Below are 71930 nucleotides of genomic sequence, written 5' to 3' on the forward strand. Positions count from 1 at the left end.
TTTTTGAACCCAGAGTTATACTTGCCTAGAAAAACTATTTTAAAAAAAACCCCAAGTTAAGTTTCTTCAACATAGCTTTTTGAAATCCCTGACATGGTGATTACAACAGATCTGTCACAGGGCAGTTTAGGACAGCAGCTGAGACCCATCCTCGGTGAGCAACATTTATGGCAGATGGATACAGCAGTGGGGTTTTTTTTTCTGGTTCCCACTGCTTAGTTTGAAGCCCCCTCCATTTGTTAATGAACCAGGGATCAATTCCCAGCACTGACTGTTTAAAATAAGATTTTGGGAGGCCGAGATGAGAAAGATCTTTATTTGAGTCACATAAGATTGATTGTAAAAGATTTTACAATACAAAGGAAAGGCTATTACACAAAGCGCCTGAAGGCAGGACATGAAGCGATGGATGGAAATTAATCAAGGAGAGAAGCAACCTAGAACTAAGGAGAAATTTCCTGACAGAATAATTAATCAATGGAATGACTTGCTTCCAGAAGTTGTGAATGCTCCAACACTGGAAGTTTTTAAGAAGAGATTAGACAACCATTTGTCTGAAATGGTACAGGGCTTCCTGCCTGAGCAGGAGGTTAGAAGAACTCCAAGGTCCCTACCAACTCTGTTATTCTGTTAAAGACAAAAGATCAAGGTAAGACCACATACTGCCACCAGTAGCCTCCCACCGTCCAGTACGATCCCACAGAGTTGGCCTCCTCAGGGTGCCGTCGGCCAGACAGTGTCAGCTGGTGACCCCCAGGGGGAGAGCCTTCTCTGTGGGAGCGCCTTCCCTCTGGAATGAGCTGCCCCCGGAGCTTCGCATAATCCCTGATCTCCGGTCCTTCCGACGCGCCCTAAAAAGTTGGCTTTTCCAGCAAGCCTGCCTGGCCTGTTAATTTTAACTTATTTTAAATGTATTGTCTTTTAAATTCGGTTTGTTTTTTTGGATATGGATTCAATTTTTTAAAACTTTTGGGATGTGTGTTTTTTAATGTTGTACGCTGCCCTGAGTCCTTTTGGAGAAGGGCGGCATATAAATCCAAATAAACAAACAAACAAGGTTCCCATCAGTGGTGGGTTGCAGCCGGTACACCCCGGTACAGGCGTACTGGTGCCTGCCAGGAGCAACGGGTACCATTCCGGTATGGTGCTCTGGAGGGTCCACACGCCTGCCTGAGCTCCTTACCTGTATTTGAGCTCTTCGGTGCTTCCGCGCACGGCAGGTACAGCGCCTGCGTGGTGCTATTCCAAGCAGCTGGAGCGTCGCAGAGGGGTCACGGAGGCGTTGTATAGGTAAGGACGCATGTACGTGCTGCGTGTGTGTGCTGCACGCGTGCATGTAGGTGACGCCAGGCCCTGTTGCACCGTACCGGTTGCAATGGGATCCGAAAGCCACCACTGGTTCCCATCATAGGAAATTGCTTGTGTTTTATCCTTAGCTTTAAAAAAAATGGCACAATTTCTTTTCACCTTTACTAATTCAGATGGATGCTTAAATGGTTCCTTTTCTTAGAGGAATATAAAGCTACCAGATCTATACTGCAAAGATCTGGGTGATACTCAGTGGGTGAAGAGATTTAGAAAAATGCTCCCTGAAATCTAGTAGCCCTAGAATGTTACTTCTAATCTACCGAGTCATTATAAATTTCTGTTCAACTGATAAAATTGCTAAACACTTCTATTCACATTAAGGCAAGAAAATCATGTACTACACTATAACAGCCATTGGCCACATTCATCCATAGTATAAACCATAAATGACAGTTTGCAAAACCATAAGACCTGGATTGGTTCTACAGTTTGTTAAGCCACAATCATGCATGTATGGGGAACTTGCCATAGTCAGCAATTACACAATTGCTTAGAATGTGGTATGTAATCCAGAATACTGAACCTAAAAATTACAAAGAGGAGGATACTCTTTCGCATTCTTCATCAGGGGTGTCAAACTCGATTTCATAGAGGGATGCATGAGGGTTGTGTTTGACCTCAGGGGAGCAGAGGGAGCATGGCCAGCTCAACATCACTTGTGTTGGGGCGCCTATGGAGGCCCAAGTGCTCTGCTAGCAAAAACGTGCTCCCGAGCTCCCTTTTCGGCTGCAATGACTTCCTGCAACGCTCTGCCAGTGAAAGCAGAGCTCAGGAGGCCCGCAACAACTCCGTTTCCAGCTACGACGGCCTCCTGCAACCCTCTGCCAGCAAAAATGGAGCTTGGGAGATTTGCACATGGCTCTTCCTAGCTCCGTTTTCACTGGCAGAGGCACTGCGAGCTGGTCCTTCGCTGTTTACAGGGTGGCCCCACGGGCCAGATTTAAACACTGCAATTCACTCAACAACTGCAGAGATTCACTTAACAACTGTGGCAAAAAGGTAATAAAAGTGGGCATATTTCATTTAACAACTGAAATTCTGGTCCCAATTGTCCCTACCTCTAGAAATTGTGGTCCCCTTCTGGTCCCTGTTGTGGCCTTCCAGTGGCCAGCAGAGCTGGCAGCAGAGTTGGACAGTGAGGGGGTTGGGGAAGGCTCGGACGAGGTGGGGCCAAGGCCGTCTGGCAGTTCTCAGCTAGACAGCAGTGAGGCAGAGGAACAGGTGCAGCCTGTTCCCAGTGTGCGCATCTTTGTTTGTTTGTTTGTTTTATTGGATTTATATGCCACCCTTCTCCCAAAGGACTCAGGGCGGCGTACAACATTAAAAAACACATATCACAAAAGTGCAGAGCTGCCAGAAGAAAAGAACAACTCAAAAACCAGGGTGACTTGGGAGTAAAGTCACAGGTGGAAGGTGACTGGCACCTCCCATAGGAAATAAAAGAGGAGCGAAAGTGGGAGTGGGCTTTTGCAGGAAACAATTTGTTTGTTTGGTTATTAGATTCATTTCAAGAGTGTGAAGATCTCTCGGTGAATTTCAGAGACTTTGTGCCAAGTCTTTCCTTGCACAGCACCAGTGGTGGGTTGCCAATTGTTTTACTACCGGTTCAGGTGCGCTCCTGCACGTGTGACGCTTCTGCGCACACCACTATTACTGGTTCGCCTGATCTGGGAGCAACCCACCTCTGCACAGCACCTCATTTGGAAAATATGTACGTGGCAGCTTTCCAAGCTAGATAAGGTCTGTGGTCTTAATTTCACCTTTGAAACACTGTTTGCCAGGCCTTTGCTGAATGTGAAGGAGAGGGATTCCCATTCGTTTAATAAAAGGGGTTTTGTTGGGACCAGGACTCTGCCTCGTGCTTTTTGGGGAAGCCTAGGTCAGAACAGTCCCTTCCTCTAGAGTTCTGTGAATTCACATTATCTTTCCAGGAAAAATATTAATTGGAGATAAAATCATAAAAGTGAGCAATTTAGTGTATTGCTTGACTTCATAGAAGGCTTTACATGGATTTCCCAGCTCTCCATGGCAGATGCCAGTTCCCTCCTGTCAGGTCAGGACACCCTTGGCATTTTCATGCTTTGAGGGTCTATAGAGGCCTAAGACTGTAAGCCAAAAATGTCTGGCTTTCTTTTGCAAAGAAGCCATTCTTTGGTGGTCAAAGGGTGCTCTGGGTTTTTGACCAAGAAGCTTCGGCTTCTGGGTTTTTTTTTGTGAACTCTTCAGACCTCCAGTTCACTGGGATAATGACAGGGTCAGTGCTGGGAGGTGGAGGCCTGGCTGGTTTTAAATAATGTGCAAAATTGGCTGAGTTCTCTGTGTGGTTTGCTGTCTTTCCATGGGGGACTCCTTCCTGCTGGGACCCCCAGACAAGGAAGATGATTCAGCTGTGGTGGCTGTCCCGGGTGAGAAGTTGTTCACATCCCTTTACTTGATGACTCAGCCAGCAGAGCCCCATAACCATATCCCCCCCCCTTCTCACCCCGCCCTCCCTGGCCCTCGACATTTGTGCACCTGAAGCAATGAAGTCACACTTGCTGCTCTGGAGAGAACAAGGGAGAAGTGGAGGCAGGGGGATACCGCCCTCTCCTGGAGGAAAACAGAAAGTCCAAGCCCAAATATATCTGAAAGATGCATCTTTTATTCAATGTTTTCTACTTTTAGACAAAAGCAAGTGATGAGGTTTTGTTTCAAGGAGAAACATTGAAGTGATGAATTACCTGATGCTTTTGCCTTCCAATCATGTGTGAAGTTTGGTTTGGCCATTAGAGTTTGTATTAATAGGAGAGGATGGGATTCTATTCTAATTTTTTTTTGAGAGAAAGCTAGGGCTTCCATCCTCATATTTTTTTCTTCATGCTACTTTTCCCTCCAGTTTGCTTCTATTTCAATAAAGCAATTATGATTGCTCCCTGCCCCCCAAAGAAATGAATAAGTTCTGTCCTCTTTAAAAATAAGAAACTTAACCAGAATAGAAACTTGGTTTTACTGATGAGTTGTACATGAAATGACATATAATTCACAGCAAGGTGATGCATATTGTCACAGCAACAATCCCTTTGTCATGGCACCAGGGCATCAAAGAGATGCAAGTTATTTCAGCTACAGAAGAAATGTTCAGCTTTATTTTGTTGGCTTCTTTACTCATTTGTTTTATTATGCCATGCCCACCAAGCCACGCCCAGAGAACTGGTAGTAAAAAAAAATAATCCCACCACTGGCCTTTACCAAGAATTTTTTACTTTTCTGGGAGTTGAAGTGCATAAGTCATAAGAAGGTCACACACAAACCCCACCAAAATGAACAAAAGATGCACAATGTACTTTCCTAATACAGTAGTCAATATATAGTAGAAGGAATTTCAATTTTCTTCTCTGGCATATAAAACATCTCACTATCATCTTGTGTGTAGCCCGTGATGATTAAGGGTTAGCAGAAGGGTTTTACCAAACGTTAGAGGATAAAAAAGGAAATTGGAAATAAAGGAAGGAGACAACAAGGAGAATAGAAAATATATTAAGATAGAGATAAGAATAAAATGGCAACTGATAACGTGAGTTTGATGAGAATAATCATGTTTAACGTAATTATATTTTTATTAGAAGATATGTTATGAAGGAAATGAAGTTACATGGTATAATTTTTCAATGTGGAAGGATGTTGCACCGAAATATTTGTATCCAGACGACACACTGCTTAAGGAGAAATGAAATGTTTATATTTTTAAAAATGGAAAATAAATAAAAAAAACTTTTTAAAAAAGGAGGGGGTAGCAGAAGGGAAAGCATTGGTTTCAATGGAATCTTGTCAGCACAAACCACAAGTGTGGGGACTTGATTTAAATTGAATTTATACCTGGAAATAAAAGATTAAATTTTTTCCTGTTATATAGGTCCTATCCACCCTAGCAATTTATATCATATACAATCTAGTATTCATAGTTAATGATTTAGGACAGGGGTGTCAAACTCACATTGTCATGGCGACTTCATGTGACATATCGGGACTTTCTCCCCCCTTCACTAAACTGGATGTGGGCGTGGCCAGCACGTGATTCATCCAGGCCACAGGGTTTGAAAACCCTGATTTTGGGCAACATAATCCTTTAGTTCACTTGCTACATAGTTTCCATTAATTTAGTTGGCAAAATCTGGGTTTTATTTGTTATTCAAGTTTGTATGCCTTCCAATGATGGAGGATATAAAGTTTGTGAAACAGTTTCAACTTTGTTGTTGCAAAGTCGGCAGTTTGGATTGTCAGTGGATTTTTGTATCTTTGCTTTCATGACATTAGTTTGTAGTGCTTGTTGTTGAGCAGCGAGTATTAAACCTTCGTTTCTTACTTGATGGTTCCCATCCCATGTCCATGTCAAGTTGTTATCACATTTTCCTTCAATGTTTCTCAAGTGCTGTCCATGCAAAGCTTTGGTTTTCCATCTATTTAATCTGTCATTCAGCTGTTTTTCCTTATATTCAGCCTTTGTTTCTGTTGTTTTTATACTGTTCTCCATTTTCACAGTCTGTAGCAATTTTTCTGTACTTTGGTTCACATAATCATTCAAACTTCATTTTTCTTCTTTTACAGTTTGATGGATTTGCAATAGCCCCCTGCCCCTATTTTTCTTGGCCGGTACAACCTGTCAATGTCACTTTGTGGATGTAAAGCATGGTATGTATTCAAAAGTTTGTGTGCTTTCCAGTCCAAGTTTTCCAGTCCAGTCAAAATCCAGTTGATAATTCCAGCTGAGTAGTGTATCACTGGAACTGCCCATGTATTAATGGCTTTAATTATGTTTCCAACATTCAGCTTTGATTTTAATATTTTGCGGACCCTCCTGATGTACTCCTTTTGCATTGACTCTTTGACTTTTCCATTCGAGATGTTATCTGCTTCCAATATGCCTAGGTACTTATAACCATCATCCTTTGCTAATGCTTTTACTATGTTTCCATTTCCCAGGTCTATTCCTTCTGTTTTTTTCCATTTTGCATGGATAATATAGCACATTTTTCAAGTCCAAAGTTCACTTTGATGTCGCTGCTGAACAGTTGAACTGTGATTTAAATTTAGTAGGATTTTTTGCATATATTTTTAAGTCATCCATGTATAGTAAATGGTTTATCTTACTATGTTGGCTTGAGATTTGGTATCCCAGTTTTGTGTTTCGGAGGATTATTGTCAGTGGAATTAATGTGATGTTGAACAGTAGTGGTGAAAGTGAGTCCCTCTGGAATATTCCTTATCTGATGTTGCCTTCATCAATGTTCTCCCCATTTGCTGTTAGAACTGTTTTCCAATTTGCATATTTGCTTTAAAAAAAGGTACAAATATTTTTGCTGATTCCAAAGTTTTCCAGACAGGTATTAATCCAGCTATGGGGTTATGAGTCAAATGCCTTCTTGTAATCAATCCACACCATATTTAAATTTGTTTTTCTTAGTTTTGCATTTTTAGTACCATTTTGTCAATGAGCAGCTGATCTTTTATTCCACTTGATTTTTTATAATTTCCTTTTTGTTCTACTGGATTCAAACTGTTTTCCATCAGGTGATTGAATACTGAATTTGCCAGTATTCTTGTAAAAAGTTTGAACGTTGTTGCCAGACAAGTAATTGGGAGATAGTTGCTTGGTTCTATGCCCTTTTCTGGATCTTTCATTATCAAATATGTTCAACGATCTGTTAACCATTCTTTGCTTGTTGCATTTTGAAGCATTTGATCAAATTGAGTGGTCATGCAATGATGAAGGCTGGTCAGGTGTTTTAGCTGGTATCCATGCAGTTCGTCCAGGCCAGATGCACTCCAGTTCTTGACCTTCTTTGTTTGTTTTGCAACCATGTCAATTTTTATTACAATATTTTCCATTTTGTTTCGTGTTGTTTGTTGTTGAATATCTTTGATCCAGGAGGCAACTTTGTTGTGTTCCACTGGGTTTCCCACAGTTCTTTCCAAAAATTCAAAGTTTTTTCTTTACATGGGTGAACATTAGTTTGGACTCGATTTTCATAAAGGGACGGGTAGAAGAGGTGTTGGTTTCTTCTGAACTGGACATTTTCACGATATTGTTTTATTCATCCTTCGTATCTTTCAATTTTCTTTGCTGTTGCTATTACACGTTGTTTTAGTTCTTCCATGATTTCTGTTATTGTTTTTTCCTTCAGGTTGATTTTTTGTTTGAACTATTTTTGTTCTTTAGTTTTCCTTCTTTCAAGTACTTCAGACTGCTGACATCCCCTCATAGTTTTGTTATTTTATTTTCAAGTCGAATTTTCCACTTTGGTGTTCCAGTGGGTTTCTTTTTTGGCATTTTATAACCCAGTTCTGCAGTTATAACAGCGGCTGGGCTATACAGTAGTTGGTTGGTTTCATATAGTGTGCTGGATGGGATGGAAGTTAAAATGTTGTTCCTGATAGTTGTTGTTATTGATGTTATGATGATGATAATGATGATGATGATGATGAAAGAAGGATAAGGATTGGATAGAGACAATGGGAGTCCTAAAATCAAATTGCCATATTTTCCAACAATCCTTACAGTCTCTCTCTATATAGATAGTCCTCGACTTATGACCACAATTGAGTCCAAAATTTCTGTTCTTAAGTTGAGGCATTTGTTAAGTGAATTCTGCCCCAATTTACAACCTTTTTTTGCTTCAGGTGTTAAGTGAATCATTGCAGTTGGTAAGTTAGTAACCAGATTGTTTAGGGAATTTGGCGTCCCCATTGATTTTGCAAGGTCGCAAAAGGGACAAAAACATGACCTCAGGACACTGCAAACATCATAAATATGAGTCAGGTGTTAAGCATCTGAATTTTGGTCACATGATGAAGGGGATGCTGGAAAGGTCATAACTGTAAAAAAAGATCATGTCACCTTTTTTTAGCACTGTTGTAACTTTGAATCAGGGGTGGGTTTCAACCAGTACGGACCAGTATGGCTGTACCGAATGGTGAAATTTAGCGTGCCTTCCTGTACCCATTGGTCAGGAGGCCCCGTACCGGAACGCTCCCTCCCCTTGTTCACTCTTCACTTGCCCCGCCCATCTGCATCATGCTGCCAAAAAGTTCTCAGAAGAAGAACCAGAAGAAGAAAGAACTGGTGAGTGGCTGGGCTGGGTGGGGGAAGATATTGGGGAAGAGGGAAGAGGCAGAGGGGCTTCTGGAAGAGTGTGTGCATGTGCACAGGCTGTGGATTTTAAAAACATCTGAGTGAATCCAGGAAGAGGGAAGAGGCAGAGGGGCTGGAAGTGTGTGTGTTGTGCACAGGCTGTGAGTCTTAAAAACATCTGAGTGAATCCAGGAATAGGGAAGAGGCAGAGGGGCTTCTGGAAGTGTGTGTGCTGTGCACAGGCTGTGAGTTTTAAAAATGTGTGAGTGAATCCAGGAAGAGGGAAGAGGCAGAGGGGATGGAAGTGTGTGTGCTGTGCACAGGCTGTGAGCTTTAAAAATGTGTGAGTGAATCCAGGAAGAGGGAAGAGGCAGAGGGGCTAGATGTGTATGTGTAAGGTGGTCAGTAATGTTGAAGACAGGCAAGGACAGCCATATTTCCTCTGTAAGTAGCTGTTTTATTGTTTTGTGTACTTATTTTATTCTTATTTAAGTAGTAAGTGCACAAAATAATAAATTTCCTTTTTTTATATCTTCTTTTTGTAGGTCATTCTTTGGGGCAAAAAATTCAGTGGCATCGACTTGGCCACTCCCACCCAGTCACATGACTGCCAAGCTACTTCCACCCTGTCACATGATCACCAAGCCACTACCACAAAACAAGCCACACCTACAGAATAGGTTCTAAAAAAATTTGAAACCCAACACTGCTTTGAATCTTCATCAAATGCCTGTGCTGAATTAGTTGATATTAGAAGCTGATAGGGTAAATTAGCACCAGGCTTTTGTATTTGTTTTTTTGTCAGTAAGCAAACCCCCATTTTAGATAACTATTACAAGACTACTTCTTTAGCTTTTGAATCATTGCAGACTGACGATCCTCCATTCCGAATCTGCACAGAATTACTACATTTGATGTTGTCCACTTCAGCAATAAGATTCAAACCTAATGGAGGGAAAAGTCTTTCATTTCCATTTGGGATTCTCTTCATTCTTGGGGATTAATCTGAGAGAACATCAGAATATCCAGAGTGGCTTAGGTTGGCTACCCAGATAAAAACTGGGGAAAGGAATCACTTGCCTGAGATGAGTGGCTATAAAACAGAAAATAATAAAATAAAATAAATAAATTAAATTAAAATAATAAAATTAAGTACCGTATTTTTCAGAGTATAAGACGGACCTTTTCCCCCCAACGCTTTGGCCTCTGCCGCCCAGCAATTGACCTCTTTGCAGCAAACAGGGGCTTGCAAGGCTTCAATAAACTATAGCAATCCCTGCAGCCTGTAACAGCTGATGATTGGTAGAAATTGAAAGTGAAATTTGCTGTTTGCTCCACTTGGCAAATTGCTGGGAGGGAGATTTTTTTTTCTTGTGCTAATCAGGCTGTTTGCTGCAAGGAGGTAAGTCAGCAACTATTAAATGTCTATAGAATGTTCAAATTATTAGACTTATTTTTAAAAGATGAATGCTTGATCTGAAGGTGCCCCGTGCTATTGTTTTAAAAAGTGCTATTCTTTTAAATAGCAGAGAATAACTATACTTCCAGAAATCACATCAATTTTAACAGCATCTGTACAAGTATAGTCTGAAATATAACACTACAAACAGTGTATATTGTCTGTACTGTTTGTTGCAAGGAGGCAAATTGCTGAGAGGCAGAGGCAGATATTTTTCCCTTCTTTTCCTCCCCAAAATCTAGGTGCGTCTTATACTTCGAAAAATACGGTAATAAAAAGTACAATACAATACAATACAATGACATAACATAACATAACATAACATAACATAACAAACATAACATAACATAACATAACATAACATAACATAATCCAATTTATTAAAAGACCCATTTTGGCACATCTGGGAAACCCTGAATCTGAAAGCTTCCCGGGTTTCCCCACCTAGTTGAATGTTCAAGATCTTGCCCCCACACCCACAAGTCCATCACATGGTCCAATGTCCCACTGCCATGCTGGCAGTTCCACCCATCCAGTTCCAGTCAGGTGCAGTAATGCAAAGACAAAGGACGACCTTGTCTATCTAGAAATAATTTTGTTATGGCTACATATAATCTAACTCTGTACAATCCCCGCTCCCATTTTCCCACAAGAGAAAATGCATAATGGAATAATAGAAAGTGTGGCAGGCCAAAGATACAAAAGAAAAGATGGCTGTGCTGTGTTATGCTGTGGTATAGTATAGTATAGTATAGTATAGTATAGTATAGTATAGTATAGTATAGTATAGTATAGTATAGTATAGCATAGCATAGCATAGCATAGCATAGCATAGCATAGCATAGTATAAATTATATTATATTATATAGTATAATATTGCATAATATAATATTGCATAATATAATATAATATAGTATAGTATAGTATAGTATAGTATAATATAATATTATAATATAATATAATATAATATAATATAATATAATATAATATAATATAATATAATAATACAATACAATACTATACTATACTATACTATACTATACTATACTATATTATTATACTATAATAACATAGCATAGCATAGCATAACATAATATTATAACATAATATATAACATAATATAACATAGCATAACACAACCTAACACAATATAACATAACAACACAATATAACACAGCACAACATAACACAACACAATATCACATCACATCATATCACATCTAATAATACAATAAATGGTATGGTATGATATGGTATGGTATGGTATGGTAGCTTCCAGTAGTATTTGTGTGAACAAAAAGCTTTTGACATACACTTTTCACAGCCTTCTCTCATCTTCCCATGGTGCTATGTAGCACACACCTCACTTTCCCAAATTCACTGCAGGTGCCGACTGTGAATTCTGGGAGTTGTAACCTGACAACCTATGAAGACATCAGCTAATCTTTTTGGTAAAAGTACCAATCCAAGATTTGCACTGTAGGCAGAAAAATGAACACTGAAGACAGGGTGCCACCCAGTGGCTAACCACGAAAAATGCAAATTACAGAATTCACTGCATGTTGCACATTCTGACCTTGCTGTTGATTGTTATGGAGGGGAAAATGTAACTTTTTAAAAAGAAGGTAGGTATTCTATGTTCCATTCTATACACAACATTTTTATGAGGGCAAGTCGCCATATTATTATACTTGCCCAAGCTCTTAAAAACTATACTCATTTAAAGTTACAATGACACTGAAAAAAGTGACTTATGACTGGTTTTCACGCTTATGACCATTACAGCAGCCCTCTGGTCACATGATCAAAATTCAGGTGCTTGGCAACTGGCATGTATTGATGACAGTTGCATTGTCCCGGAGTCATGCGATCACAATTTGTGACCTTTCCGATGAGCAAAGTCAATAGGGAAAACTGGATTCACTTAACAGCTGCAGCAATTTGCTTCAAAAATGTGGCAAAAAGGTCATAAAATGAGGCACAACTCACTTAACAACCCCCTTGCTTAGCAATGGAAATCCTGGTTCCAGTTTGTGGCCAGAGGTCAAGAACTATCTGTAGTCACTAAGAGCTCATGGGAATGATCTCCCTGTAATGTACGTTTGGACCTGAGGTGTGTCGGGGTGACAGAGAAAAACCTTGGCAAATTGGGTGTTATGGCAACCATCACCATTTTAAAGCATAAAATTCCATGCTTAAGGATAAAATTTCATGCTTAAGACTGAAGTTCCATGCTTAAACGTCAAACTCCAGTTCTAATTTCAGCATGAAATTCCATTAAATTGCAGGTTGAAGGTTGAAAAAAGACTGACATGCAGGTGTCATTTTTTGCATTTGGGATGAAAAATCCATGTTTCTGACCCCAACATCAGGAATTTTCTTCCCTAGGCACCAGATATGGTTGATTATTAAAAACAGGAACCAGCATCATTTGTAAGCATAAAATGACACCCTGAATCACGTCCCAGCATCCAGTTTTCAGTGCAGTTTGAAAAAAAATTGTTGGCCTCCGGCAACTTACGTTGCTCACATAACCCTCAGTGCATTTCCCCCTATTGGATTTTGCAAATGGGATTTGCACTGTGCATATTCCCTCCCAAGAGGAATTCTCTCTGAATTCATGGAGATCTAACTCTAGGTGGATTTGCTCCCCAATGGGACTTCACCATGTAATTTACCAGGAAACGTAGCTAAAGCAGCCTCGAAAAGTCAGTCCCCACCTAAGAATAACAATGAGTTCCATATCCGTTAGCTATGTCCATTTTGTTCCCGAAATTCATCGAAACCTAATCCTACTCCTAGGTGGATTTGCCCCATTTGAATTTTCCCATGTATTTCCCCAGGAAACAGATAAGAAAGGCTCAAAAAGTCAACACCCCCCCCCCCCACAGTGTAACTGTGTGCTCCAAATTAGTTGCTGATGTCCATTTTGCTGTATGGATTAACACAGTCCTAACCCTAGATCGGGGTGTGCTGAAAAAAAAATTGACCTCCAAGGCACCCATTTTGCTGATATCATGATTTTTCCTCTTCTGGGTGAAAAAACTCTCAATTTTTAAAAAGAGCAAGGATTACCATTTTTAAGCATGAAATTCCACTTTGAATCTCATCCTGGCATCTGTTTTTGCATTTGGGCTGAAAAAAAAATTGGCCTCCAGGGCACCCATTTTTCTAATCGTGGCATCAGGATTTCTGCTCTTCTGGGTGAAAAAACTCAATTTTTAAAAAGAGCAAAAAAACACAATTTTTAAGCATGAAATTCCGCCTCAGATCTTGTCCTGGCATCCGTTTTTGCATTTGGGCTGAAAAAAATTGACCTCTGAGGCACCCATTTTGCTGACTGCAGCATCACAATTTTTCCTCTTCTGGGTGAAAAAAACTCTCAATTTTTAAAAAGTGCAAGAAATACTGAATAAATTATTGAACCACAGCAGGGTTGAAATGCTCTGAGGTCTGCTTCCGGTTTGCTTGCGCGTGAATGCGCACCAAACGCGTGCTTTGCATGCGTGCGCATTGCAGGCAGGTAAGTAGGACAGCAATGGGGGTGGGGGAACAGCTGTGCTGCATGGTTTAGATTCTCTAGAAATCCTGCTTTCTAATATCGTGTGGCACAGCTGACTGTCACATAGCTGATCATCAGAAGTTTTAAAAAATTGTTTAAAGCATTTAAAACCATCTCGAACCGGTAGCATTTTACCCCTGAACCACAGTTTATATCCAGATCCTTAAAGGATACAAAATGTAATTTAGCTGGGTTAAAGCTGGTATGAATTTTAAATAGGTTTAACTTACAAATGCTAAATGATTTCATCACAAGTAATTTTCCTGGGCAGTGCACATTTTGGTCAGATGATGTACTGCAGAGCATTTAATAATTTCTAGAAATTGGCTCTATGCCTTAAGTATTTGGCATAGTTCCCAGGTCTGAAGGTAATCGCCTCCCTTTAACTTTCACTTATAAATTTATTCATGGTCCAACCAGGAATAAAATTAAGGCTTGTTTAAACTGCCAAATGGTGGGTAGATTTCTACAGTCAGATGGAATAACTCCCAATAATTTCAGTGCAAGAAAGGGGATACAAGTGGTCCTCGATTTATAACCACAACTGAGCCAAAAGCTTCCATGACTAATCAAGATAGTGAGCTTTGCTCCATTTAATGACCTTTCTTGCCACAGTTGTTAAGTGAATCACTGTGCAGTTGTTAAGTTAGTAACACGGTTGTTAAGTGAATCTGGCTTCCCCGTTGACTTTACTTGTCAGAAGGTCATAAAAGGGAATCATCTGAGCCTGAGACACTGCAACCGTCATAATCACATGCCAGTTGCCAAGTGTCTGAATTTTGATCATGTGACCATGGAGCTGCTGCAACAGTCGTAAGTGTGAAAAAATGCCATAAGTGGGGTTTTTTAAATCAGTGCTATTGTAAATTTGAATGGTCACTAAATGAAAGGGTGTAAGTCAGGGACTACATGCACTCTGATTCTTTATTCGTTCAGGTCATATTTACACCTATCTGACCCTCAAGATAATAAAATATTTGATGTACATTGTGCTGCTATAGCCAGGTGCCAAACTTTTGTAAGGGAGACTATGTGATGGATGTGGCCTTTATCCACATTACTTCAATGGCTCAGGTCACCTGCCAGGGGTTAAAAAGGATTATTAACCAATTTAAGTGAGATAAAGCCCACCCGGAGTGACTGCATTCCAGCCAAGTTAATCAAGTCCAAAACTCTAACTGGTGGGGTTCAGTACTGGCCTTCCTGTTCTCACATATTAATCCTACAGATAACTGAGGGACAGGGAGTAGCGATAATTGTTCCCCTATTTTAAAAGAGTGGCAGGGATGACCCAGCCAAATATGGATCAGTTATCGTTTTGAACACCATCAGCAAACAGTTGTTGAGTTGTGTCTGACCCATTGTGACTCCATGGACAATGTTCCTCCAGGCCTTCCTGTCCTCTACCATCCCCCGGAGTCCATTTAAGCTCACGCCTACTGCTTCGGTGACTCCATTCAGCCACCTCATTCTCTGTCGTCCCCTTCTTCTTTTACCCTCAGTCTTTCCCAGCATTAGGCATTTCTCCAGTGAGTCCTTCCTTCTCATTAGGTGGCCAAAGTATTTGAGTTTCATCTTCAGGATCTGGCCTTCTAAAGAGTAGTCAGGGTTGATTTCCTCTAGGACTGACCGGTTTGATCACCTTGCAGTCCAAGGGACTCGCAGGAGTCTTCTCCAGCACCATAGTTCAAAGGCCTCAATTCTTTGACACTCAGCCTTCCTTATGGTCCAACCTTCACAGCCATATATTGCAACTGGAAAAACCAGTTTTTCCCAGAAAACAGTACACAAGGTTTTAATCTGTTGATCAAATTTCCACATGGGGTGCTAAATGGATGAATAATTGATATTGAGCAAATGAGGTTCCAACTGGACAGTCCACTAGAGACCACTGCCTAGAGTTACATTTGATGGAAAAATATCCAGATCACTCTGACCTGACTTTATATGCAGCTTTTATTGATTTCAAAGTACAGCTGATAATGTCCAGTTAATAATGACTGGTCTAGGTTATCTATGGATAAAGTTGTCTTATTATTAATTTATCATCTATAGAAAAAATGGTCTTAGGGTAAGCTGTGACTTGGCAAAGATTTTATTCAGGCATCTGAGAGGGTAAAGCAAGCATTCATTGTACTCTCACTACTTTTAACCTACGATATCTATTGGCTCCCTAATTAAAACTCTTCAAAGAGTTTACACTGATAGGCTCAAATTAGCTGATGGACATCTTCCAATCTTATTTTATGCAGAAGATGCCATTCTCCTCTCTTTGTTTTATTTCATGTAGGTATAAAGCAACCTGATGTGTCCCTAATGCATCCCTGAGGCTTGAAGCTGATGTTTCAAGTGTTAAAGTCAACACCTGGATTAATATTAAAGTTTTTTATTTTTTCATTTTCATAACATATAATCACATGTATATTAATACACAGCCAACATCATATTGTATTATTAAATGTTTACATCAATTCATCTTACCAACAACTCCCAAAAACCAATTATTGGCTCTTCTGCTCTCCATACACCATATTTGTACTTAGTCACTTCCTTCTCCCTCTCTCCTCCCCCTCCCTACCTCCTTTCATCCCTCTGTCCTTCTCTTCTCAACTTCCCCTTCCTCTCTCCTTCTCCTCCCTTCCCTTACCGCTCCTCATTTCTCTCCTCCTCTTCCCCCACTTTTGCCTTCTCTCATATCCCTCTCTTCTTCCCTTACCTTTCTCCTCTACTTCCCACTCTTCATCTCATTTACTGGGTGTATTTCAGCTTCTGAGCAAGCTCCCTTTTATGTTGATGGTATTTATAATTCTTTTTCAATATGCATATTTAATTTTTCTCCTCTTTGTTTAGTAAAAAAAAGTGATATTACAGAAAAGTATACATATATCGTCATTGTGCTTTTAACAACCCCCAACCTAATTTTGGTCGAGCTGTAGAACTGGTTACAACTCCCAGCTGTTCTCATCATTATCTTTATATAGTTATACAGCCTTACATGCCCCCAATTTGTGATTCTGTCTTTTTATCACAATAGTTTCCCATTGTATGTATATTTCATATTCCCTCTCCATTTTTGTATACCTTGAATTAAATTAGCCTTAGTTATCTCTAGATGACAATCTTTGCTGTTCAGTGTTCATTACACTTCCCTTAATGTATTATATAAAGTAACAAGCGGTAAACATCTCACTTTGTTCATCATCTTAAAGGTTCTATATATGTCCATGTTACATAGATTTTGACCCATGCTTAGTCGTCCTTCTATTGTTGTATTCACTCAATTCACAACTCAATTTAATTATCATGTTAAAAAGGTAAATCACAAACCTCTGCTTTACAAGGTCCCTATGTCAGTTTCTTATTTATCCGTATTCCATATATTTTAACTTTTATTTAGTTATCTTTCCATTGACATGTTCAACCAGATAGCAACTCCATTTTATTATATTTAGGAATAAAGCCCTTATCGTAACTTTATATTTTCCCATATAGTAGTTTCTAATTATCTGGTTTTTTCCTGGTAAGTCTTTTGTCCCACTTCTCTGTTCCTGTCTTCTCCCTTTTCTTTATTTTAACACATCCACTCCCTTCAAATTTCCCCAGGTGACCAAAGGAATAATTTATATTTCTCTTTGTTGGGAGGTAACCTCCTGCTTCAATTTTCCTTATACCACTAACAGCCTCCAAGTTCACTTTTGTCAGCTTTCTTTTCCCTTTTGTTGGAACACCTCCCCTTTTCACAATTTTCCCTATACCATTGCCGGGACCAAAGGAGTTTTTTGTCTGCTTTTTATTTCCCTCCACTTCTTCTCCTTCAATGTCTCCCCCCCCCACCTTCTTCTTTGAGTTCTTCTATAGCTATCTGCTTCTCTGGATTCAAAATTCTAATTAGGCATGATTTTACTGATTTTACTGATTTACTGTATATTCTTTAAAATTCCACATAGTTCTTCAAATTCCCAGTTTTCCATGATGTCCAGTTCCAAAGTTACAGTTAAATATACCGTTATGCAGTTCTTATTTCAGAGTTCTGTTCCACCTTAAGTTTGTCTGCTTCAATTGCTATAGAGAAAAACAATGGTGTCCATCTTAGTCTTTTGTTCTACCTTAATGTCCAGATCCAAATTTGCAGTTATTTATACAAATCCCACTTCGAGACTCTGGACCACCTTAAATTCAAGCAGGAAGAGAAGCAGGATCCATCTTACTCTTTTGTCGAGTGAAGAAAAGGAAGAAGAAAGCAAAACAAAACAAAAAAACTTTCGTATTTCCCAGTTTGGATTCTGTTATTATTCTGTTGTTATTCTTTCCCTTACTGGGTCCGGTCTCTTGTAGCTGCTCACAATATATCACTTGAAAACAGGCTTGCGATCAGTGAGATCGAGTATTCTTCTCTGCCGCCTACTTTTCAAAGTTCTGATTTATGGCAGTTAGTTAATTAAAACCTCCCACACAGTCAAAGTTAGGCCATCAGTTATCAGTAAGAAGAAAGGCTTTTATTTTTTAGAGTTAAGATTTAGCAATTGGAAAAAGTTCAAACAGAATAAATCTTTCAAAGTGTTTGGTTTCTTTTTCAAGTCCAAAACCAAGTTTAAAATTTATATTTGAATGGGTTTGTCATTTCTCTGCTTCCTCCTTTCTGTCCAAAAATTATTTCGAATAAATAACTTTTTTGGGGGGCTGTTTCAACCCTCCATTTTCCCTTTCTTTCTTTCTTTTTGGAGAAGTCCCAATCTGACCATCAATATTATTTATGTTCTCAAGATTTCTTTGCCTTTTCCAGGTTTGATTTATGGCTGTGGGTTAGATAGATTATCTTACCGGCCGTTCATCTCTTCCGAACTCTCCTGTTCCTTTTGCTTTGACAAGAAGTTCAGCGTCTTGTCAGCCATGCTTAGAGGCTGTCGCCCCTACTCCAATTAAAAACGCAAATCTCCGACCTGCGAGGGCTCTGTTGCGTCCCCCTGGGTCTAATGAGATGCTGTCCTCTTCGCCCCCCTCCACGGGGTGGTGGTGGTTTCCAGTCCAGATGGACCTCAAAGTTGGTTTGTCAGACAGGGTTCATGTGAGGCTCTTGAGAGCCCACACTCCCCACGTCTGTCCAGCTGAAGAACTTCCTGTCAACTTCCTAATATTCTAATCTTATGGCTCAGAATTATGATTAATTCTACAGACAGAATTATTACCATTGCTGTTGATGGACAGCTACCAGTCTCACTGATATCAAACTTACGCTCTGTAGCCTTGGCCTTTCTCCTAGTCACATATATTTGTATAAATCAAATGAACAGTTAAGGAACAAATTGGCAATATCAAATATCAGAACACCAATGCTTATAAAGTTTATTGCCAAATAGTACACCATAAACCATTTATTGCAAAGTATTTGCACAATTGAACTCTGAGTAAATATAATTGGGCTTTATCTGCACCCTGTTGTAATGCCTTTTCCTTCTGCACTCATAGCAGAATAGATTTCAAGGTTATTTTTAAAATCTGCAAAGACCTTACAGCCTTTGTGGCTTTAGGGAGATAGAGGAAGAAACATGTGTCATGATATCATAATTATGACATTCCAAGAATTTTTTTGCTATCCCCAATTATTCCAAATTTGTGGGCTACTCAGATAAATATTATGTATGTTATCTTCTAAGGGATGTTAACCCTTACATTTCAGGTAGCAAAATACCTTTGTCTTGCCACAAAGCTCTGATTTAGATATTGTTCATTGTTTTATTGTACTGTTATAATTTTCTTAATGAATTCCTTGTAACATTTGCTTCCTTTAACCTTGAATGCTGGTCAAAGATCATTATAAAGTTTTATGTATGAATATATGTGTACTGTATGTATATACTGTACCATGATCAATGTTATCAAAAGCTTCACGTTTTAAAAACTAGAAGTTTATAGTATACCATGGTTTATCCACTGGCTGATTTTGCACAGCTTCACATCAAAATGCTATTGTTCTGCTTTGCCTCTTCAAATTTCATCATGAACCTCTAAATGTCTTCATAACCTCCTGCACCTTACTGCCTCCCAATGTGGGAACCTTTGGCCTAGAAAACAAGGCAAATACACAAGCTTGATAGTCTTTTTGCTTTTATTACCATTTAATTATTTCTTATGATATTCCCTGGACAAACATTTCATTATATTAAATGAGCTGCATTTAATTGCTAGACATTACCCTGAAACGTCAGTGTTTTTCCATAATTTTGGTTTTTTGTTCAAATTGCTAAAAGCCGCAGTAGTGGGGAAGAACCTGAGACAACTTGCTTTATTTTGCTGGAAGAAATGTCCTTCTGGGTTCAGCTCCAAGTGGGAGAAAAGACACTGGAGACATGGAGGCTGCTTGGAAAGATGGTTTAATGGTGGACAGGATCACATGCCTTGGAGCTCCTGAACAGAAAAGGGGGGGAGGGTCACATGCTTCAAGATGTTGAGTGAAGAAGAAGAGAGAAAAGAAGGAGCTTGCTGGATTTTTTAAAATTCTGTTCGGCCCCACCTGTTTCCTGTTCCGGTGTAAGAAATGTATTCTGATTGGTTGTCAGACCCCCATGGGGCCATGCAGGGAAAACTCTGTAGGCTGTCTTGAGTCCAAGTTTGGTTGAGCATTGCTTCTTCCCAGATGGCATTGTGGTGAGATGGGTAAAGGGCTAATACTATCATGCGTTCATCCGATCACGCTGGAGCTGAAGGAGAGGAATCTTTGTTGTGTAGAATAGACTGGCCCGGGCTTTTTAAATGGCCCATTAACAAAGGTGGGGGCTATTAAGAGTAAGTGTTTCCTGTTTAAAAACATGTTTCTCCATTTCTGATCCAGGAAAATATAATATTCTGCCTTTTCAATATTTCCCAGGATATTTCATTTCTCTAGGAGAGGGGTGGGTGCTACTTTCCTACAATTTTGACATGCAAGAGGAAGTTATCAAGATAAATATAGATTAAACTGCTGTTAAATCAACTTAACTTTCTCTCTTCACTTCTGGATTCAAGCCAGTGGTGGGATTCAAAAAGAAATTTCTACCAGTTCTGTTGGCATGGCTTGGTGAGCATGGCATGGGTTGATGGGTGTAGTTTGGTGGGCATAGCAGGGGAAGGATACTGTAAAATCTCCATTTCCTACTGATCAGCTCGGACTCCAGAGGCAGAGAATAGATGGGGGCAGGGCCAGTCAGAGGTGGTATTTACCGGTTCTCCAAACTACTCAAAAATCTCCTCTACTGGTTCTCCAGAACTGGTCAGAAGCTGCTGAATACCACCTCTGGTTCAAGTGGTGTTTTTCTCTTCAACAGGCAAAAAGTGTCAGCAGTTTTACTGTGGGTATCAACTGATGTGCTTCACCAATCATTGATCAGCCCAACTTTGACACAACTGGGACCTTCCAAACTATTTATTTATCGGCATTTATTTACTCAGTTTGTGTATCTGCCCACCTCACTCGGGTGACTCTTGCTCATTTGCTGAGCCCATCTCCAGATCAGAGGCCTGCCTTACAAAGAGGGATCAGCTTCAGCCCAACTAGCAGCTGTCAGATTAATAGCTAACAACTGATGGGAGGGGAGCTGGTAGGAAACTTCTTCATAGTCTAATGCTCCCCTCTGCCTGCCCTCCATTTAACAACTGTCAGTGAATCTGGAATTATCTCCTTTTTGATGTTTTCTTGCCACTTGGTGATATTTGCAGGAAGGGGAGAGAAACAAAGCCAAGAGACTCCACCAGTTTCTTTCCTCAGTATGCTCTCAATTTTGTTTGTTTGTGTCCTGCATTTATTATGTTTACAAATAACTTAAGGAGGCAAATATATCTAATATTCCTTCTTACTCCTATTTTCCCTACAACAGGGGTGTCCAAACTTGGCAACTTTAAGACTGGCTGGGGAATTCTGGGAGTTGAAGTCCACAAGTCTTAAAGTTGCCAAGTTTGGACACCCCTGCCCTACAACAATCACCCTGCAAAGTGGGTTGGGCTGAGAGAGAGTGACTGGCCCAAAGTCATCCAGCTGGTTTTCATGGCTAAGGTGGGACTTGACCTCATGACCTCCCGCTTTCAACTCCTGCTGATGGCACTAGACCAAACTACGAATGAGGGCCTCACCAATTGGCCATGCTGCCCCCGTGGACAGGGATGGAGAGCAGCAATGAAACATTATTTTTTTCCGAAAAGACACTGTAATGTTCTGCAGATTCAAGGGCTGGTCAGTAGCATTTTGAGTCAGACATGGAGAAAAAGGTCTTCTGAGGGAAAATATTTGCTACCGAGTTCGATATTATGCTCAACCAGTTATATGATAATGGTAAGCATGAAAAATAAGTACTTGTATAGCTTTGAAGTCAATAAAGCTGAGGACAGACTGTGCCACGAGTCACAAAGTTGATTGCTTAGAAGACTTTTGGAAAAAGAACAGCTCAGTTTATGTCACTATTTCACAGAAGAACAGTTGTTTGGAGACTTTCTAAGAAGTCAGGAGGCTCTGAGTGTCAAGACAACACATCTGAAGGACAGGGTCTCCAGTCCTCCTTATCTTCCCCTCTGCAGTGCAAGAGGATGTGTTTGAGGACACACTTATCTCAGTATACACTCACTCGCCCTGTTCTTTCCAACAATGTTGAAAACATGTTAAGATAACAAAACAATATGCATACTAATATTTAACAGTGGTTTGCTTTGGCCGTTTATTCAAATAGAAGGTTAGACAAAGCCAAACAAGGCTCTATTGCAGAGTGCAGTTAATGGAAAGTAAGGTGGTATTTTTTTAGCTTGATGTGACTTATTTCTTGAGTAAATGTCTTAAGGCCTGAACTGCATGCACCAAGTGCATGTGGAAATATACAGCTTTATGTCTCGCTGACCACTCAAACTCTGAAGTTGTGAAATGTGGAGAATTATTTTGTCCACAAAGGAGCAACACTTGTGTGGATTGGGATCATGATCAGTTCAGCTACTGTAGGAATTACACCTTTTCATGATCAGGAATTGCTTGTTGGATCTCTCAAGTATTTTATTTATTTATTTATTTATTTATTTGATTTGATTTCTAAACCGCCCCCTCTCCCCGAAGGGACTCGGGGTGGTGTACAGGTACCAAATTAAAAACCTTACAAATAATCATAAATATAGTTAAAATCGAATTAAACTTTAAAACCCTGTACAAATTTATAAGAATTAAAAACTTAGCCTAAGACCAAAATTTAAAAATACAGGCTGAGGTGGGAGAGCTGGAATTAGGCCAAGCCGGCTAGATTAAATAGGTGGGTTTTGAGCTTCTTACGGAAGGAGCGGAGGTCCGTGGTTGTTCTAATATCAAGGGGAAGGTCATTCCAGAGGGTCGGGCCCATCACAGAGAAGGCCCTTCCCCTGGGCGTCGCCTGCTGGCACATCCTAGTGGACGGCACCCGGAGGAGTCCCTCTCCATGTGAGCGAATCGGCCGAAGTGTGAAGATTTGCTACTGAGTACCCTTCCTTTATCTTTACGGTAGGTGAAAAAGGGGTTGGAATTGCAACCCTTCTGATAGCTTGAATATCCCATCCAGCAAGGCTGGATTTCAATCCTGAACTACAAATATTCTCTTTTATCATTAGGATTGATTGTTTAGCAACAGTTTGAAGTTACAATGGACCTTGACTCAAAATTTGTCCCCCCCTCATGTGGTCACATGATCACAATTTGGGCCATAGGCAGCCATTCAACATCTACAACCATTTATAGCATCTAGAGTCTATGATCGCAATTTATGCTGTTTTTTCTGGAAACTGACATTTACTTCAGGTTTCTGGCGAAAAATGCCCCGTAGTGAATAATGGGCTTGCTTAATGACCACTGCATTCACTTAATGTCCACAGTGTTTGCTAACAACTGCCATGTTAGCTTAACAACTACTGCAAAAAAGATTGTAAAATCAGGTATGACCTGCTTACCAAGCATCACAACATAACCATAATGGCAGGGTCAATTACAGTGACGCGTTGAGTACTGCCAGTATGAGCAATGAATCTTGAATAATCAAATTAATGCAAACAAATCAACAAATAATCTGGTAGCCAGATGATGCAGAGTTCACATCACAAATATATCAAACCAGATGAGCAGAATCCCTAAGTTTGCAGGTCTCTTTGTTCACTGTTGCAAAATTGCACAAATATTTTCCAGAACCCAGCAGAGGAATTTATCTCTGGACAATGTTTTATTACTGGGAGGTGAGAAAGGAGTTATTTGGACAGGTGTCTGAAAGCAGGCGCACCTGTATATCTGCAATCATATTTCCTGTATGCAAATTTATGTCTCCAAATCAACTTTTCGGGCTCTTGTGTACAGACACATATAAAATCCATATATTTAGCAGGAGTAGAAATGCAGAATCACTGGAATGTAATTTACTTTTTGACACAAACAAATATAAAGGCACCTTTTGGCATCCCAAGGTATCCTCACCCTACCCCTTACTTTTTAAGGGTAAAACAACTGTGGAAAAAAATAACAATAGCAAAAGACTTCTATACCGCTTCACAGTGCTTTACAGCCCTCTCCAAACAGTTTGCAGAGTCAGCACATTGCCCCTAACAATCTGGGTTCTCATTTTACCCACCTCAGAAGGAGGGAAGGCTGAGTCCACCTTGAGCCGGTGTAACCGGAAGTGCCAAACTGCTGGCAGCAGGTGATCAGCAGAAGTAACCTGCAGTACTGCATTCTAACCACTGCGGCACTGCAGTAGCAAGCAACCCAGAGGGCAGAGTTTGAATGCAAATATTTTTACTCCCACAATATATAATGATACTTGCTAGTTATGTGGTCACTCCCTTTGTACTTTGTCCCTGAAAGCAGTGGAAATCTGTACAGGATTGGGAAGGTAACCATAGCAATTTGGACGTTATGTTCTTTCCTTTCTCTAATGTGGAGAGTAAAACTCCTACAAAATAATGTTGGTGCAGGCTGAGCAGAGTTTCCTTTGCCGAAAATAGAGTTAGCAGAGGTTGTGACCAGCGGAAAGAGCGGGGGCTCACCCCTTTGCCTTCTGAAATAATTCATCTGTAGGGTGCAGTGGAATCTTCCTGGGACGGAGAAAGACAGAGGCAGCTCACCTGACCCATTCAACAAGAGAAGGTGAGGTGGTGTATGGGCTACGTGTTTTCGGTGTGTTGATTACACTAGTACATCTGAAATTTCTTTGAACTTCTACAGTCTAACCTGTTTCAGTCTTGAGTTTTTAAATTTTTCAGGGCTGGAAAGATGGGTTTTCAAAGTTGAAAAATTGGAAATCTGCAGAAGCAGTTTTTAATTTTTAAAAAAAGTTAAAACATGGGTGTAGTTTGTGGGTGGAAAATTATTAGGCTTGTTTAACACGTGAAGATTTCATCAGTGTCTAATGATTACAAGAATGTTGTTATTCCCCCCCTCAAAAAAATTGTATGGGGTATTAATGTGTAATAAGTGCTTGTGGTGATGTCTGTTGGTTGAAAGTAAGAATGTAGGATTTTTTTTAATGCAGATGATGCTGTTTTACAGATTGAGAACCTAAGTGATTTGCAATGAATCTTTCACTGTTTGTAAGATGCAATGTGTAGTTATCATAGAATCAAAGTACTATGATTCCCCCCCCCCCTGCTTTATCCATCAGTCTCGGGAGGCAGACTCCTGGTCTCAATTATATATGAATCTTTAAAATACTCTGAATCAGTATGCAGGTGGGTATACCCCCACCTTTATTTTTATTTTTTTTGCTGTTTTACACATCCACCAAGCATGATAAAATGTCCCTTATTACTGTTCTCATTTCCCACATAAATTTGAAGTGCCTTTATACATTCTAGATCTAGACAATTTCTCTGGTGACATATAACAATAATTTTATAGAAACATTCTAGAAGACTAGCACATAATGTACATTATGCTTTCAATTACATATTTTTCCATTGGTCCATTTGTATATCAAAACCAACAAGTTTATCCATTTTGTCATACATACTTTTACTCCTTATTTTGTCTCACATTTCAGCAAAAGTTCATACATTTTAGCAATAACATTTCCTCATCGGTATATAATTTTCAGACTTGTTCAAAATGATATGTTTTTTTAAAACCAATTTAAAGCTTTCTGTTAATTGTAAATAAGACATCCATTGACAAGAATAGCCTGCTGTTATCTTCTTTTTCTTGATTTCATTTTAGTCTCTTTGAGATACTTCTAATACATCACAATTAGTTAACAATTTATTTTTACTTATCATTTAAGTAAAATTATACTAAAACAAACCAAATATTTTACTTTCTCAATTCTAAGATTTGTTTTATACACACTGGAAGTCTTTAAGAAGATGTTGGATAGCTATTTGTCTGAAACGGTATAGGGTTTCCTGCCTAGGCAGGGGGTTGGACTAGAAGACCTCCAAGGTCCCTTCCAACTCTACTATTGTATTATTAATTCTGTTTGATATTTTATCTTTGTATTTTTATTAATATATTTGATATCTCTTTATTAATCTTGAAATCTGCTAGTGACCCATTTTTTAAAAATTTACTCATCAAAAGATCAGTGCCCTTTAAAGAGTCTGTCTAAATCAAAACCAAATCTCCAAAAGCTCTTAGCTTGTATGACTCTTTTTAAATCTTTACAGGCATGATCCTTCCATCTTATTATATAACCATTGTGGTTTATATAGTTTTGTCTGCTCTCGTGAACTATGAAACAGTAATGTAAGCTTAGCATTTTTGCAAATCAGTTTAGTACATGTAATTTAAAAGGAATATGGATTTGGTTTAGCACAGAATTTCTAAGGCTAGCCAATGTTTGGGGATATTACGTCTCCTTGCTAATAGAAATGGCTTGAGATGGGGGGGGGGAATATAAATTAGTAATTGAATGCATCCATGAATGTCTCATGTGATTGACTCTCTGCCTGATCTGCAAATCCAGATCTGCATACCCATAAAATCACCATGAGTTTAATTCAATAAGCCATGATTAATTTAAACCTGGATTATCACAATGTATGAGCTAATTAATATACATGAATAAGAATGGGTTTCTCATAACAGGCCTGTCAAACTGGCGGCCTGCAGGCCGGATGCGGCCTGCACAGGCCAGGCCCACTCCAGTTCTGTAAAGGCAAAAAACCATCACAATATGTCACGATATGGCCCATGATAGGTTTGACACCCTTGCTCTCTAATATACCTTTGTTTGGTCATAAATGTATATTTATATTTAGCAGTTTCCCCATTTATCACTGTTGTCATATGAGGGGCTCGGTGCCAAAAATTGACTTGATTGATTATGAGTCATTATTATGAAATTGTTGTCAACTCTTAGTGACCACATATGATAAATTTCCTGCATAATGATTTGTCCCTAACTTCATCTTTCAGGTCTTCTCAATCATTTTGTATTTTCTAATCATGTGGTTTTGTTGATAAAAATACAGGAACAATTTATCATTGCCTTCTACACAGTATGAATTGATATCTTTGCCATTGTAAAGTAAAAAGTTCATTGAAGATTAGCTAGTCATGAACTACAGTGTACCCCACATGAAATGAATGCAACAGGGATGACTACATCTCTATGGTGCATAAGCGCACCAGCGTGCCTACCGTCCTGTCCTACTGTCCCCATTTATTTGTACTCATTTCCTTTGTTCATGTCTTATGTTTATACTTATACCTATTATCTTGTACATGTTTGACAAACTAAATAAATAAAAATAAAAATGTTAGCATAAATGTTATACTGTAAAGGGTGCTGGGAAAAAAACCCAGTACCTCTATTGTCCCAGTGTCAAGTTCAAAGAACTGAGTGTCACTAGTTGGAAATTGATATGATCCTAGTTGCAATGACTGTTGTTAACATTCTTTTTCTGGAGATATGTACCATGCCAGTATGGAAACATTTTAGTGGATTGGTCTTCAGGGTATTATTTGAATTCATGTTCCTGATGCCTGGCCTGTTATAGGAGGAGGTCTGATTGACAATGGCAACAGAAGATTCTTTGTCATCACCTGGCTTGGATCGGGTAGCTGGTGAGAAGTTCCTGCAGGAAGCCTTCCAGATCATGCTTGAAGAAGGGATTCGAAAAGGGATGGATGCCTCTGAAAAGGTAAGGTATATTGATTTTCATTCTAAGTTTCCTTCAGCTGGGATCAGAGGTGGTATTCAGCCAGTTCTGACAGGTTCTGGAGAACCAGTAGTGGAAATTTTGAGTAGTTTGGAGAACCGGCAAATAGGCTGGCCCTGACCCTGCTGCCTCCCAGCTGATTTTCTTTTGTTGCCCTGAGTAGGAGAACGGAGCTGGAAAGCAGGTTAGTGGGGTAGGGAGGGAATGGGGATTTTGCAGTAACCTTCCCCCAGGAGTGGGGATTTTGCAATATCATTCCCCTGCCACGCCCACAAAGCCATGCCCACAAAACCAATAGTAATTTTTTTTGAATCCCATCACTGGCTGGAATGTCCACTCTATATACTTTAAGCAATGGCTTGGGCCAGGTGCCCAAACTGAATTTTACTTGCAAGCTAACAAAATAGTCCCTCAACAGAAAAATCACTAATTCCTAATCCCAGATGTTTTGCATTGAGTAAATTGGATATAATCCACTCTTTTCTCAATTTTTCTAGTTCCCCTCCCAACACCCAGTTTATTACTGTATTTAATATATAGTAGGGCAACATTTCCCCACCCAATGTCTCCAAGAAGCATTGAAACTATAAGTCCCAGACAGCCAATCAGGAATGCTGGCTAAAAATTTCAGGGATTAATCATAATAAGACATTGGGAGGGCTCCAGCTTTGGACATTTAACTTCAATTTCTGACAACATAACAGCCATCCTAAGGCAGCAGAATTTGGACTTGTGGGTTGTATACTGATTCAGAGTATTTTAAAGATTAATATATAATTGAGATCAGGATATATAGAATTTTATGCCAACCCCTTGTCATTCAGGAGGCATAACCTGGATATAGGATTGCAACTGTTAGATTTTCAACTTGTATACAACCTTCTATGGCTTTTCGGACATGAGCTGACTATCTTGCTGGTAGGTGTGTATTTGGAAGGAACCTGAGGAACTGCAGCAAATTCTGGACCTGAATCTTAAAGATAATGGAGAGCCACATGAAAAGTTGCTGGAACGCTGTCGGGATGTTATCAAATACAGCGTGAAAACATGTGAGTGTTCTGCACAGCAAGAGTTAAGAGATTATGGTTCCTTCTTCAGAACTTCTTAGGAGATATAGGATTGTTCCAATCCAGTTATTGAGATTGATTTGTCTATCTTGGCATCTTGAGTTGGTTAATTCCCCAGTTTACTGTACTTTAGATGGTCTTTTTAAAAACAATGAGTGTATGATCGATTATGTGCCATAAAGTTAGTGCTCTTAGGAACATAAATAGATTTTCTCCCTGATGATCTAGTCCTTCAGATCTTCCAATGTCTACCCATTGCTACTATAATTGAGTCTACTCGCCTTGCTTCTTGTTATTTTCTTGGTTGTCCCAGCATTTTAGACTTCTCCAGAGAGCTAGGTACAGTATACACGCAATGTATCCAAGTAGGACCCAAAGTAAATTGGGTTGAAATGTAACGTGTACCAAGAGACTAAATTTCAAGTTGAGGGGAAAAGACCTAAATACTTAGGATTTGATATGATTCTTTTCAAACTATAGTTATCTTCTTAAGAGTAAGGGCAAATGAATTTAAAATAGTTGTTGTACAAATATTGGAAGGTGACTGAAATGTAAACAAATAATAGCTGGGATTCAGGAAAGTGCTAAGGAATATATAGTTCCAGTAATACAAATGAGCCTTTAATAAATGCTCATGTTGCAACAATAATCACATCAATACCTATAATGGCAAAGAAAATAAGAAGTACCGTATTTTTGGGAGTATAAGACGCACTGGAGTATAAGATGCAGCAAGGTTTTGAAGAGGAAAATTCTAAAAAAAGTTTTTGGACTCTGCAAACCTCTCAAAAATGGCCCGTTTTTTGTGAAAACAGGCCTGTTTCCCCCCCAAAAAAGGTATGAATAGCCTTCAGGGGGCTTGCAGAGTGCTCCTGGGTGGGGGGGCAAAAAGGAGCAAAAAACGGCCCTTTTTCACAGAAACGGGCCCGTTTTTAGTAAAAAAAAAGGGCATGGATAGCCTTTAGAAAGCTTATGGAGTGCTCCTGGGGGCTTGAGGGGCAAAATTGAGTAAAAAGAAGAGACTTTTTTGCTCATTTCTGTCCTCCCCAGCCCCCAGGAGCTCTGTAAAAGCTTCCTAGAGGCTCTGCATGGCCATTTTGGTGTAGGGGTCAGGGTTTTGGGAGGTAAAAAATGCTATATTCAGTGTATGACGCACCCAGGTTGGTTCCAGCAGTCACTACTGCTGGTTTGGTTGTGGGCACTGCACACGTGCCTGATGTGCACGCCTGATGCACACACTTGATGTGCATGCTTGATGCGCATGCTTGATGCGTGCATGTGTGCTTGATGCACAGGCTTGATGTGCATGCTTGATGCGTACACTTGCAATAAAAATTGTTCTGTGCATGTGCACAAGCAAAAAACAAGATGAGAGGAGAACTAGTTCAGGAGCGTGGCAGGCCTCGGTCACTGCTGGTTCCAGTGACTAAGGGCGCCAAATCACTACCGGTTCAGCCAAACTGGTCCAAACCGGTTGGAACCCACCACTGAAGTACTTCCATAGAGACTATTTCCTTTTGCACAATTTCCTTTCCTCTTGATATGCAAGGCTGCAAGCCTCAGTCTTTCCCCATGGAAGTGGATTCTGTTCAGTGAAAATGATGGGAGTTTGATGGCTGATCCGAAGGAACGCAGCAGGTGTCTCTTTTTCTTCCAGGTCATCCACGCTTCTGCAATCAGCTGTTTTCTGGGCTTGATCCCCATGCTCTGGCTGGACGGATGATCACAGAGATGCTCAACACTAGTCAGTATGTGCCTTCCGTTTTCTTATCTATTTAAACAAACAAACAAAAAGGAAACTAATTCCTAAGACTCAGCTACGGCACAGGTGAATTTCACTGCTGCTTTTTTGGACTAGAGATTGTAATTTTTACAAGTGTGTGACCACTAGAAAGCAGTTTGAAGAAAATTCTTTGCTTTTTATGATGTACTTTATCTACAAATTCTGTTAATATCCTTCACTGTTTGCAGTATCAGATAAGTTTCTCAAGGTTTTGAAACAATCCAAACTTGCAGAGGATTTTTTTTTTGCAGAGGATCATATTCCTATGAGCAACACTAATGTATTGTGATATAAGAATAATATACTATAAATAATCTTTCTCTCTGATTCAGGGAGATTAATAGAGTGGATTCCTCCATTTGTGAAACATTTGCTCTGTGGCATCTGAGTAGCATCTCCCTAGTAAATGGATAGTGAGTGGGGGAGGGGGGGACAGTAATTTGATATCACTATATTAACATTTCTCCCCTCATGGCAAACAGTAAATTGTTATATATTGTTTTTCCTCTTCCTTTCATCCTCATGGCCATTCTATATAATAATTTTATCTCAGATAAAATATTCTGTTCATACATAAAGCTAAGCTAAAATGGGACTTCTTTGCTTGAAGTTTAATGTGATGTACCGTAGTTGTGCTTGCTTACAAATGCTAAAACCAATCTTGGTTTAATGTGAATCAGGCCAGTGATTGGTCCAAAATCAGCCAATGAATGTAGTGGCTGAATGCAGACTTCTTCCATCTTGAACCATCATTACATTCCATCTCTGCAAGTGAGTAAATATTAATATGAAGACACCATCATACTCAAAGAGATATGTATTGGTACGATGACTCTATTTGGAACCTAGATCCCTTTCTGAGCTATAGATTTATCTGCACTCCTCCCAGTAGTTGAATTCTCATAAGGTCCACGACTGCTAACTTCCTTCCTCCCAAGTTGCTCATTTGCTATGGCTTCTGTTGTTGCTAGGTTTTTGAGTTACCCGCGTGAAGGCTGCAGAAATCTGGATGACTACTAGTCATGGCAACAAAGAGATATTGAAAAGTCTCCTTGCTGCCCTGTAGCAATTGTCCATATTTTTGCAGTCCAGATATGTTAGTCCTGCTCCATACAATCAGATGTGTTGACTGTATGGAGCAAGAGACAGGTGACAAGGGGAAAAGAATGCGAGTCTGCTTCCCTTGATTTTATCCCTGCGAAGATTTATATTTATTTACAGATTTACTTCATTTGCATACTGCCTACTAGTGAAGACTATAGGCCAGGGGTCAGCAACTCGCAGTTCTGGAGCCACTTGTGGCTCTTTCATCCCTCCGCTGTGGCTCCCTGTTGCTCAAAATATGCGTCACAACTGCCAATGTTGATAACCCACCAGCATGTGATTTATTGAGCTTTTCAAACCCCTGATAGGCCAACCATGGATAAATCCAAGAAAAGAAAAGGTTCAGAAGAAAACAGAAGGTGTAATTCAACTACATGCGCTAGTTTTGTGGCCGTTCAGGAAATAGTCAGCCACGGGAAGGGTTTTGTGGCTCCCGGAGTCTTCTTTTCTGTGCGGAAACGGGTCCAAATGGCTCTTTGATTGTTTAAGGTTGCGAACCCCTGCTATAGGCAATTAACAATGACATCATAAGATTAAAAACTTCTATAAGGGGGAAAAAAGAGCAAAGAAAAAGACACACAAAAAAAATGCACTTTCTTTGCTGCACTTTCAAATTTGTCTAAGTATCTTCTCCTCCTAGGTTAGATGGGGCAGATAAGACTTGGCAGTTTTACTAAAGACCAGAGCAGTGGAGCATGCTAGCCACTCTCATTCCTAATCTAAACCAACACCTTCATTGCCCTCCGATAATTTGCTGGCTATTTTGGTTGTTTCTCAGACAAGACACATAAGACCACTTGTGTTTTAGATACACGTATGAGATTGCACCTGTGTTTGTCTTGATGGAGGAGGTGGTGCTGAAGAAGCTGCGAAAGTTGGTTGGCTGGGAAACAGGTGATGGACTCTTCTCCCCTGGTATGTATAACATAGAACCCGGGGATTTTCAGGGGCTTGTGTTTCTTTATAAATGTTTTAGAGTTGACACGCAGCCAATATTTATTAATTTATTTATTAAACAAATGTATATAGCTGCTCAATTCTCACATAGGTGACTTTGGGCAGCATAGAACATTAAAAAATCTGAAGTTAAAAATTCATAATTCAATTCACGCACATAGTGACTTTGGGCGGCATACAACATTGAATATCCACAGTTAAAAATTCATAATTTAACCTCCACTCTACCTTCCGCCCCCTGGTGGCCACAACAGAATCAGACAAGCTACTTGACTGGCTTTGAATGGGATACAAGCTCTCTGGCAAAAACTATGTCTTCAAGGGCTTTTGGAAAAGCAACAACATCAGGGGGGAGGGGGAATCTCTGAGGGAATATTGTTCCAAAGTGAGGGAGACACCACAGAGAAGGCTCTTAATTCACAATTGATTCATTTGGATCATCCAAATGAAACCAATTTCTGCCATTCATTATGTCTGTAACTGACACACTGGGATGCCCGGGAATTACATGCTAACCTTAAGATTTGACTTTAAAATGGGAATGAGTGGGTCATTGAACAATTCTCTTGTTTTCCTTGGCAGGAGGGTCTATATCCAACTTGTATGCCATGAATGTGGCACGGTATCACCGTTTCCCAGACTGCAAGCAGAAGGGGCATTGGGCAATACCAAAGCTGGCAGTGTTCACGTCAGAAGAGGTATTGTTTTCTCCTGTATGCTCTAGAGAACCAATCTGCTTGCTTTTGATTAACCCAGCCTAATTTGCTTTTAGTTTTGGTGGGAGGTGGGATTGCCCCCTGAGATTATTCTATTGAAATTTGGCGGCAAAATGTTTTGTTTTGGGGTATAATTAAAACACACCCTCCACTTTAATACCACTTAACATGCTTATTTTGAATAATTCTGCCACGGTGTTTCCCAGGCCTTTGTGACTTTCGAAGATCAGTAATGAAAGTGTGACCTGTTGCCTTCAAAACTGGCTTTTCCTAGACTCACACCTGAGGCAGGGGGGACTAGCAGTGCCTCAGACAGCAGATATTGTTGTTGGGGATTTGGGATGCAAGACAATGGTCTCTGGGACAAATGCCCACCCAGTAGTGCCACCTTCAGAGAGGTGAAGGCATTGTCTTATCACTAAAATAAGATTTAGTTGGCTTCTGTATGAGAACCTCTGGGGGGGGGGGGGACATATTGGAGATTAGGGGATGTGTAGACCTGCACATTTGGAGGGCACCAGGTTGGGTACAACAAAGAGAGATTGAAGCTGGAACTTGTACATCAGAATTTGGACCAGTCTGACCTGTGAACAGCAGACATTTTGGGAAGATCCAGGTGGCACCCTCATCATTACTGTAATTGAGACTTGTAACTGATTGGCCCATTCTTCTGTTTCCTTATTTCTTTTCCGGCATTATAACCTTCCCTAGAACTGCTAGATCTTTGTTTAATGTGTCCAAAGTAGAATAATTCGAACCTGGACATTTGTGCTTTGAGTGAGAATTCTGGGTTATTTTTTTAAAATGATCCACTGGTTTGTTTTCTTGACTGTCTACGGTATTCTCAGGAGCTTTCTCCAACACCAAAGGTCAAAAGAATCAATATTCTTCCTATCTTGCTTCTTCAAACTCCACTTTTCACTTGGATAGCGAGTTGCAGGGAATTCCAGGTCGTGTACATTTCCTTCTAAATCAAACTAAATCTAATTTTATTCTGGCTTCATTTAGGTTTGTTTGTTTATTTATTGGAGAGATCAAACTGTTGAAAAAAGCTGAATAATTTTGTACAACAGTATTATTATTATTATTTATTATTATTTACTGTGCTTCTAGACCGCCCCCTCTCCCAAAAGGGACTCGGGGCGGTGTACAGTCCATGCAAAGAATACATCAAAATACAATAAATAGAAAATTAAATATGTACAGTTAAATATGGAGGAGGTTAAGAATAGAGTTAAAAAGAACTGTACAGTTAGCCAGTATATATAAATATAATTTTAAAACCCCTAAGAAACACACAAATTAAATTAAAAACAATACCCCTAAAATAACCAGTTAATAGTACGTCTACCAGGAGGTAACAGTTGTAATTATGCCAGGCCCGCTAATCGGAACAGGTGAGTCTTCAATTTTTGCCGGAAGGAGCGGAAGTCAGTGGTGGTTCTGACAGTGGAACAGATTTGCCTTGTTAATGGTTTTTTGAAGGGGAGGTGGTGTTTATTTGCTTTTAATTGATTCCAAAGAAAGTTTAATTTATCTCCTCAAAAAAGAAAAAAAAATGATTTGCCTTGACCTATTGGTGGGTCTCCTGGAAAAAGAGTGCCAGAGATAGGGCCACCTGCCAGAAAATCTTGCTGTTATTCTCTACCTGCCTAAAGAAAATTAATTATTCCCATTTTGCAAATAACAGCTGCGAAACCATCAAATGACCTTCATTTTGAAGCCTTGTATTGCTGTGTATCTTCTGGTAGACCATGATCTTTGTCAGAATTGGTAATCTATTGCTCTAAATTTAGAAAAGATAAGGGGGATAATCTTAGGGAATGCTCTCTCGCGAGAACCAGGGTCAGGATTATGTTGGTTAGGTAGAAATGCAACTTGATATTTCTTTGGGTGTTAGTAGTTGATTTCTAAATGGTTTCATTACTAAATGGCTTCCCAGGACTCAGAACAGAGTCCTGGGAGAAGGTTTTTCTTAAGGGAAGTCTTAAATTGCTTAACCTCTTTTTCTGGTTTCTAGTGTCACTACTCCATCCAAAAGGGAGCAGCTTTTTTGGGCATCGGCACGGACAATGTCTACCTTGTAGCAGTGGATGAAAAGTGAGTGTTACTAACTGGAAATCCTTATGAAGTTAGAGAAGATCAAAGGTTGTGTCTTTATGTTATAAGTGGACCATTTAATCTGGATTATCTCCATAACCATACCCAACACAGACATCAGAACCCTTGTGGATTGCATATCCCATTGTTAAATCCCCCCCCCCCCACCGATTTTAGGAACGCTTTGCCCCTGCAATGATTATGGTCTAAAAATTACAATCCCTTAATCTGAGCTCTGCGTTTTCAGTTTCATGCCTCCCTAGTTCAACTTGGTGATATCTGTGGAATTGAATATTCTGCTAAGAATATTTATTTTAAATAAATTCGGGTTTTTAGCCCTTAAGATTGCAGAGATTGTGTTCTCCATAGCTGTTGTTTCTAAATGGTGCCACAACTACCCTGTTTCCCCAAAAATAAGACCTTCCTGGATAATAAGGCCAATCGGGCTTTTGAGCGCATGCGCTAAAATAAGCCCTTCCTGAAAATATTGCAAAACAGCAGCAGCCATGAGGTGACCATGCTTGCCGCCTCCTGCACCTCAAAAACAATAAGACCTCCCCGAAAATAAGGCCAAGTGCTTATTTCAGGGGGTCAAAAGAAAATAATGCCCTGTCTTATTTTCAGGGAAACACGGTAGTGAGGAGATAGTAAGAACTAAGATTGAAACATCATTTTGTATATGATCTTTCAACATATGATAAAACAATACAATACAATACAATACAATACAATACAATACAATACAATACAATACAATAGTAGAGTTGGAAGGGACCTTGGAGGTCTTCTAGTCCAACCCCCTGCCTAGGCAGGAAACCCTATACCATTTCAGACAAATAGCTATCCAACATCTTCTTAAAGACTTCCAGTGTTGGGGCATTCACAACTTCTGGAGGCAAGCTGTTCCACTGATTAATTGTTCTAACTGTCAGGATGTTTCTCCTCAGTTCTAAGTTGCTTCTCTCCTTGATTCGTTTCCACCCATTGCTTCTTGTTCTACCCTCAGGTGCCTTGGAGAATAGTTTGACTCCCTCTTCTTTGTGGCAACCCCTGAGATATTGGAACAATGCTATCATGTCTCCCCTAGTCCTTCTTTCTCTTAAGCTAAACATGCCCAGTTCCTGCCTCCTGCACCTCAAAGGCACCTAAGTAAGAGCACCTAAGCAGATCTATGGCTAATCTTGAATCTGGCAACAGTTTTCATTCTTTATCATGATTGGTCTGCCTAAATAGCAGGTTTCATATGAAAGTGTTTCTTCTAGATCAGACGTTCCCCAATCTTTCCAGCTTTCAGCACCATCGGGTGGGGGAAGGGATGGTTTGTGCCAACGGCTGGCAAGTGCGTGCTTGTGTGTGTGGAGCTCCATTCTATGCGTGGTGCTCACACGTGGCTGCCACTCCTGCAAATGGAGTGCACACATGTCTGTGCTTGACCGCTGCTCATGCAAGTGAGGATGCAGGTATGTGCGCATGCACTCACCGGCCTTTTCCACAGTTGCAAGCCTCTCATGGCCCACAGATTGGAACCCCTGTTCTAGATCATATCATTTCAGTGTGCATGAAATGGATTTTATTATAAGTGGTTTCCTCAAGAGGAAAAATCTCCCTGTGGTAAAAAATAATAATAATCCTAATGCTTCACACAACACTTAACATGGAACCCTTCCCTCTGATCTAATTTGCAGTAGAGGTCGGTTTAAAGTTAAAATTCCTTCTATATTACCAAAGTGAAACTCTTGGAATGTCTTGAAGTCAGTGTGGTTTGAGCAAGAGGGACTGGTTGAAAGGACCTGTTGAAGGGCTCAGTCATTTCAATCACTCTTTTCTTCCTCAGAGGGAAAATGATCCCTGCTGATCTAGAGAAAAAGATCAACCAGGCCAAATCAGAGGTATGTTGCCTGTGATGGGTTTTGAGGGAGGTTACAATTTTCACTTTGCTCCCACTAAGCTCTCTGTAACAGGATGCTTTTCCTTCCCACATCCAAGCCAGTGATCCTGCTAAAAGAGACACACAATGGGCATAGGGCCGTGATGGCGAACCTATGGCACGCATGCCCAAAGTGGCATGCACAGTCATGTCGCCTGGCATGTGCGGCATCACCTGTTCCTCTTCCGGGTTTCTGGTGCGCCTGCGATGATCAGATGGCCTTCATGCATGCGGCAGTCCCAGAAACCGGTCTTCCATTTTCCAGCATGAGTATGCATGCTGGGCAGCTGATTGTCATGCGTGCATGCATGCCAGTAACCAGAAGATTAGCTGGTCGGCATGCGCCGGAAACCAGAAGTTCATTTTCCGGTGCGCGCATACACTCTGGGCAGCTCCTCTTCCTGGTCGTGCCCAGACAAGCGTGCGCACTCAGTGCCAAAAATGTTCACCATCACTGGCACCATCACTGGCACACCTCATTTGCTGCACACCTCAGACAAAGAGTCAGAGTTTGCAAAGCTTTGCAAACTCTGACTCTTTGTCAGAGGTGTGCAGCAAATGAAGAAACAGAGCGCTAAAGCAATAGCTTATGATTCCTTTATCAAAGACCTGAATGTGAATGAAATGAAATTCAGGCAGATGTGACCACATGTGTCAGATCCTATTGTCTTGTTGGAAGAAATGTCCTTCTGGGTTTAGTTCCAAGTGGGGAAAAAGATACTGGAAACATGGAGGCTCCTTGGAAAGATGGTTTAATGGTGGATAGGACCACATGGCTTGAGCTCCTGAACAGAAGAGGAAGATCACATGCTTCAAGATGTTGGGTGGAGAAGAAAAAAAGGTCTGAGATGCTGAAAGTCCCTGGTTTTATGCCCTCTCTGGCTTTTGATCTTGATCTTGTATTCTGATTTGTTGTCAGACTCCCCTGGGGCCATGCAAGGGCAACTCTCTAGAATGTATTTTAAGTCCGAGTTTGGTTGCCTTGCTGGCTGATGTAATTTTCCCCTGTGCCTTGTGGTGAGTTTCTGTAGAAGGCTAATCCTACCTTTGTTATGTAGAACAGGCTGGCCCAGGCCTTTAATGGTCCATTGACAAAGGTGGGGGCTAGTAAGAGTGAGTCTGTTTCCTGCCTAAAAACACGTTTCTCCATTTCTTATCCAGGGAAATATAATATTCTGCCTTTTTAATATTTTTCAGGATATTTCATTTTTCCGGAGGGCCGGGGGAGGCTGTTTTTGACCTTCCCAGGCTTCAGGAAAGCCTCTGGAGCCTGGGGAGGTTGAAAAATGGGCCCAAAACGCCTACTGGAAGTTTGGAAATGATGCATTTCCGGATCCGTTTCCCCAGGCTCCGGAGGCTTGGGGGTCAGGGGAGGTGAAAATGGCCTCCCCTAGCCCCCCAGAAGCCCTCTGGAAGCTGGAAAGCGATTGTTTCCAAACTTCCGGTAGGGTTTTTCGCTCTCCCGAGGCTCCGGAGGCTTTCTGGGAGCCTGGGGAGGACAAAAACGGCCTCTCCCGGCCCCCAGAGGAAATACCAAGCTCAGCTTGGAGACATGCAGTGCATTTGTGTGGGGGGGAGGAGCAGTGCGTGCATGCGCATGTGGGGGTGTGCTTTGTATTATGGGTGCCTGCACGCGTGCGTGCTATTGCACGCTCGCACTTGCATTTTTGGCACCCAACACCAAAAGGTTAGCCACCACTGTTCTAGGAGAAGGGTGGGTTTTAACTTCCTACAGTTTGGACCATATATACAGTACTGTATGCTAATGAAGCCTCTGATCTTCTCTTCCAGAGAGCACTCCCTTTCTTTGTCAATGCCACCTGTGGCACCACTGTCCTGGGAGCTTTTGACCCCCTGCCTGAAATTGCAGAGGTGTGCACAAGACACAAACTCTGGTTCCATGTGGATGTAAGTACAACCTGTGGAGGCAAGGACTTTCTAGAGATGTTGATGTGCGCTGCCTTAACAACTCATCCAGCAGATATATTTTTCCCCAATGGAGTGTTGTGGTCCGCCAGCAGCCTGCGGAGCTAGCAGCAGAGTTGGACATTGAGGAGGTTGGGGAGGAATCTGGGCCAGTCCTGGAGTCTGGGGAAGGCTTGGACGAGGGCTCTGCGTTGGAGGCAGAGAGGAGGCCAGGGCCTTCTGGGAGTTATGTGCTGCCTCTAGAGCAGTGATGGCGAACCTATGGCACGTGTGCCACAAGTGGCACGCGGAGCCATTTGTCAGGGCACGCGAGGTACTGCCTTGTCAGCTGGCCAGTGCGCATGCGTGCGCTGGCCAGCTGAGTTCACCTTTTTAAAAGCTATTTTTCGCCTTCCCCAGTCTCCAGAGGCTTTATAGGAGCCTGGGGAGGGTGAAAAGAGCCTCCCCCCCCCCCCGGAGGCTTCAGGGACCATCCGGAGGCTTCCCTGAAGCCTTCGGAATGCTTAAAACCACCCTCCGAGCAAACCGGAAGTCACTTCCGGTTTACTCAGATGGTCGTTTTAAGCGTTCCGAAGGCATCAGGGAAGCCTCTGGACAGTCCCTGAAGCCTCCGGAGGGCCTCCTGGGGCGTGGGGGAGGCTCTTTTCGCCCTCCCCAGGCTCCTATAAAGCTTCTGGAGCCTGGGGAGGGCAAAAAAGCATGTAAAAATGGGGGGGTTGCGAGTTTTGCGTGCATGCGCACTGGGGGGTCGCATGTTGCATTATGGGTATGGCACGCCCGCACACGACCCCCCTGCGCTCCCCCCACTTGTGGCACGCGAGCCAAAAAAGGTTCGCCATCGCTGCTCTAGAGCCTCCAGAGTCTGACATCAGCGAGGCAGAGGAACTGGGGGAATCTGTTCCCAGTGTGCGCATGCGCAGAGCTGCCAGAAGGCAAGAACAGTTCAGACAAAAGGGGCGACTCAGGAGTAAGGCTTGGAGATGATTGGCTCCTCCCATAAGACACAAAGGAGGAGCAAAGGCAGTGAGCATTTGCAGGAAGCAACTTTGTTCATTCTGGTCTGTTTCAACTCTGAAGCTCTGTTTTGACTCTGTGCTTCGTTTGGCCTTGCAAAGCTAATTGGAAATTAGGTCTTTGGCAGCATTTCAAGGGAGATAAAGATGGGTGCTTATCAGCCTGAACCCAAAAGACTGTGGCAGACTTCTGTCAGACTCTTTACAAACTATTTGTGACTCATTAAGGGCTGTGAATGAACATAATTCACAGCCGTTGAAATAAAAAGAGGGGTTTGGGGATTAAGCGTGCGATTTTTGCTGTCTCAGGAAGCCTAGGTCAGAATATGGAGAGAAAATATCTGATGAATGGTTCAGTCACACAGAGGTAGAGCAGGCAGCTGTCTTGCTGAGTGAAGTGTGATTTATTATTCGAGTGTGTTTTTGTAGAAAAGTGGTTTTCTTGATGTTTGTGAATATTCTGCCTAAGCCCAGATTTTCACATTTTGCTTGAAAACTATCTTGAGATTATTTTAGCCTTTAAAAGCTATACCTTTAGCTAGTCTGTTACTATTTGAATTATAGTCTTGTATTTTTTAATTTGGGATTTCCAACAGTAGCACTGTCCCCATGCTTTTGACTGGACTTCTTTTTAAGTAACTCACTTGGCCCTTTTTTCCTGCTGTAGGCAGCCTGGGGCGGCAGTGCTCTCCTCTCCCAAAGACATCGACATCTTCTGGATGGGATTGAAAGGTAGATACTATGTCTTGCAGAAATCAGCTCTGAAAAGATATAGCCAAGGACTTCGACTATGGACTTGTTCATCCTCAGTCCCTGTTTTTAATAAAAGTTTGTACATCTTAGAAATAATTTCATCATCATTTGAACAAAACTCTCAGTTTTACCCTTTCATAATTCATAATTCCTCTTATCCACCTTAAATCTTCCTATTAGATGTGTAGAGGGAAACAAATGGCATCTAAAACCTTCCAACTCCCAATTTTCTTATTTTTAAGTTAAATTCTCCTTGAGAAGAATTCAACAAATCGCCATATGGCAACCATTTTTGTTTAATTATCATTTCCCTTCTGAAAAAAGACTTCTCAGGGTGACAAGCAAAAAGGAATTTTAAGAGTCAGTTTTGCCTTATAGCTGTTCCAAATTCTCAGTACTCAAAATGATTTTTTAAAAAAATCCACACTGAGCTTGATTTTATCAGGCCACAAATAACCGTGTCATTCAAATGTATACTGTAGTTTTTAGTCAGTGTCTTTAAGAAGTTAGAGGGACCTTGACTGGCCTCTGTGCCACTCCATCCCCACTGAATTGGAAATACAGGGCCACAGTCACTATTTGCCCTGTCAGTAAGACAACAGTTTCCTCTCCTCCTGGCAGAGCTGCCCCAATGGCACAAAGAATACCCTTGCAGGATTCCGTTGCTTTAATTCACCAGCTGCAGATGTCTAGTATCCTGCTAGTAGGAGCGTGTGAACACGTAGGTGCAGATCAAGTATTCCTAACTGCATGATGTTGGTAAATTACATTGCTGGAAATCCTCTGTTATTGACCCAATTCAGTTCTTTAGAAAGTCAGTATCAGGCCCAAAGTCTAGCTAGGCAAAATCAGTGGAAGGAGAGGCAAACAAGACAATCATAGAGATTTGCTGGAATGACGCACTGGATCAGGCACATGCACATTGAAAGCCAGAGGTGGGCTGCTGGTTAGATGCAGTGCTGGTTGGCTGGTGGATGAAGCCAGGTACTTGTGATGTGAGGTTGACAGATTGCTCATTCTGAGGGATTGACCTGAAAGAAAAGTCTTCTGCATTTCCAGGGATGGGTTGACTTCTTTCAGTCTAAAAAAATCAACTTAGATGTAAATTTTATTTAATTAGTTATTTATTAAATGTATACGCTGTCCAGCTCACTATCAAGCAACTGGGTGATTTACAATGCGCTAGATAACAGTATAAAACAAATAAAACATTAAAAACATTGGGCGTTGAAAGTTAAAACGTTAAAATATTGGTATTTCAGCCTCCAAAGTTTTTGCAATTGTTCAGAAAAGATAGGAAACAGTTAAGAAACATTCCTCCCTTCCTTCTTTGTCTTAAGATCATGGGAATTACTGTTTTTAGCTGAACAATACAAAGATTATAGTGGCGTTTATGTGTCCTTTGACATGCTGAGACTCTGTGGGAGCAGGATGGCAGTGATGCCATGGGAGATTCTGATTCAAGGCCCTTTTCAAAGTCTGATCCCTGTGGTGCATGTTAAGAATCCCATTTAAATGCAAGGAGATTAGCAGATTAACAAATTGTATCAAAAGCTGATCATCTTAATTACTCTTTGCATCTGATGTCCTGAGCTGCAGCTCAAAAAAACTTGTGTCTTGTAAATCATTTTATTTGTTGAATAGGTGCTACCGGACTCCTCCTGATTTTTGGATACTCTAGACTAATATGTTTATCTGGTGATCCATATATATGAAATATCCAAAATAAAGAGGTGTACCACTGATTTTTTACCAGTCTTCTAAATATGGTTATTAGTATTTATTTGCATATGAGCTTTATCCAATTATGAAATGCTCATTTCTATTTTCCACCCAGGGCTGATTCGGTGGCTTGGAATCCCCACAAAATGCTTATGACTGGGCTTCAGTGTTCTGCCTTCCTGGTCCGGGATAACTCTGTAGGTATTCAGTGTCTTTTCCTGAACATGAAGGATGATATTGTACAAGTTATCTCTCCCTCCAGATAATACGGTTAGAAGAAATCCAGAGCTACCCAGTCCAACTCTCTATCCAAAAGTCAAAGTAGACCTTCTTGTACATTAACTCATTCAGGATTTACTCTGATTTATTCTACTTAATTACTACATTACTCCTTCAGCTAGCTGCATGACAGGTGGAACTCCATAAGTTTGATATTCCCAGTCAAGTAAGGTTGCCAGGTGTCCACTATTTGAGCGGACAGTCCGCTTTTTTCACATTATGTTCACTATTTTTTTTCACAAACCACAAATAGTGGACATTTTTTAAATTCAAAAGCTTTATGCTGAAATGGTACGTAATCTAAAGCTGTACAGTCTAAGAGAATAAGTATAGGAGAATCGCGTTTTGTCTTTTTTTTCATAAGTTAGAATGAGACAAAGATCGAATATCCATTGAACTCAATTCTCCGAAAAAATTATTAATCATACTCAATTGTTTCACAAGACATTTAATAAATGTATATAAAATTATTTACATACTATTTTTCTTAACTCGCATTTACCTATTATTTTTATATTATACTTTTTTCTTAGTTGGATAGGTATGTTTTGGAATACTCAATAACGACTGAGTCAAGGCTAATATCATCCAACTGCTCGGTATCTCTGAACCATTATCACCTATTTGCTTTGAAAATAACATTTAAATCTATTCTGAGTCATAATATTTAGAACCTTTGGAATCCAAACTAAAGTTTCTAAAGATGTTGGAATAAATGACCAATAAAGATCTTTGTGGGATTGTGGACTATACTTAGCCGTAGTCTTACCACTCCTTGCTTTAGGTAGAGTCAAACTGGCAAGGTCTATTTTCTTATTGGGGAAGGCGATCTATTCTAATATGAGTTTGCTATTAAGATATCTTGAAACTTTTTATTTTCCTTCATAAAAATTAGAAATGATTTGTTTGGGTTTTAAAAAAAAGCCTTTTCCATTTGCATGACTTTATAGCAGAAGTTCACCTCTGGATACTCCCTCTTCCTGTTTGCCCTCTTTCCAATTTTGGCAGGTATTTTATCTGCCATGTTGTTGCTGCTTTGAACCAGAGACTGCAATTAATAACACACTCAAAATATGACTTAACCTCTTATCCCACACCATTGATCACACTACCTAGAACCAATTATAGCTTAACAATCTCCCAAGGTCTTATGTTGCACACCTCTCTTTTAAACTCTCTGGTTTCTGAGTCTAGTATGATCACCCTATTCTGATCACGTTTTCCAGTTCATTTCTGAAGATCTCTGAAATGGTGGTGTTACCCACTTTGAGCATTTTGCATTGTCAAGTAGAATAAATCATTGTATATGAAAAATAAGGTGGTTTTTTTAAAAAAAAAGATAACTATTTTTATACCTTTTCTTTTTTAGGGATTATTACAGAGATGCCACTGTGCCCAAGCTACCTACCTCTTCCAGACGGACAAGTTCTACAACATAGCTTATGACAGGGGAGACCAAACCATCCAGTGTGGACGCAAAGTGGATTGCTTTAAGTTGTGGTTGATGTGGAAGGCCAACGGCAGCAAAGGCTTGGAGCAGAGAGTGGATAGGGCCTTTGCTTACACTAGGTATTATGAAAAGACTCTAGTTTGGGATAAGTTCTTCTGCCATTCCTGGTGACTGGCATGTGGTTCAAGCATCTTCCCTAGCATTTTCTTCTTTTCAATCCTAGGTATCTAGCTGATGAAATTAAGAAGAGAGAAGGCTTTCAACTAGTGATAGAGGTAAGAGCTACCTGGCCTTCGGGGACTTGCTTTGCTGCTGACATGTATATTCTATGACATTATTTATTTACTTGGACCCTGTCTTTATTATTTTTGCAAATAACTCAAGGCTGTGAATGTATCCAACAAACTTTCCTCTTCCTATTCTCCCCATAGCAACAATCCCGTGACAGGGTTGGTCTGAGAATGAGTGATTGGCCCAAGGTCATTCAACTGGCTTTCATGGCTATGGCGGGACTAGAACTCACAAACTCCCGCTTTCTAAACTGGTGAAGCTGCTAGGAAAAAGGGGCACTTTATCATGTCCAAAGTAGTATTTCTGCCTTAATAAATAGTGGGCTGTTCTCACACATAAGACCCAGCCTTGTGCTCAGATTAACAAGGGAAGAGATAGGTTCTGGGTGTGCTGAAAAACAGAAGCTGGATATCCATCAGTCACAAATGCTTTAATTTGGATTCCTGAACTGAAGGAGGTTTTGATTCAATGGTTCCCAAGCAACAGGCGAGTGAGCGAAGCTCTATTCGTGCAACAGATGTGCATGCCCGCAAAACTACCCCCCTTCCCCCCCGCCATTGCTGTTGTCTGCAGATCTGCTGAGCTGAAAAGATTGGGGACCACTGGTCTAAATGGTTCCTACCGATTCATGATCTGACACTTCAGTTCTAACTGTCCATTAAGTCAGCAGTTTTCTTTTTTGGGGTTTTTGAAACATGTTTTCACATATTGCTAACCCAGATTGTGTGAGTGCATGTGCGCGCACACGTGTGATTTCAAATCATTGTTGATTCCTGCCTGGGTAAGTCCCTGCAGTTTCTTGGAATAATTTTCAGAAGCGGTTTGCCCTTTGCCTTTTTCTTAGGAGACCAAGAAGGTAACTGGTACAAGGTAACTCAGCTGATTTTGTGCCTAACTCAACAGTTTACCAGTTTCTAGCCTGATGCTTTAAGCACTACACCAGGCTGGATCTAACTGCAGAAATTGGGAGTTGCAACATTTTTTGGCTGCTTTGGGTCTCATTTTTTTTAAAAAAATAAAAAATATTAAAAGGGCAGTAATGTAGTGGTAGGGGACGCAGTGGCTCAGTGGCTAAGACTCTGAGCTTCTTGATCAGAAAGGTCAGCAGTCCAGCTTGGTTGGAGTGAGCTCCCATTACTTGTCCCAGCTTCTGCCAACCTAGCAGTTCGAAAGCACGTAAACAATGCAAGTAGAAAAATAGGAACCACCTTTGGTGGGAAGGTAACAGCGTTCCATGCATCTTCAGCGTTTAGTCATGCTGGCCACATGACCATGGAGACGTCTTCGGACAGCGCTGTCTCTTGGGCTTTGAAAGGAGATGAGCACCGTTCCCTAGAGTTAGGAACAACTAGCACGCATGTGTGAGAGGAACCTTTACCTTTAATGTGGTGGTATCACCTGAAGGGGTGGAGGCAGGAATTTTGATTTCATTTTTGTGGGGGATTGACGTACTGTTTAAAAAATGGGAACTATTATTCTTAGCCTTTTGGATAACTAATGTATCCGTTTTATTGCTCTTGCTAAAACAGTGCAGAAAGTTATGCCGTATAATTTGACAGTTTGCCACAGACTTGCAGTAATGCAATCTTGAGAAGTCCCTTAGTGTATTCACAGGGAGATCGTAAGTTGCTTATAGGTGACATGAACGATGAATTGCAATCAATGGTTGGGTTTAGTCCCTGGGGGGAGAGGGGGCGACTAAGAAATCAAATTAAATAAATAAATTAAATAAATAAATACATCATGATAAATTAAAACCAAATACCGGTAAACCATTTTATGGTTCTGTTTTCCAGTTTCTTTACTGACCATGTATCACTGGCATAAGAAAGTGGCTTCCTATTGCACAAAGGTTAGAGGGAAGAAATATCATTTCAAATGCTTCTCTTTTACGGTTTCTTACTCTTTTTTTTTTTTTTTTTTTAAAAAACTTTTTCAGCCAGAGTTCATCAATCTCTGTTTTTGGTATGTTCCTCCCAGTCTGCGAGGGCAGGAAGGCTGCACAGATTACTGGGTGAAACTGGAGAAGGTAAATTTTCTTTGAATCTTTGAAATAGGGAATAAGAGCAGGAAAAAAAATCCCTCTGGGGGCTCCTGGGTAGTGGTAAAAGAAGTGCAAAGCAGAGTTCACACATGTTTCTGGATCCAGCATTCATTAGAAAAGAGGGAGAGCTCTTTCAGGATAAATGGACACCTGTACATTTGTTGCTTGCCTACAGCATCAAGCAGGATGCGATACAGGAATATAAATTCCTGCCTCTGAGCTCTGCAGAAAAGAAAGACAAGGGGCAAATATGGGCCATTCGTGTTGTGATGCAGTGGTTCTCAGCCTTATGTCCATTGATGTTATAGGGCTGTGATGGTGAACCTATGGCACACGTGCCACAGGTGGCATGCAGAGCCCTCTGTGTGGGCACGCCAGCCGTCCCCCCCAGCCCAGCTGCACCGTGCATGCGTGGGTGCCTTCTGCCAGCCAGCTGGTCTTTGGGTCTCTGCCGCACATGCGTGGGGGACAGGGCACATGTAGGGGATGCATGCAGACATGCACAGATGGGTGTGGTGCATGCGCGGGGGACACTTGCATTGCATTTTGGGGTCTCATGCGGCACCCCCGCACCCTGTTTTGGCTTCCAAGTCGGTGCAGGAGGCGTTCCATGGGGCAGGGGGCATGCCCAGGAATCACGCACGCATGCATGGGGAGTGGGGCTCATGCTCAGGGGGGCACTCGCATTGCATTTTGGGGTTGCGCACATGCGTGCTTTGGGCACTCGGCACCAAAAAGGTTAACCATCAGTGTAATATGGCTAGAAGTAAAATCCAAGATTAGGAACTGCTGCCTAATGCTCGTTTTCCCAGTGTCAGAAGTGGATTAAGTGTCAGACTAAGGGGATCCAGATGGAGGCAGCAACACCCATTGGCCATTGACCTTGTTTCCACATTGTGCTTAATTGGGTGGTAAGGGGAGTGGGCTAGAGTAGTGTGGAACATGAATTAGGGGTTAACTCCTCCTAATAGCTTGCACTCCACGTCCAATTTGATTCCAAGTTTAAGCAAGCTCCACCCAGTCACTCGAGGATACAGGTAATCCTTGACTTACAACCATTCACTTAGTGACCGTTTGAAGTTACAAGGGCCCTGCGAAGGGTGACTTATGGCTATTTTTCCACACCTATGAGCGTTGCAGCATCCCCAAGCTCACATGGTCAAAACTTGGATATTTGGCAACTAGTTCATACTTATGATGGTTGCAGTGTTCTGGGATCATGTGATCACCTTTTGAAAACTTCTGACGAGCAAAGTCAATGGAGAAGCCAGATTCACTTAACCACTGTGTTACTAACTTGACAACTGCAGTGATTCACTTAAGATCTGTGCCAAAAGGGTCATAAAATGGGGCAAACTCACTTAACGACAGCCTTGCTTAGCAACAGAAATTTTGGGCTCATTTGTGGTTGTAAGTCTGTATGTCTGCAAATGAAGCCCGTTAACCTGTTTCACAATGCTTGTGTGAAAAAGCTAAAGAGAGCAGCTAGTAAAGGCCACCTATATCAGAGCTGGTAAAGCTTAAAAGTGCATAACACGCATGCTAAGCGCTCACAAACTGTGGGGGCAAAGCCATACCAAGCTTGCCTGGTCCCTGGTGAAGAGGCCAATGATATTGTGAAGTCTTGCCAGGGCTTTCTGGTGCCATTATTTATGAGACATCATCCACCATTAATTCCAAAGTTGATATTTTGATCTGGTTAATCTGAGCGCCTGTTGCCCGAGCCACAAGTAAGAAGTTTTGATTTGGATTGGGGATCTGTTGTGGCCCAGCAGGATTGGTTGAGCTGCTGATGGACTCAGATAGCGAGGAACCATATGAGTCTGCCCTGGACGATGTGGAGGACCCTGTGCAGGGTTCAGACTCAGAGCAGGGACCAGAGAGGCTGGTTGGCCACCAGGAGGCACCTGAGGCATGGAGCAATGGGGAGGATCAAAGGCAGTTTGTCCCTGATGCTAGATTGAGAAGGGCTGAAAAAAGGAAGCAGCAACTCCGTAGGCAGACTCACAGAAGATGATTAAGCACAAGTGGTTATGGATTGGCCCCTCCCAAGAGAGATTATAGGTGAGGCGTTGGGAGGGGACATTTGCAGGAAACAACCATTCGAATTAGTAGTTAAGAAAATCTATCTGTGTATTCTAGCCGTGTCTGTTTGTTTGGACTATCTGCGTTGCTTCATTTGAATTATCTGGGTTGCTCTATTGAACGTGAGTTGTTTGGACCCTCAGCCAAAGGATTCGTTATCTCAGTAATTAAACAGTGGCAAACAGCCAAGCCTGTGTTCTGGTTTATTCACAGGCGTGAGGTGGGGGGGGGGGTCAGAACAGGGATCTATCCCCAAAGGATTTTTCAAAATGACCATCAGATCATTAGTATTTCTTATATTATTATTAACACACTCTGATGCTAAGGAGTTAGACTGAGGGAGAGAGGGGGATAAGATAGGAGAGGCCTCTGTGGGGCAAACCTGAGGGAGAGACGGGGAGAGGAGAGGATCAATGGGGCCAGCCTGAGGGAGAGAAGGGGATAAGATAGGAGAGGCATCTGTGGGGCAAACCTGAGGGAGAGAAGGGGAGAGGAGAGGATCAATGGGGCCAGCCTGAGGGAGAGAAGGGGATAAGATAGGAGAGGCATCTGTGGGGCAAACCTGAGGGAGAGAAGGGGAGAGGAGAGGATCAATGGGGCCAACCTGAGGGAGAGATGGGGAGAGGAGAGGCCAATCAGTTTTGTAGCGGAGCACGGGTATTCAGCTAGTTTAGTATATGCATCAAGGGAGCAACCCTACGTAGCCATCATTGGTAAAAAATTGCATACAAGGACCTAATTTGATTCCACACTTGAAAGCCATTTTAGAGCCTGTCTGGGAATAAAGTTTTCATTAAAAGGGGGGGGGGGGGTACCATCATAGTGCAAACAGTTTCTGAGTTTTGTTTTTTCCCCCCTTTATTAGGTAGCTCCACTGATTAAGGAGCAGATGATGAAGAAAGGTTCCATGTTGGTGGGCTATCAGCCACATGGCAAAAAGGTGAACTTTTTCCGCCAGGTGGTCACCAATCCAGCAGTCACCATAAATGACCTGGATTTCTTCCTTGATGAAATTGAGAGGCTTGGCAGAGATCTATAGATTGTGTACAATACAGATTGGACGACTTATGTATATGGTTCAAAAGCAGACATCACCTTACTTCCAATCACCGTGCACCACTCTTGAAATGGCTTGGAAACTACACTTCTCCAACCATACACAGGGACCCATGAGCAGGTCCCACTAGCGCATGGTCTTTTTGCTGCTACTAAACCATTTTACAAACATGTTGTGAAGATGTAACAGTAACGTGTGCGCCCCACCACTTTTTTCTCCCCATTGTTATCTATTTCTGTAATTGTGGGTGTGTTCCAAAATTAAAGCAAACACATGCTTTAATTTCTTCACTGCCTTCTGCAAAAAAACAAGGAAAGTTTAGGACTTTCAGACCTGAGCTTCAAAATCCAACAGCCACTAAGTAGCAGCAAATAGATACAGACAATTCAACCTCTTTGCTGCTAGCTAGTAGGTTGGAGTTTTGCAGTTTGGAACGTGTAGCCCTTGAGAAATTGTAACTTCCTAGTGATTATTTAGTCCGCCTTCATCTGTCCGAATCATTTGCTTTTCCATAGGTTTCTGATACACCTTTCTGTAGCCCTCCTCTTCTTGAAGAGGAGCAGCTGGAGAAAAAATGATGCTGTTTTAAGGGATTAGCAGAGCAAGAGCACCTCTGCTTCTCAAGCTCTGCTTTAATTATGTGTTGCTGGATCTTAAGGACTGTGTCTATGAGGATTTGCTCCTAACCTGATCTGAGGTTTCCCAATGGTCTATCCCCCAATTTCGACTGTGCTGCTTCATTGTGAACCGGGGCTGTTTGGGGACGGACGGACGAGTGAAGAATATTGGGAGTATATGCCAAGAGTATACAGTATGTGCAAAAGTTTTAGGCAGGTGTGAAAAAATGCTGTAAACAAAGAATGCTTTCAGAAATATACAGTAAATAATGATTGTTTATTTTTGTCACATTTCAAAATGCAAAGTGAGCGAACAAAAGAAAAATCTGAATCAAATCAATATTTGGTGTTACTACCTTTTACCTTCAAACCAGCATCAATTCTCATAGGTATACTTGCACAAAGTCAGGGATTTTGTAGGATTATAGTCAGGTGTATGATCAACCAATTATACCAAACAGGTGCTAATGACCATCAATGTTAAAACCCAGTCATGAACTGAAACAGAAACAGCTGTGTAGGAGGCTTAAAACTGGGTGAGGAACAGCCAAACTCTGCTACCAAGGTGAGGTTGTGAAAGACAGTTTCATGTCATGGCAAGATTGAGCACAGCAACAAGACACAAGGTAGTTATACTGCGTCAACAAGGTCTCTCCCAGACAAAGATTTCAAAGCAGACTGGGGTTTCAAGATGTGCTGTTCAAGCTCTTTTGAAGAAGCACAAAGAAACGGGCAACGTTGAGGATCGTAGACACAGTGGTCAGCCAAGAAAACAGTGCATCAGATGAAAGACACATCAAGCTTATTATCCTTTGAAATTGGAAGATGTCTAGCAGTGCCATCAGCTCAGAACTGGCAGAAACCAGTGGGACCCCAGTACACCCATCTACTGTCCGGAAAGTCTGGCCAGAAATGGTCTTCATGGAAGAGTTGCAGCCCAAAAGCCATACCTCCGAAGTGGGAACAAGGCCAAGTAACTAAAGTATGCACGAAAACATAGGAATTGGGGTACAGAAAAATGGCAGCAGGTGCTCTGACTGATGAGTCAAAATTTGAAATATTTGGCTGTCGCAGAAGGCAGTTTGTTCACTGAAGGGCTGGAGAACGGTACAATAATGAGTGTCTGCAGGCAACAGTGAAGCATGGTGGAGGTTCCTTGAATGTTTGGGGCTGCATTTCTGCAAATGGAGTTGGAGATTTGGTCAGGATTAATGGTGTTCTCAATGCTGAGAAATACAGGCAGATACTTATCCATCTTGCAATACCATCAGGGAGGCGTATGATTGGCCCCAAATTTATTCTGCAGCAGGACGACCCCAAACATATGGCCAAAGTCATTAAGAATTATCTTCAGCGTAAAGAACAACAAGAAGTACTGGAAATGATGGCATGGCCCCCACAGAGCCCTGATCTCAACATCATCGAGTGTGTCTGGGATTACATGAAGAGACAGAAGGATTTGAGAAAGCCTACATCCACAGAAGATCTGTCGTTAGTTCTCCAAGATGTTTGGAACAACCTACCAGCCGAGTTCCTTCAAAAACGGTGTGCAAGTGTACCTAGAAGAATTGCTGCTGTTTTGAAGGCAAAGGGTGGTCAAATCAAATATTGATTTGATTTAGATTTTTCTTTTGTTCACTCACTTTGCATTTTGAAAATTGACAGAAATAAATCATTATTCATATTTCTGAAAGGATTCTTTGTTTACAGCATTTTTTCACACCTGCCTAAAACTTTTGCACAGTATGTATATCCCCAGCAGATGTGAAGGTCACTGTCCAGCTAAAGCAAACAGGCAAGCAGGCACCTATATTTAGCAGGAACAATGTAGGAAGATGTTGGAGTTAGATGATCACTTAGTGACAATGGCAAAGGCATTAATTCAGATTCATATTATGAGGGAGAAGGCAATGGTAAATCACTCCTATATTTTTACCAAGAAAATGGATAGTTGTTCTTTTTTTGCAAACTAACTTCTACTTTTCAAGTAAGATTTAATTAAAATCTAATCCACATTCTCCCCTCTCTCTCCCTCTCCCCCCCACCCCTGGTTTGGGTAAGTACTGACTCCTTAAAGTTTTGGGGCAAGAATTTTCAAAGTAGTTTGCCATTGCCTTCTTGGGGCTGAAAGGGAGTGACTGGCTTAAAAAAATGCATCTGACTTTGTGCCTAAGGTGTGATTAGAACTCACAGACTCCTGGGTTCTAGTTTTACTTGTTTAACCTACTAAAGTTATTTGTATTTTAAATGGAGGAAAATACGAAAACAAAGTAAAGCTTAAGTGCTACGGAGATTGAATTTACGTACTGTACGCACATTTTACTTACCTTCCTATGTATTTAAATGTACTGCTTTTGTAACATCATTTTATACATGGCAGCATTAGAAATAGTAAAGTTTCTGCCTCCAAACAGCCTTAAGTCCTTTATATTTTTAAAAACATTATCTTGGTCGAAATATTAAATGATCCTTTTTATTTTTAAAAAGTATAAAAACAAACATAGGACAAACATGGACTTAGAATTTACAGAAGCAAAGACAACCAACAGTAAAGAAGCCGTACAGCCAATATAGTGTAAGCAATGAATCATTAAAGTGAATTTTAAAATATCGATCAACAAGACATGGACATTTATTTAAATTACAATTTTAAGCATGAAATACCGTTAACTACTTTACTTCTGTCCAGAGTTAACATGTGCTGCAGTGAATGCAGGCAGCCCTCAACTTACAATCATTTGTTTAACAATTGTTCAGTTACAACAGCGCTGAAAACCTGACTTATGACCAGTCATTACACTTGTAACCATTGCAGCATCCCCATGAGGACATGATCAAAATTTGGGTGCTTGACAAGTAGCATTTATTTCCTATATTTGCAGCATCCAGGGGTTAGTGATTGCCATTTATGACATTCCTAGAGGGCTTCCCACAAGCAAAGTTAATGGGAGAAGCTGGATTTGCTTAAGGACCATGTGATTCATTTAATGACCACAGGAAAAAAAAAGTAATACAATCAGACACAGTAAAATCATGGATTGTATCAAATTGCAAATGAACAAACAGCATTGCCCCAGCTTTGTACAGTATTTGACCCCGTCTCAGGAGTTTATACTGGAAAGGGATGGGAAACCAATGACATGCATTTAAAAGGACATGCAATCTCTGTGATTAGAGCGGTAAGTATTACTGGGTTCTCTCTGAGTTTATTTCAAAATGTTTCATTTCCTTTCTTTATAACACCATCAGTGAATGGCGTGTGAATTGATTGATGGTATATCTCTCTTCCATAAAGCACTATGAAGCAGTATATAAGTTTAAGTGCTACTGCCCTCTCTCTATATATCTACCTACCTACCTATCATCTATCGGTCTATCATATCCATCTATCTATTATGTCTATCCTCCCTTCCTCCCTCTCCACACACCTGTTTCTCCAAAAATAAGGCCTCCCCGCATAAGCCCAATTGCGCTAAAATAAGCCCTCCGTGAAAATATTGCAACACAGCAGCAGCCATGAGGTGACCACGCTCGCTGCCTCCTGCATCTCAAAAACAATAAGACCTCCCTGAAAATAAGGCCAAGCGCTTATTTGGGGGGGGGGGGGTCAAAAGAAAATAAGACCTGGTCTTATTTTGGGGGAAACACGGTATATACATACATATATAAAAATATGTCTATCATATCTGTGTCTGTCTATCTAAAAGATTTTTTTATAAATGGGAGAGGATTTAAGTGAAGAAGTCAGGATAATACAAGGCTAGCACATAACTCAGATGTAGAGGAGACAGAGAATTAGATTTGCTTTGTCATTTTATATAAAGCAAATAAAACTTCAGCACGGAACGGAGAAAATAAAAAGGGAGAAAAAAATAAAGAGAAATTGCAGGCCTGTTCATCAAAAAAGGAGCTACTCTAACAGAGATAAAACAAGGGAATGAAAACTTGGAAAAGAAGTTAAAAATTTGTCCAATATAGAAAGTGTTACCAAATTACTGTTATTACTAGTAGTTTGCATCACTTCAGATCCAAAGCTAAGAATATGCTTTTAAGCAAGTGAGGTCGCCTGTTGTGCACCTTTGTCACTTCCTTAAAGGATGACTATCTTTTTCTCGCCTCACAACAGTAGCAATTCCAGGAAAACATACCTGAGTTAAGAAAGCACCAGCACTTGTTCTGAAGCATCTTGTTTCTCCTGATACTACAAAAAACAAAACCCTACAATGGCATCCTATTGGCTAGAAACTTTGGTATTTAATGACAACATGTGGTGAGGCAAACACTGAATGCTGATGAGGCTCATCTTCTGCAGGGCTGGGTGAACTTTTTCTGTTGCATTTTATTCTAAAAGAAAATCATAGACACTGAGGTCAAGTTCTACCCCTTCCTGGCTGAGAATGTTATACAGGTGGCGTGCAGTAGCCTTGTTCTTCTCACGGTTCCTCCACTGACGCAGCATGGAGAAAATTTGCATGGGCACGTTTTTAGAATGCTCCTCTTCAAACTGCTCCAGGCGTGACTTTTCCATACCCAGGAACAAAATGCCAATCTCCTGCCAGTTCCTGCCCATTTTCTTGGCTAGCTTCATCAGCTGTTCTTCTGAAACCAGCTTGGGTGGTGCTGAAAAATGACAGAAGAGGGAAAGAGAAAATTTACAGATGTAAAAGAGATGAGCTGACACCTCTTTCATTTATTATCTCTTAATATCATACAGGTAGCTCTCACTTAACAACAATAGTTGGGACTGGAATTTCTGTTGCTAAGCAATGCAGTTGTAAAATACACATCACGTGACTTAAGTGCTTAGAAATGGCAAGTAGCTGGACTACTTGCAACCTTCCCTCCTGGCTCCCACTGACTTTGGGGAAGGTTAGAAAGCAAGCAGGGAAGGTTAGAAATGGCAATCACAAGATTGCGGGAGGCTGCAAGGTTGTCAAGAAGCAGATTGTTATTACCACTTGTTCAGCACCACTGAATGAGGGTGTCATTAACTGAGGACTACCTGTACTTGCCTAAAATCTGTTCAAGGAATTAATACTACAGTGTTACTACCAGGAACTATAAAACTATAGTTGCAACTATAAAAGCAGAGATTTTATTGTTAAATTATTTTAATTTGTGGATTTCATTATACAGGATGTGGACTCTGGATATTTAGCTATGCTCCCTACAACAAGCTTTATAAAAAAATTAAATTGTAAAAACCACACGAGAGTCAGTTTGGTGTAGTGGTTAAATGCAGCATGCTAGAAACTGGGAGACTAGTTGTTAGACATGAAACCATCTACATGAACTTTGGATCACCCATTCTCTCTCAGGCTTAGGAAGAAGAAAATGAAAATCACTTCCGTAAACATTGCCAAGAAAAGTGTACGAATTGGCCTGGCTGTCATCAGGAGTCCAGATTTGAAGGCACAAACACATATACCACACACTGTGTAATGACTAATGGTTGATTACAATCATGGACCTTGTATCCGTATACTACTCAAACCTTCGGGTCTGTAACTCTTAACTGGACGAAACAATGCACCATAGGGTAAAACCTTTTGAAACAAGGTGCCACATATGGGATTCCTTACAGAATGTGCATCCAAAGTGCGGCACCCATGACTCCAGTGGAACTGAAATCTGATAAATTTGTAGAACATGTTATGATAAAAATTATCATAAAACATTTTATGACATAAAGAAAATGTCATAAAACATGTCCTATGCTCAACTCCTGATGTTTAACTGTGCAATAGGGACACTTTCAAGGCAGATACATTTCTGAATATCTGAATTTTTGAAGAACTTTTCTATTGCACTGAAGGCAGTGCAATAGAAACTCTGTTACTATAGAAGCATTAAGGAATCTGGTCAGGAAATTACCTATCCTCAGCAAACTGGCAGGCAGTTTTGTAGGTCAGCAAAGGAGGAGGAGAAAGAGGAGGCTACACTAGGGCTTTCTTGAGGTTCATGTGGGGAGGGGAACTGGAGTAAGCCTATATATTATATGTAGAAAGAATGACCCAATGGGTCATGGATTGTTTAGTAACACTATAAAAATATTATGCATGAATAGGCTTCATAGATTTATTTGCAAGCTGTGGGCTTTTCAGAACCTACGTACAAGAACTAATTTTTGAGTCCTAATTTTGCTAGTCAAAAGAGTCAATCATGATTCATGGGATATGTGTTTTTAAAACACCCACACTCTGAATAACCCCCAAATCAAAAGCAGCTGCCGCTCCTTCACTGTCCTGGAATTTTGAGAGGTTGGGTTCAATTATAAAGGATAGCAGAAGAAAACCTTGCTTTATGTCTGCCATATCAGATGGCACCTGACTCAGGTGCCCCACAGCTTTGCTCATTTCTTCCATCAGAGGCAATGCAGATTCTTCTTATTGGCTGATTTGCCATGTTAGTTCTACCTAGACTGCAGCTTTTGGGGGAAGATCAGAATTTACAGCATCCATAACTTAAGCATTTGAAGTGCTTCTGCCTTCATCCTGTCTATTTTTGGTGCTGTATTAGCTCAGCCTAAACACACTATATGATCAGTGGATTATATTTACACCTATCTTTTCCCTCAAATCTCATCTGTTCTGGCTTAATCATTCATCCTATATTTATTGATGAAACACATCCTTAAGGTTATTGTTATGTATAATAGTTATACCATATGCTTTTTTTTACTTGGAAAAAAATGTGAGTGGTTGTTATCAAAGAAAACACAGCTATGGTATCATGAACTGCATTGTGTCCTCCAACTTTTGTCTGCTAATTTGCCCCTAAAACTTGATGAACTTTAGTCAAGCAGCAATCTCAACAAGCAGCAAACCCATAGTAACCTGGCTCCAGACTCATGGATCAAAGTCCTGTGACTTTTTTCTTAGTTCAAGGTGGCCAGTTTAACTACTCATTTAAAAAAATTAAATATGTCAGCATTTCTCATTCTTGGCAACTTTATGATATAAATTCTTTAATTCCCACAATAATGAAACACATTATGAAATTGTCAAGACTGGGGAACAGCTGATGGAGTGTGTGAGAGTGTCAGTTCAACCTTGAGATATATTCTCTTCTATGGGTACCCTGATCTATATTAACAAATATTATTCTGTATTTTCTGTTTCCATCCTTTTATTATTATTAAAAAGTGTACCCTCTCTCTTATTCTTTGGAATTCTCCTTTAGTTACAACTAGAAAGGAGTTGTAACTAGCAACAATCACCCCAGTCCCTAGGTTTAAATGCAGATCTTGCAACCAACAATATTCAAACTAATTTCTGTACTTTTCCCAGTCTCTCTTCTGTCTCCCCATTCCCATCCCAAGCTGTGTTCTGCGAACATCTCCATTGTTCTGGATTATTTTAAAGAACTCAAGAATATTTGAAAGCCTTTCCATTCCTGCGTTGATTTGCCTTCTAAAACGCAGCGAGTCTCCAAATTGTATTTCTCTTGACAGCAGGAGCATGCGAAGTAAATACAGTACGGTAGATGATCGATACAAACATTAAAACTTTTTTAGCATGGAGCTACAATAGATTCTTCTATCTTTGCTATTTTAAAGCATGGGTAATTGAGCTGAGGTGATCATTGCTACGTGTCCTGTTATCCTTGATAATCCTACATACAGATACAGGACAGCAACTTTCGGTTTTTACAGATCTCAGCCTGCTTAGCACGGTGTGCGGCTGCTTGACTGCCTTTATGCTTACCTGCCGCCGCCGCCGCCGCCACCACTCCCCTTTCTTCTTCGGTCCTATCATACCGGGAAGCCCCTCGTGTCGGTTCGCCCTGAAGTTGCAAGACGAGATCTTTCCTTGGGATTTTGTTTAACACCTCGACGAGGACATCTAAGGCATTTTCGGGGTAGTATTGCAGGATCACTTCCGCTAGAACCACCCGAGAGTCAGTGCTGCGTTTCCCGCGCGGGATGGCGTCGGGCAATAAAAAAACAAACGCCGGCAGCTCTTTGTCGGTCAGCTCCTCAAGGATCCCGAGCAACCTCTCTCTGTCGTCCATGACCGCTTTTCAGTTCGTGGGATGTGGGGGCTAGTGGGGCGCTGAGCGAAGGGTCGCGGGAGGACGATCGAAACCCCACTCCCTCTTCTTACCAGGCCTGATTTTGCAGCGCGGCGGGGAAATGAGCTCGAGAGAACAAAGGGCGCGCGCGGGAAGTTGGTTCATTTCCCTTTCGTTTTCAGATACCCCCCCCCCCCCTTGCCGGCGGCCTGAATGGAGGAGATTCATGTTCGATTCGCGGAACTAAGAGGATGGAAGAACAGCCGAGATTTGCTGGGTCTTAAAAAAAAAAAAAGCACTCAGGTGTAAAATTCCTCCCTCTGCCTCACTCACCATAATAATAGGGTTCTACAGACGATCGCGCGAAATCTGAACCCTGAATACAGTTGCTAGTGCGGGAATAGCACTCCCACTGATACATATTGGAATAAAATAAAATAAAATAAAATTTGGACTCTATTGCAACCTACCTGGGCCTGGTACCCTCCAGAAGGGTTGGCATTGCAAGTTCCATTACTCTAATTCGGCGTTTTTTGGACCCCTTTGCACTTCTAAAATTATGTTGTTTATGTGGGTTATATTTATTGATATTTACTACATTAACAATTAAAAGTAATGTGTTTGCTGCTGCTATTGGGTCTCACAATTGTTTGATGGGATTTTAATATTTTTCAACGTAGGCTAGCAAATAATTTTGATTTTGCAGATCCCTAAGCGGGTCTTGGGGATCCAATCGGGTTTTATGACCACACTTTAAGAAATGTTGTTCTAATTAGCATTGCAAGATGGCTAGAAATACAATAGTATTCTGCCAATAGTGCCAAGGAAACCACATGGATTCACACTCAGGATATTTACATTATGCTGGGCGATGAATTTCCCAGGTTGCAAAATGCCTAGTGAACTGCTAGGGGAGATCAGAGAACAAGTACTGTACAAGTAGCCCTCCTGCTTAAGGTATGGCCCGACAGAACTTGAAAGGATGTCCAGCTGCTGAAGTGACAAGAAGCAAAAGGAAACTTCATTGCTGCAATGTTTTGCATGCTAGCGCTGTGTAGAATGACAGAACCATCAGAGACAGACTTGATGGTGTCAAAAGCAGCAGTCTCAATATTGAACACTGACGTTCTGGGAATCAGCAAACAAGGGGGTGGAATACAACCAGCACATTTTCAGTCGTATGGTCATAATAAAAGTTTTTGATTTGAATTTTTACTATGAGCAAGGAAATTATACAAACACTGGAGTAGCCATTCATCAAAAAGGTATCAAAGTTTATGCTTAAGCACAGTTTTCCCTGAATAATAAGAAAGTAGTCTCAATTGAGTCAAGCTGATCAAAATTACAGCAATTCAGACCTATCTTGAAATCACAAATGAGAAGAAGTGGAAATGATTCTTTGTAGATGCCATTCTAGGCTTTTGCCTCTGGAGAGGAAGATGAACTCTTCCAAGACAATATATTTAATGCTTGTAATGTTTTGGCTGGCAGAATGCTGCAGGAGGCTGTGTCCCCCCCCCCTTCACCCTCCGGCACCCTGTTTTCGCTAGCAGAGGCACCTTTGCTATTTCCAAGCTGGTCTTGCAGCCAGATTTAAGCACCCCGCAGGCCGTATCCAGCCCATGGGCCTTGAATTTGACGGCCCTGGCCAAGAAAGTGAATGACATACTAATCTTTAAACTTTTCTGCTATTTTGTGCTTCGTTCATTTTAAAAAAACATTTCCCTCTCAAACCTTGCACATATATTTGTACCATTCTGGAGTTGTTTCTGAGAAATATGAATATGTCTACAGTGTGATTTGGTTTTACATGATTGAAGCCAGAATAATTTGTGAACTATAGTTTATGCCTAGGTGGATTTTTTCCCTTTCCATTCAATTGTGTCCAATTCTTGCAGAGTGCCTGGACAAGTTCCTGTTCCCGATGTGCACATGCGCAGAGCTGTCAGGAGAAGGGAACAATTAAGCAACAAGAGTCGACTTGGGAGTAAAGGCACAAGTGGACACTGAAGAGTAAAGGCACAAGTGGCCCTTCCCATAGGGAATAAATAGGGGCAAAATGGGAGTGGTGTTTGCAGGAGACAATTAGTTCATTTATTATTGTGAAGATTTGCTTATCTGAGTTGTGCATCACAGAGACTCCTTGCCAAATATTTCTTTGTATAACATTGCGCTTGGAAGCTATAGGCCTGGCAACTATCCAAGAACTGATAAGATTTGTTTTGCAATTAAACCTAGAAAGACTTATTGCTGGGACTTTGCTGGATGTGAATACGAGGAATTTATATTAGCCAAATAAAAAATGGGTTTTTTTCGGGACAAGTAATCTGTTTCATGATTCTGTTAAGCCTAGGTTATAACATGGGGATGAGGGATCCCCTATTTCAATGAATCAGAATAGAGCTAGAAGGGCCCCGCTGCTCAAACAGGAGACCCTATATACCCATGATGGCAAACCTATGGCACATGTGCCACAGGTGGCATGCGGAGGCTTCTTTGTCAGCATGCAAGCTGTTGGCCCAGCTCAGCTCCACTGTGCATGCACGCATGCCTCCCACTGATTTTTGGGTCTCTGCCGCACATGCAGGAGATGCACGGGGGAGAAGGGGGTCATGTGCAGGTGCTGGTGGGTCATGCATGTGTGTGGGGGGCAAGGGGAGCATGGGTGTGTGTGCAGTGCCTCCCCATGCTGATTTTGGTCCAAGGAGGCTTCAGGGAGGCTTGGTAGGCCCAAAATGGGGCGTGGGGGTCACACGTGCATGGCCTGGGGGGAGCACGGGGGGTTGTGTGCGTATGCGCAGGGGGCAGGGCACACTGGGAGGGTGTCACATGCATTGTATTATGGGTGGGTGGGTACATGCACCTATGCTGTCGCCCACAAGGACAAAATGTTAGCCATCACTGCTATATACTATTTCACATAGGTGGTTGTCCAGTCTTTTCCGAAAAACTTGTAGTGATGAAGCACCTACAACTTCTGAAGGCAAAGCTGTTCCACTGGTTAATTGTCCTCAGTTAGGAAGTTTCTCCTTAGTTCCAGGTTGCTTCTCCCCTTGATTAGTTTCCATCTATTGTTTGCCTTCCCTTCTGGTGTTTTGAAGAATAAGTTGACAGCCCCTCAAATACTGGAAAATTGGAAGTCAACAGGAAGTTCTTCAGCTGGACAGACTGGGGGGTGGGGCTCTTAAGAGCCTCACATGAACCCTGTCTGACAAACCATCTCCAAGATCCTTTTTGGATCAGAACCTCCACTGGAGGTGGGGGCGAAAAAGGGCAGTGTCTCATCAGACCCAGAGGGAGGCAACTGGTCCCTCGTAGGCCGGAGATTTGTCTTATGAATTGGAGTCGGGGCAGCTGTCTGCAATATGGCTGATAAGATGCTGACTTTTTGTCAAAGCAAATGTACAGGAGAGTACGGAAGAGATGAAAGATCGGTATGAAAATTTATCTAACCCACAACTATAAATCAAACCTGGAAAAGGCAAAGAAATCTTGAGAACATAAATAATATTGATGGTCAGATCGGGATTTTTTCAAAAGAAAGAAAGAGATAATGGATGGTTGAAACACCAGCCCCCAAAAAGTTATTTATGTGAAACAATTTTGGATAGAAAGGAGAAAGTAGTGAAACGACAAACCCACTCAAATATAAACTCTAAACTTGGTTTTGGACTTGGAATAGAAACCAAACACTTTGAAGGAATTATTCTGTTTGAACTTTTTCCAACTAATATATCTTAACTCCCCAAAAAAGCACTTCTTACTGATAACTTAACCTTGACTGTGCGGGAAGTTTTAATTAACCAAGTGCCATAAATCAGAATTTGGAAAAATAGGAGGCAAAGAGAAATACCCGAATTTGACTGTTTGCAAGTTTGTCTCAAGTAATATATTGTGAGCAGCTACAATTGACTGGAAGCTGGCAAGGGAAAGAATAATAACAGAATCAAGAACTGGGAAACATGAAGGCTTTTTTTTTCTTGTTTTGTTTTTATTTTCCTCTTCTTTTTCTCTCTTGGCAAAAGATTAAGATGGCCCCAGCTTCTCTTCTAGTTTGAATTAAATTTAACGTGGACCAGAATCTCAAAATAAGACTTGTATAACTAACTACAATTTTGGAACCGGACATTAAGGAAGAACAAAAGACTAAGATGGCTCCCATTGTTCTCCCCCACAGCAACTGAAACAGACAAATTTAAGGTGGAACAGAACCCTGAAATAAGAACTGTATAACTAACTGTAACTTTGGAATTGGATATCATGGAAAACTGGGAATTCGAAGAACTATGTGAAATTATAAAAAATATGCATAAATCATTAAAATCATTAAAATCAAGCCTAAATAGAATTCTGAATCCAGAGTAGCAGATATCTAAAGAAGAATTTAAAGAAGGAGGGGGGCAAGACAATGAAGGAGTAGAAACCGAGGGAAAGAAAAAGCAGACAAAAAACTTCATTGGTCCTGGCAGTGGTGTAGGGAAAATTGTGAAAAGGGGAGGTGTCCCAACAAAAGGAAATAAAAAGCAGACAAAAGTGGTTTTGGAGGTTGTTAGTGGCATAAGGAAAATTGAAGTAGGAGATTATGCCCCAACAAAGAGAAATATAAAATATTCTTTTGACCTGGGGAAAATTGAAGAGAGTGGATGTGTCAAAATAAAGAAAAGGGGGAAGTCAAGAACAGAGGGATAAAGGGGATAAAAGGCTTATTAGGAAAAAATCAGATAATTAGAAACTATTATATGGGAAAATATAAAGTTAAGATAAGGGCTTTATTCCTAAACTATGACAATAAAATGGAGTTGCTAACTGGTTGAATATGATAATGGAAAGAGAGCTAAATAAAGGTTAAAATGTAAGGAATATGGATAAATATGAAACTGATATGGAGAGGTGGTAAAGCACAGTTTTGTGATCCAGCTTTTTAACATGATAATTAAATTGAGTTGCGAACTGATTGAATATGACAAAAGAAGGACACCTAAGCATCGGACAAAATATGTTTACCGCTTGTTATTTTACATAATAGATTAAGGGAAGTGTAACGAACATTGAGCAGCGAGGATTGCCATGTAGAGACAATTAAGGGTAATCCAAGATATGGAAAAATGGAGAGGGAACATGAAATACACATACAATCGGAAACTATTGAGATAAAAAGACAAAATCACAAATTGGGGCATGTAAGGATGTATAATTATATAAAGATAATGATGAGAATAGCGATGAATTGTAACCAGGTCTACATCTCGGCCAAAATTTGACTGGAAGGGCAGGGATAAAAGCACAATGACTATATATGTATACTTTTCTGTTATATTGGTTTTTTTTACTAAAAAGGAGGAGAAAAATTAAATATGTATATCGAAAAGGAATTATAATTACCATCAACATAAAATGGAGCTCGCTCAGAAGCTGAAATACACCAAGTAAATGAGATGAAGAGTGGGAAGTAGAGGAGAAAGATAAGGGAAGAAGAGAGGGATAAGAGAGAGGGCAAGGGGGGAGGGAAGAGGAGGAGAGAAAGGAGGACTGGAAAGGAGAGAGAGGAGAAGGGAAGAGGAAGGGGAAGCAGAGAAGGGAAGGACAACAGGGGGAAGAAAGGAGGTAGGGAGGGGGAGGAGAGAGGGAGAAGAAAGTGATGGATAAAGTACACATATGGTGCATGGAGAGCAGAAGAGTCAATAATTGGTTTTTGGGAGTTGTTGGTAAGATGAATTGATGTAAACATTTAATAATACAATATGATGTTGGTTGTGTATTAGTATACATGTGATTAAATGTTATGAAAATGAAAAAATAAAAACTTTAATTAAAAAATACTGGAAAATTGATGTCATGTCACTCCAGTCCTTCTTTTCTCTAGGCTTGCCATACCCAATTCCTGCAAGTGTTCTTCATATGTTTTTGTCTCCAGGCCCTTAATCATCTTAGTTGCTCTTCTTTCCACTTTTTCCAAAGTCTCAACATGTTTTTTTGCGATGTGGTGACCAAAACTGAATGCAGTATTCCAGGTGTGGTCTTACTAAGGATTTGTAACGCGGTACTAATACTTAATGTGATTTTGATATTATGCCCCTGTATATATAACCAAGGATTGTATTAGTTGTTTTGGCTGCTGCTGTACACTGCTGGCTCATATTTAAGTGACTGTCCACTAGGGCTTTAAGGTCCTTCTCACAATTACTGTTTTTGAGCTAGGTTTCAACCATTCTGCTCTTGTACCTTTGGTTTTTCCTGCCTAGATATAAAATCTTGCTTTTCTCCACATTACATTTCATGTCTTTGGACAGGGTCCGTTGCTCAAGTCTGTCAACATCTTCTAGATCTGGGGCTTGTCTTCTGGGGTGTTGGCTATTCCTGTCAGCTTAGTGTCATCAGCAAATTCCATCATCTAAGCCATTTATGGAGATATTGAAGAGTACTGGGCCTAAGACGGAACCTTGTGGTACCCCACTGCTTTCTTTCCTCCATGTACATGTAGTATCATTAAGGACTACTCTTTGAGTATGGTCTGTCAGCCAGTTCCAAATCCAACTTGTGGAGATGCTGTTTATCCCACATTTTTCTAGTTTACCAAGAAATAGATCATGGTCTACTTTGTCAAAATGCCTTGCTGAAGTCTAAGTATATTATGTCCACAGAATTTTTCTGGTCTACTAAGTAACTTTGTCAAATAATGAAATAAGATTGATTTGGCATAATCTGTTTTTATTTCCAAATATAGTTTCAAAAATCATTCACACAATACAATAGGCATTGTCTATCTATGTATCTATGTATATCTATATTTTTGTATCCACATTGTTTTAATATGACTGTACACCGCCCCGAGTCCTGCTTAGGAAAGGGTGCGGTCTATAAATTAAAGTATTATTAAGTGTTATTATTATTATTATTGAATGGAATACTGCTGGTTATAATTCAGATTCCCTTCTTTCACTACTGGAGATAAAATGCTGAATGAAAATCTAAAAGTAGGAAATATAAGCAGTAAGGAATTTCCAAATACAGGTTTCCACGGAGGGAGTTGAGGAGACACATGATGTGTTGAGAATCCTTGTTGCAGCAGCAGAGTAATGTGTACCTTTCTCATACATCATTCTGGAAGCAAAGTAGAAGGCTAGGGTTGGTTGGAAATAGTTTCTTATGGGTGGCAAGACCAGGAACGTGGAGTCACTTGCCCCCAGAAGGTCTTCTGAAAAAAATAAAACAATGACTATGTCAAGAGAAATAGAACAGCTAGAAGGGAAAGAATTGTCATGAGACAAAATAATACAAGAATTGCAGCTAATCACATGCTTAGATCTGGATCAGCAAAATCAGCCATAAAAATGTTCCAACATAATCAGGAGCCCATCAGCACAATAACATTCCCAGAGTTTAAGCAATGTTAAAGGCAGCACTGGAGAGACTTTGAATTGCAGGCCTAGTCTATTCCGGGAGGGAGAATCTGATTCTGTCAGTTTTGCTTCTCAGGCCCCTCAACTCATGGAGGCAACCCAAGGTAGCCCAGACTTGAAAGATGTTGTTTATCAAAGGCTCTTAGACTCAGAATTTTCAATACTGCATGTCACAGAGTACCCTTTGCAGCTACTGATATGAGGAGAAGGAAGAAAGATTTGCTTTAATTCCCTGCAGGCGAGCATCTCTGACTATGCTGTAAAACAGAAGTTTGCTATAAAACATTACAAAACCTGGTGTCTTCAAAATATGCTGGATTCCCAATCAGAGTCAACATACATGGTTGGCAACATGCTGGGCATATCTGCTGGTCTCAATGGACTTTGCTTTGGTATTATTTTTCCTAATTAGGTCTCCGTAAAATGAAGAGAAATGAAGTTTAAATAAAACAATAAAAACTTTGCAACATTCAGGAGAGGCATGGCCAGCATCGCAGTGGTACGACACAGACTTGGGGGCTCTGAAGTCAATATCACCACCATTTTGGGGGTCCCACTGGGGATTGGAACCATCTCGTAGGGACGTTGAGGAATGGAGGCACAATCGGGGATGTCGCAAATCCTTTGGAGCACCAGCAATAGCCTCTGATCCAATGGCCAGGAAGACAGCCATTGCAAGCTGTCAAAAGCTGGGGCGGCCACATAAGGAATGAGAAGAAAATGAGGTGGATCATCTGGGTGAGATAGTAAGACTATCTTGGGGTACAGTGTATACTTTTTTTCATTTACTCCCTGATTGAAACTGTCAAAAAAGAAAATGGCAAAAGTAGAAAGGGGGGAGAGTGAACTTTTGACTGCCTCTCCACCTCCGGAAGTAGCGGTGAAGAAGGAGATGCCATAAAATAAGTAAAACATTAAATGAATTTGAGAACTGATTTGGGAATGGAAAGCAGATTGGACAGAGTTGATTTTCACTGAAAGTTTTATATCGATAAATTTTATACTTGAAAATCTGAGATTTGCTTTTGGAATCCTCCCCATTAATTGAATAGTAGGATCAAACTATAATGCTATCTAGAGTTTTAGAGGAAATATATTAAATTTAGTCAAAGAACAAAGAGGAAGATAAGAATGAAATGACCTAGGACAATGTTTAGAGACTTGACAAACAAAGTGCTGATAATAACTGTCTCTTAAAGAAGGAAACAACACCAGCTGTGTACTTTTTTCTTTTTCTTTTTTACCTATAACTTTGGAGTTTTGGGATTTTTTTCTATTTGGAATATTGGAACTTGATTTTTGAACACACTTTTTAAGCTTTTTTTTTTTCCTTTTTTCCTTCCCTCTCTTTTTTCTTTTTCTGGGTGTTCGAGTTACTAAGGTTGATTACCTCTATTTTTGCTTTTTATTATTTTCTTTTTCTTTCTCCCTGATTTTCTTTCTGTTGCAATTTTGTTTGTTTGTTGTGGGGAAATATTTTTTGTGGATTTAAAACACATTTAGATTAGGGTAACAAGAACCCAAAGTTTTTGAATTTGATCTTAAATTTAAATTTGAATAGGTGAAATATTCACCTGGGGGCAAAATTTGGTTGGTTTGGGTGGACTCCAGGATCCCAAAATTTGGATTACAGTTTTACTTGCCATTTGGATTACAAAGCTAAATATAAGGAGCAAGATGAAGAAAATAACAGCATGTTTATCATCAGCAACAACATCTTCCAGCCTTATGGCACAAAAATAATCAAATATGACAATGCAACAGTACTGAACTAAAAAGTATGCTACAAACTATGCATGAAGACCTTAAGGAAAGAATAAATAAGGTAGATGAGAAAGTGGAAAAAGTAGAAGAAGAATTAAAAGAGGTTAAGGAGATGATGGGAAAAAGTGAACAAAGATTACAGAAGGTAGAGGAGAAGACAGAAGTAACAGAGAAAAAAGGGGAGGAGATGGACTATAAACTTACAATAATGGATAAGAATCAGGAAAGGATAAATATATCCTGGTAAATGGATAAGGCTGATAATTACTTAAGATTTCAAAATATTGAAGAAGAAAGGAATTTAGCTGAAAAGATTGAAGAGATACTAGTAGGCACATTAGAAGAGAGTAAAGGTGTTAAATTGGATCAATGAAATATATAGGGTACATACAAGGTATGCTATGAGAAACAACCTGCCTAGAGAGGTACATGTAAGATTCACCAAGAAAACATCCCAGGGACACCGCAAAGTCCTTGGTTGATCCAAGAAAAGCCTTTCTTTCCGGCGGTTGCGAGACAGCCATTAAAGCTGCTGAAGTCACGGACAGCTCCGGTATTGAAGAGAGAATAGGAGAAAGTGTGTCGTTTTGGTGAGAGGACTTTTATTCACTATTATTTGAGAAAACACCCTAAAAGACTAAAATTAAAATTGAAGACTGAAGAGGTTAAGTGGCGAAATTAAACCAGAGTCAAGTTGAGTTTTTTTCTTTTTCCTTTTTATTGTTGGAATTTGGCTGGATTTTTACAAACATCTCTTATTTTTAAACTGGACTGGCTTTTTTCTCTCTTTTCTTTCTTTCTCTGTCTTTTCCTTTTAAATAACTTGCATAACAATTTCCTCTATCTAAAATCTTTTTTCCTACCATTTTTTGTTTACAATGTTTTTACTATATTTCCTTTTTGAACTTTTTGAATTTTCTTTTTTATTCTTTTATTTTGAGAATAAGGGAGGTAAGGGAAAGTGAAAAAGAACACTGCCACCTAGAGGTCTGGAAACATTGTTTTCTTTTTCATGTATGAGTGTTTAGAGGAAAGTTAAGACCTGACACTACACTTAAAGGATTTTGAGTCTGTTTACGAAATGATAGTGGAATGAGAATGGAGATTTGTTTATTCAGGTGCTCTTTTGGGAAACTATCAGAGCTTGGAGTTTGGGCTTGAAAGAAAGTCTGGAATCTGAAGAAAGAAGTCTACTGTGACCTTGAAAAGAGAATTGTTAATTTTATCTGAAATCAACACAAGAGTCTTGGTTCCTACATAGTGGCAGTGTTTCCCCCCCCCCTCCCTTACTTTCCTTCTCATTTAGCTGGTTGAGGCTTGCTGCAAAAGAAGTTTGGCTCTTTTTTTCTCTTCCCTTTTTAAAGAAAAAGTGTTTCCTCTTTGCCTTCTCCTTCCTATTTTTTGGGATGCATATATAGACACATTTTCTTTTTTTCTTTTTTCTTTTGTCTGCTGAATTTTGTTATTCCACTCCGCTGAATTGAATTAAAGCCAAATAAGAGCTTGAAGACTTTTTCCTTTTTCCTAGTTTCCTTTTTTCCTCTTTCTCTTTTCTTTCTTTCTTTCTTTCTTTCTTTCTTTCTTTCTTTCTTTCTTTCTTCTTTCTTTCTTTCTTCTTTCTTTCTTTCTTTCTTTCTTTTCTCTTCTCTCCCTCCCTTTTTCTTGTTCTAGGATTACTTGGGATTATAACTGCCTTCCATATAAGTGGATCAAGGTATAGAAGAACTGGAAGACCTCGTACTTCTCAACTAGATCAACTTTTTGAAAATGAGTAAAAAGATATCGACTGTCGGTTCTGCAATACCAACTTCCTCCTCTTCACCATCTGGAGGACAAAGATCAATACAAATCATGTTGCAACAGGAAAAGGACAAGGACAAGGAAGTGACACTCCAGACGATTATGCCAGGAATACAAAAAATACAGAGAACATTGAACAAAAAATGGGGAAAACAGATGAAAAATTGAGAATATTCAGCAAATGATGATGAAATATGAGGAAACACTTCAAAAAATTGAAGAAAAAGAAAAGCAAAGAGATAAGAAAATTGGAGATATTGATAGCTGACTGAACATGATGGAAAAAGATAACAGTGGAGTACTGGGATGGGAGATTGATCGATCAGAATTTTATCTTAGATTTCAAAATAAAGAAGAGGAAAAGAGAGAAAACATGGCAGAAATAATGATAGAATTTCTGGCAGACGCCCTGGAGATAACCAAAGAGAAGATGATGGATGATATAGATGAGGTGTTTCGAGTCTATACAAGATATGCAGCGAGAAACAATCTCCCAAGAGAAGTTCATATAAGATTTACTAAGAAAGCAATTAAGACACAAATATTACAGAAGGCAAGAGACAAAAAACTGGAATATAAAGACAAGGAGATTGTAGTTTTGAAACAAATACCAAAAAGAGTGAGAGAGATAAGAAGAGAATACCAATTTTTGACCAAAATTTTACTTTAAAAAGGTGTTAATTATAGATGGCTGATACCAGAAGGTCTCATGTTTGTTTGGCAAGGACAAAGATATAGAATAGATTCAATTGAGAAAGCGGAACTATTCTATGCAGAACATCTGAGGGAAAGATGAGGAGACAGGAAAGGAAGAACCACCAATTGAATTCCAAAAGGAGTGTATAGTTGCAACTGAGAAAGAAGAAGGTGCAGTAGTGGCATTGAACTTAGAGAACAATGAGAACCGAGATCTACTAGAGCAATAAATCCTACCTGTTGTGGCCCAGCAGGAGCTGTTGGAGCTACCACCAGACTCTGACAGCGAGCTGCTGATAAGTAGACTCCTCTTCAGTCTATAAAAGAACGGATTGTGCATACACCCTTTGCAGAAGTCAACAAAGGAACTATTGGGAAAGTTCTGTCTTGGGAGCTTGGCATGCTGGATAGCTGCTATCATGTCTCTGTGCTGGAGGGTTCTGAGAGTCTTGTCATGGTGGATTGCTGCCAAGGATCTGTCTGTCTGTCTGTGCAATAAATCCTGTTGAAGTAGTTTTGGTCCGGAGTGTGTTCTGTGTTGGCGAGGGAAGAAGGGGGTCAGAACACCTACCTATAAAATATAATTATGGAAGAGAAATAATTGATTACAATAAATATAAATGGACTTAATTCAGTTATTAAAAGAAGGAAAATATTTCCTAAATTGGAGAAATTAAAATTGGACATAATCTGCCTATAAGAAATACATATTAAAAAGCAAATATGAAGAAATATTGGTGCAGCCTAAGTTAGGGAAATATTTACTGTGTTGCCAAGATGCAAGAAAAGAGTAGTGGTTTTTTAATATCAAAAATACAATCCCAGCGGAACAAATTTATACAGATGACGATGGAAGAATCTTGATGGAAATTACGGACAATGATAAGAAAATACTTTTAATAGCAATTTATGCTCCCAATGACAATCAAGATGAATTCTATAGGAAATTACACATGAAAATAATTGAATTGGATTTGTATGATGGGAGATTTTAATGGAATTGTAGATCAGAACATGGAGTATAAAACATAAAAAATAACAAAACTAAATAGAAAGATTCTTCCAAAATCCTATTTTAAAATGACTGATGAAATATACTTAAAAGATGTATGGAGAGAAAGAAATCCCACAAATAGACAATATACCTTTTACTCAAATAGACATTTATCATGGTGCATGAAGCTATGTGCCAACATGTCTGTCTTATTAAATTGGAACACTAAGGATAGCTCTGCCTCGGACTCTGATTTAATTCTGCATGATATTTGGAACGCTGACAGATTAGATATGATATGAATTTCAATGGATTTGATCTGTAACATACAAGAAGTTGATATAGAACCAAGTACATGGGCAGACCACAACCCAATGACAATTAAATAGAAAGGACAAAGGAAAAGGTCTAGATGGACGCTAAACAACACTATACTAAAAGAAAAGGACTTTGTACAGAAAATGGAGAGAGAATTGGCACTCTTTAAAGAAAACAGAAAAGAAGACACATCAATGCAGAATAATTGGGATACAATGAAGGCCTACACTAGAGGCTTGATAATAGACTATACAAGGAAAAGAAATACAAAAAAGATAAGCTTTTAAAATATTAGATGATGATTACAAGAAAAAGAGTTACAGAAAACGCCACGAAAAAAGGATATTAAAATAAAAATGGACACAATTAAACATAAAATGGGGTTAATGGAAAAGGAGAAATTAGCACAAAAATTAGAGGTGCTAAACAGAATTACTTTGAA

General features: G+C 40.4%; 3 protein-coding genes across 16 annotated transcripts in view; 1 reads left to right on the forward strand and 2 right to left on the reverse strand.

Annotated features, from left to right (window-relative positions):
- Positions 1–24211: 24211 nt before the first annotated feature.
- On the forward strand, positions 24212–52829 carry CSAD (cysteine sulfinic acid decarboxylase). Of its 6 annotated transcripts, none has more exons than XM_081939865.1 (16): positions 24212–24350; positions 24536–24609; positions 27454–27594; positions 28535–28661; positions 30337–30427; positions 32375–32481; positions 33106–33221; positions 35260–35339; positions 37174–37228; positions 39058–39174; positions 40873–40937; positions 42796–42877; positions 44329–44528; positions 44633–44684; positions 46640–46729; positions 49695–52829. In XM_081939865.1, exons 3-16 carry the CDS (start codon positions 27469–27471, stop codon positions 49866–49868), a joined length of 1482 nt encoding a protein of 493 aa, XP_081795991.1. In that variant the 5' UTR covers positions 24212–24350; positions 24536–24609; positions 27454–27468; the 3' UTR covers positions 49869–52829. The 6 variants fall into 6 exon arrangements, with proteins under 6 accessions (XP_081795991.1, XP_081795990.1, XP_081795989.1 ...); XM_081939864.1 differs by having other exon boundaries at positions 24536–24604; positions 27451–27594; XM_081939863.1 differs by having other exon boundaries at positions 24303–24609.
- A 133-nt stretch (positions 52830–52962) lies between these two features.
- Positions 52963–58616, reverse strand: LOC309385407 (uncharacterized protein). Its single transcript, XM_081939868.1, has 2 exons — positions 58210–58616; positions 52963–55123 (listed from the first exon to the last, which is right to left on the reverse strand). Exons 1-2 carry the CDS (start codon positions 58514–58516, stop codon positions 54843–54845), a joined length of 588 nt encoding a protein of 195 aa, XP_081795994.1. The 5' UTR covers positions 58517–58616; the 3' UTR covers positions 52963–54842.
- Positions 58617–65615: 6999 nt separating this feature from the next.
- Positions 65616–71930, reverse strand: part of LOC309383242 (sterol O-acyltransferase 2-like) — a 196056-nt gene continuing 189741 nt past the window's right edge. For all 9 annotated transcript variants that reach the window (XM_081935541.1, XM_081935534.1, XM_081935536.1 and 6 more), the window contains one exon: positions 65616–65711. In XM_081935541.1, the coding sequence (XP_081791667.1) occupies positions 65661–65711 (51 nt within the window). In that variant the 3' untranslated portion in view covers positions 65616–65660. The remainder of the gene's footprint in view (positions 65712–71930) is intronic.

Source organism: Natrix helvetica (assembly GCF_964273705.1).
Source record: "Natrix helvetica genome assembly, chromosome: 1".
Lineage (NCBI taxonomy): Eukaryota > Metazoa > Chordata > Lepidosauria > Squamata > Natricidae > Natrix > Natrix helvetica.

Excerpts from the sequence above, each read along its gene's own strand:
- LOC309385407 (XM_081939868.1), bottom strand. The coding sequence starts at position 58,516 with ATGGACGACAGAGAGAGGTTGCTCGGGATCCTTGAGGAGCTGACCGAC. Across the intron at positions 55,124-58,209 it reads GGCGGCGGCGGCGGCGGCAG|CACCACCCAAGCTGGTTTCA; the intron begins GTAAGCATAAAG and ends GTCATTTTTCAG.
- CSAD (XM_081939865.1), top strand. The coding sequence starts at position 27,469 with ATGGCAACAGAAGATTCTTTGTCATCACCTGGCTTGGATCGGGTAGCT. Across the intron at positions 27,595-28,534 it reads GGATGGATGCCTCTGAAAAG|GTGTGTATTTGGAAGGAACC; the intron begins GTAAGGTATATT and ends TCTTGCTGGTAG. Across the intron at positions 39,175-40,872 it reads AACTCTGGTTCCATGTGGAT|GCAGCCTGGGGCGGCAGTGC; the intron begins GTAAGTACAACC and ends TTCCTGCTGTAG.